The sequence below is a fragment of the Protopterus annectens genome, chromosome 5.part1 (genome assembly GCF_019279795.1).
Source record: "Protopterus annectens isolate FY-2018-M chromosome 5.part1, PAN1.0, whole genome shotgun sequence".
Lineage (NCBI taxonomy): Eukaryota > Metazoa > Chordata > Ceratodontiformes > Protopteridae > Protopterus > Protopterus annectens.
The window spans coordinates 98,889,080-98,961,168 of record NC_056736.1 but is presented as its reverse complement, the minus strand read 5'-3'; positions in this window follow the sequence as shown (position 1 = coordinate 98,961,168).

Sequence of the window (72,089 nt, the reverse complement as noted above, 5' to 3'; positions counted from 1 at the left end):
TACCCAGTACAGTGTTATTTCAGTTGCAGAACATTGCAATAGTCTGATTTTCATTTTTAGAAATGTATAGTCACAACAAAATGCTAACCATGTATAATAAAAGCTGCTATAATGAAAAGCCTTTAATCATTGTTTAAACTGTAGCCTGGAGTATGTAAACATAACACAAGTTGAATGATTAATGTAAACATTATGTAGCACACGATTTACAATAAAATGAAAACTAACTCAAAACAGATACTGTCAAGCAATTTTAATACCTACAATATGTCGTTAACTCTACTGCTATTAATAAAATAATACTTACTTATGTTTATTATCAGTACTTGAATTTAGCCATGCAACTGTGACATGAACCATGACTGAATAGGGTCCACATTACTTTCCTGCTAACAATAAATAAATACGTATGTAAATAAATATTGTTAATGTCACTAAGCAGATGTAACACCCATACTTCTATCAACAAACTAATAAACAATATTTTTGTTATGCAAAGGTTCTTATATGAGAACTTTATAAAAACAGCCTTGCTCTAGTGAAGCTCCTACAAATGAGCATCATAGCAATACAGTTTGACAGTGGTTGCATGCTAGAAGAAGGAATTGCAAAAATGGATATCAATAATTATTACATGTAGATAAATATAACACATATATGACATCTGTAGTTTTCTTTTTTTAACTACAATCCCTGATCATATGTCAGCAGCATCTTCAGTGCTACAAGTATTAGAACAATTTTACTAAGAACATCCAGCAATCCCATCTAACTTGGTTCTTTGAAGCACTGAAAATGAAGGTCAATGCCTTGTTCTTTACCATTCATGGCTATCATTCACAATTACACTGAAGTGTTGAAAATGAAGTTGAAAACAAATGTGCATTTATTTAAAACAAGTGAATGCAATGATAGCAGGAATAAATCAGTGTATATAATTGTCTTATAACAAGAAAGTCTCAGTTCTTACTTGAGATTAAATCTTACAAAATATATACAACAGTGCTATACAGCTTCAGATAACAGGACGTTATCTCGGGCACCAGATAAGACAAATACTTCTTCATGTGGATATAAGTATGCAGAAATGATTTCCTCATACATTATCTTGCCATTTATTTTATTTACTATTTAAATACATTTTAACTTTGTGTCTCATCCGTAAATAAGCAGCAGTTTTTTTTTTAAAGTGGAATGATATAATGAAAGTCCTTTCACTAGGGCACATTGCTTTGCAGCTGATATTTTAGCTTATAACTTCTGCACTTGGAAGCTTAGAGCAGCTTGTATGGCTTGATATTCGTGACTTTTTTATGAGTTCTCAAAATAGATTTGAAAAAATGTTCCTCTCCAATCTTGTTGTCGATGTAAGTTTCTGAAAATCCATTTATTAATCACATAATCTTAGTATGATCAGTGACCTGCAATATAATAATATACAGTCCTGTATATTATTATATCAACCAGCTCCAAGGTTAAATAAAAATCTGTACTAGCCAAATATTAGTTCATGGACATATTACTTTATGTCCATTGAAATTATTATACAGAGTTGTTGCTGTCCTCCTAACCAGAACTACTAGCATGGCTAAAGCAAGGTGCTGACTGTGTTAGGATAGCCTCACTAGTATTGATTTAAAAATTAAGAAAAAAATGAATATGTATAGGAGACATGCTTACTCTTCTCACTGATGTTTTCAAGAAAGAATATTTTTATTTATTTGTTTATTTATTTTACACAGGGGAAAGCATCAATAATCTATTAAGATATAAAATCGTATCAGGTGTTTTATTAAATCAGGTACATGGGCAAAGCCTTTCACAAAATAGAAACCACAATGCTGCAAGCTGACATTTTAACAATATTTGCCCACAAGGCAACTGATTTTTTTTTTCTTCACAGAATTCAGATATCTGCTGTTACCCATTCAAATGAAAAGTATTACTTGTATAACTTGATATAGTCATAATGTGACAGCCTTTAGATATGTTTCAGTGGAACTCAACGTTGTTCTGCAAATATCAATGTGATAACATTTTAACTATAATGACAGGGATTAAGACATTAATTTAGCAAAACCTTAGCATATTCTTGTGTTTTTCAGTTCACAGGATGCAATACTGTGAAACATATTTTTTACAAAGTATGAAAAACACACAATAATTATTTTCTCATACAGTATATTTTTATTTATTTGGAACATAGCAATCTATTTGGAAAAGCATAAGAAAAACAGACTCTGAAAACAGTTTCAGTTATACGAGATGAGCATATTGTTCATAAGACTAGTAAGGCTGTATTTTCTTCTTTTGATAATTAAAATTCAGTATCATCAGTTGTACCCTTATTTTGTCAAGCTGTTGCAGGCAGTCAAAAACCTGCAAAAAGTTCTTCCTTAGGGATTATTCTTCTGGTTTTCTTTAAAGTAAAACATACACATCCATACATGGGCCAATTTTTTTTTTTGATCAACTACTTATATACACACAAAGTAATGGCATTATCTCATGTGTGTGCAATGAATCATCAATGGATGAGGTCCATTAATAAATCACTTATATTTAAGCAATCTACCTGCAAAAATAATTAATTAAATAATAATGTAAATATTTTACAAGTGTAAATTATTCCAAGGAATCTAGAGAGATTTCTGATGTGCTGTAATATGTGTTGTCCACTCCAATGCAACACTGAACAATTATACAGCAGAAGAAATACTCTTTTGTGCAGTCCTTTCCTTGAAGCACTTGCTCCTGGGGATATTTTTGCATTCTTTTTTCTTTCCTGGATTGTATAAAGAACCAAGTGATGCATCCCTTGATTATGGTTGTATCATGAAATAGTGCTGATCTGAACAAAAGGTAAACAGAATACTGGTATCTGCTGACATGGCTTTTACTAATGTCCTTTACAGACTGGCAATATTCAGTTTTACTGCAAAATGGACTCCATTTGATATACAATACTTTTCATTATTGCGTGTGTGTAACTGTGCTGTATTATAACATACTGCTGTTAGGCTGATACCTTTGGGGTAATTTAGTCTTTAAAACATTTTTCTGGGATTTCATTGTCGTTATACAAAGAATGTCATTTCATTTTGATAAACATTACTTTTCATAGCATTTTCAAACAGATCATTACAAGATTCAGTACCTACTTATTATACAGTTGAAATAAATGTGTATGTTTTATATATTTTAATTTATACAAAATTGGGTTACACTTTTTGTGTAACATTTGAAAATATTATTTTTTTATTAGAAGCTATTGCTGTCTTCAAATTAATCCCAAACACTATATATGCAAATGTATGTAAAAAAATAATTCTTAGATATATTTTAATTTCTTGTACAATAAAAATGCAGCAAGTTAAACTATTCATCATCTTAAAATCAATGAACAATGAATATTTTTCAAGGTTCAGGCCAGACTAGAACAAAAAGTTTGATCTATATTGCAATGATACAGCAGGGGCACAGTTCCCAATGACAATCAAATGAATGTCATTCCAAGGAGAACTAGGGTTTGTCATGCAGAAGTACTTATCCATATATGCTTGCCTAGTTGTAGTGTAGTAAGAGGGATTTAACAGAACGGAGGTGAGTGAGTCAGTTAGTGAGCGTGGAATGGAAGAAATGTGAAGTGTAAGGTCAGAGGGTAGGTAGATAACCACCCTGCTCAACCATTTTATTTTGGTTATTTGATAATTGCTTTGTCAAAGGGACGATTTTTTGACAGTGTAAGAGGTATCCACTTCAATGAAGTGAGCCACCTCTTCACCACTTCCCTTCCTTTGAGTTGTTTGCTATGTGCTACCTTTGAAAAAATTGGCATGGATCTGCATTGGAATTGGTAAAGGTAGGCCCCTCAGCAGAGGGAGGCTCATTATTTGACTGTTTGGGTGAGTTGATAATTGTTTTGGTGAGTGGTTCTATAGTGCTCCAGGCTTGTTTTAGCTTTTATCACAATGAGTAGCATGTATAATGCATATTGCAGTAGTTCTGTTCTTTGCTAAACATTTACAATGTTACCAAAATAATGTGTTCATTATAACTGTTTGTGCTTTATGTTTTCCCACTATTATATTGTTACATGTGTTTATCTGAAACTTGTATTTATTAATAAAAATTGGTTAGATTATCTCCATTGGTGTTTTTATTGTGTTGTTGGTGGGGGTATATGAAAAATATTACACTTTTATATTCTTGACAAACTGAAAATACTTATTGTAGATGAGTCAGTTCATGAGAATTTATCAGTGTTTGTAAAGGAGTTGAGTGGATGAGCTGGACATAGTGTCCAGGGGTTGTTACGTGCAGTGGGGGTGCGGGACTAGGGGGTAAGTTCAGGAGTGAAGCAACCAGTCTGAGACAAACAGGGCTAGATGAGTGTCAGAGCATCCTGGACTTGTGCCATTGGTTGGGGGTCTGTTTAGTCCTAAAATGCCATCAGATACAAATTATGAGGGGTTGTCTGCAGATTGACAAGGATCACAAGCTTTTCCAATGAGAGGGATAGGTGTTTTTCTAACACCTCATATCCTCTTGTCTGTAAAAGAAAAGATATGGAAAGGGGAATTTGTGGATTTGTTCAATGCACACTGGGTGCAGAGGATTGCAGAAGCAGAAGCTCCAGGGTTGAAGGACTTGGCAGCAATGTTAGGATCCATGAGCAAGTGGAGGCCAGGCAGGTTCAGGGCCAGGATTTGACAAAATTGGGTGTTAGGTTTTGTGTATATGATGGTAGTTATCTTAGAAAAGGATACCATGCAAGGTTCACCTTTGATGTCATATTTTTTAACTATCAAGAAGGCACAGTGGTTACAGGGTGACAATACATGGTTGTGCTAAACCAACATTTCTATAAATTGAAAGCAGTGGATAGATCATTTGGATAGGAGGTTAGACATGCTGATACATGGCTTGGCTTCATGTTGGATAGCTTTGGGGGAAGCCAGAACCCCACTTGGTGCCAATGGGGAAAAGAGTAGAATGTGATGGCCTTTTAATGTGGAATGATGTGTTTTGCCTTCTTGTATATTTGCTCATGTTTTTCTCTCTATGTTGAGGCCAACATGAAGTGATGAATTGTTACTGGAAGGGAAAGGCAGGTGCTCAAACACCTTCTGTGCCTCAGGGCAATGATAGGCAGACTGCAATAGGAGATGGCAGTACTACAGTTAGAGGTAATTTTTAACAACAAAGCTTTCTTGCCCTTTCAGGGAATTATTGGGAAATCCACCATCCCATTCTTACATTTGAGTGAAGATCTTGCAAGTGTTACTGTGGGCCTACCTGGACAAGGATGTAACTTGGGAGTTAGTGCAATGATTTCCTTACGTTCTCCTTTAGATCAAAGGTGGGAAGTAGCAGATCAATAGCTCTGAAACTAAAATCTGTAAAGCATGGGAAGGAAGTAGCACATACTTTTCTTGACAAAGAGGTGAATATGGATAGGGTGTTAGGGCCATTTGAGCTTCCTCCTTTTCAGCTTTTTGAATCTTACCATTGGGTTTTGTACCTAACAAAAATCTTGGGAACATTTGCTTAATTTACTATATTTCCTTCTCAGAAGAGTGCTCAGTGAATGACCACACAGACAAAGAGGATACAACAGTGCAACGTGCATCAAAGGATGATGCTGTTAAGCTCATCAGAAGTCTAAAGACCCTTGGTTAGGTAAGTTGGGTATAGAAATCAAACTGGCCTTGGCTGGATGTCTGCCTGGGGAGTAAGTTTTATTTTAACAACAAAATGCTGATGGGTTATGCAATGGTGTGTACTACTTTTGGAAAGTTTAGCATATATCTACATTGCATTTGGTTAAGGTGGGACCCTGGCAGGTGGTCAATCAATATGTACAGGATTTCCTGCTGATCAGGAAAGGCCCAACAGTAGCAGCAGCAACAGGAGAAGGTATGCAGTGCTTTATTGAGTTATGTCATGAAGCTGGTATGCCATTCACTTATGAAAGGTTAGAGACCACAAATAAGGACTTAAGCTTAGAAGTGGATGCATAACATGATTTGTTACACCTGTTCATATAAGAACCTAATAAGCTGTGAGATTAAATTGGTTTTGTAAGAAGGAAATGGAGTGTTAGAGTTACAGAAATAATTGAATTGCTAGGTTTGTTAATGTCTGCATGCTGGGTGGTAGGACCAGGTTGAATGCTCATCAGATCTATGACTAATTTGCTGAGGGGGAAGAAGGCATAAGCACCACAGAGTAAGAGTAGCCAGTGGTGCCAAGCAGGATCTTTCTATTTTGGTCATCTTTCTGGATCACTTCAATGGAACTTCCATCTTGCAAAATTAATGGATATCATCTGATGATTTGCAGCATTAGACTGATGAAGCAGGGTGACTAGGCATGGCAGTAAACTTTAAGGGCAGATTATTTGTGGTGGAGTTGCCTGCTGAGTGGCCAGGTAAGTGGAAGAAGGATGTCATATTTTTAGGGTTGATGCCCATATAGATGGCATTGTAAGTGTGGGAGGAAGAATTAAAAAATGACAATGTGGTACAGGGTTTGATAAAGAAGTCTGGTAATTTGTACAGGTTATTTTGAGGCAGTTAGTGCTGCAGAGTTTGAGGGTAACTTTATCGTTTCTACCAGGTGTGCTCCAGGTAAGATGAACAAGAAAGCTAATAACTTGTTTCACATTCAGTTTTCCAGCTTAGGTTTATTGGCTCCAGAGACAGATAAGAAGCCAGTAGTAGGACCAGAGAAGGTATGGAACACTGGCAGGTTATTGGTTGTTGAAGCAGTCTTGGACTAGGGCAACAAGGAGAGCATATAGCTCGACATCTGCTTCTTATTACATCTTTTGATGTACATTTGACATGACATGATAGTATTCAGACATTTTGGCTGTTTGCTAGATATTTGGTTTAGAGATGGGAATTGGGTGACGCAGTGCAGGCAGCGAAAATCCACTTGGCTGTGCTCAGTGTTACAGCAAGGTTTGTCAGATTGAGGGATATTGCCAAGCATAGGGGGACTGGCAGAATGTTTAAGGTTAGTGAAAGAGTGAAATGAATGGGTCATCACAAGAGGCTTCCATTAAGAAAGCACTTGTTGTGGGCATTCTTTTGAGATTTACATGTGTTGTCCTTGAGTGTAAGTTTATATTTTGTGAATAGCATATTAGTGAATTGTTATGTATTTGTGATGGATATATTTCTGCATTTCAGATTTAGAATTTTACTGGGTTTCAAAGGTCTAAGTCTGATCAAAGGGGAGCAAGTTCTACAAGTAATTCTGAGGTGGAATTCTAAGGTCTTGTTTTGTCTACTTCATAGCTGTCAACTGTCAATTTTTGCAGAATATCCAGATTTTTGTCTCATAATTTTAGTCTGTTCCTCATAAAAGTTTGGTTTTCTGGCAAATTATTGGCAAATCATTGACAACTGAACTCATGAAATAATGACATACATTTGAATTTCAGATTTCATTCCCTTCAAAAAATCATGCTAATGTAAACCATGTTAATTCTATCAAAATTTTAAGCTTGTAAGAGCAATATTTAAAAATTCTCCCTATTTAGGGGTCTTTTCCCCCCATTATTTATGGCATTGTTCAGACTTCTTGCTCTAAGAGGTTAAGAGATATGGTCCAGTTTCATGGACAGTTTGATGGAAGTACATGCCTAAGCTAGAAGTGAGTAATTTAGATTTCCAAGATTTAGACGGCAAGCCAGATTCAGTGAGGCAGTTTGGTATGGTGGAGAGAAAGGCCTTGGAAAGTCAGGATATTTCAGCTGATAGGCTTTTGGTTCATACTTTTCACATAAATAGGGCTACAAACTTGGCTTCAGAAGGCATGTTTATTAAATTGACAAAGAAGTGGTCATGGATGAGTTCTTTGGATGTACACTCTGATGTTTGTTTTTCAGGGCACAACAGGATCTTTATTCTGAGCCATTTATTTGTATTTTGGGTGGCAAAATGAGCAGCTGTGAGGCCTGTTAAATTCTTTTCAGGATTTATTTAAAATGGGCTATGGTTAATTGTGGTTTTAGAGGAAAGGGCTGGAAGAAATTGTTACCACATTTATGCTATAAACTTTCTTTTACAATGAAGAACATACTCTTCCTATTCATCATAAGATCTCAATAAACCAGTTTAAGATGGAACACAAACAGCAAGTTCAATGAAGGCAGCAGCAGTGCTGTGCACTTGCAGAAATGCTAAGGCCAATGACTACTTAACAAGACCAGTAAAGTGTACATTAGTACCATACAATGGCCCAAACTCTGTCCTTCAACATGACACTACAACATTCAATGCCATCTGGAAGAAATAACCAGTCGTATCAGTACAGGTACTATACATTTACCAATGATACCAGCAAACCATCAGCTGCACTGACGTGTCTGCAATCTCCTCAGACATATTATTTGACACATGACCACAATCAAGCTATGAACATAGCAGAAGCAGGAGAACACACTACCTGAGAAGGATACTCCAACATCTGAATCCTTCAGGCTAATGTATCATCTACAACAATGTTCAAAATTCAGAAGTCAATTGTTAGTACCACATATGTATCATAACTACACATCCTGCTACAAATGCCCTTTGCCTAGATGAAGGGTCTCTTGTGGTAACCACCCACAGATTTTGCCACTTTGTTGATTTTGCATATTGTGTATTAAATTCTCATGATAGTGATTTACTTATGCATACTGACTGTCAATATTGCTTTGCTGACTGATAATGAAACTTCTCTGTGGCTGAAAACAAATCCCAGCAGCAATATATATTGCCGGACTGAGCTGCTATAATATGACATCTAAATATGACACTGCATTATTCACTTGTGCTCATATCTCTGAAACAACTAAGCCCCCTTCTTATCACATCCGTAACCCTTTAAATGAAGTAAAGTACTTCAGAACATGCTGATTGTCTAGCAATGTATGCCATCTTACATTTTACATGTCATGTCTGTGTATTACTTTAACTTTGTATCATAATGTATATTCCAGTTCTAACATATACGTCATACTTCTGACAATCAATGATTTGTTGACAATCTTTGGCACAATCAAATTATTGTTCACTGGAGTAGCATGACCTGCAACCAATGTTTCTGTGCTGATACATATATACAGAGAGAAAGAAAGAGAAGCACAGAGTGAGAGACACAGAGAGAGGTAGTGAATAAGACAGCTAGAGACAGATAGATAGACAGGTAGAGATAGGAATAGACTGATATATAGCTATAGGTAGAAATGTAGCTATAGTTACAGATGTAGATATAGCTAGTGTCTTTAACAAAGCATATTTGAGGATAAGACATTATATGTGAGCAAAAATAGTAATAAATGTTTGACATAAGCAGTGTGGTCTTAAACTTTATGTACTTACATTAATGGTATCAAGAACAGAATTTTGAGTGAGAAGTGCTAAAACCAGAGTCTGATTATCCCACTCCTACGGTGTAAGCAAGTCAAGGTAGTATATATAGAAGCTAGTGTGAAGGATAAAGTCTCTACATGGAAGTGGTAAAAGGTATTGTAAAATAACTTGTTTTCACAGTTTAGATCACTCGGATTTCTGATAAGCAGATTGTTTAATGAAATTTTGGAAAGTCAGAGGATGCCTGAGTAGTGGAGAAAATGTGTTTTGGTACCTATCTTTAAGAATAAGGGTGATGTGCAGAGCTGCAGTAACTACAGAGGGATAAAATTAATCAGTCACATCTTGAAGTTATGGGGGAGAGTAGTGGAAGATAGGTTAAGAAGGGAGGTGATGATTAGTGATCAGCAGAATGGTTTCATGCCAGGAAAGAGCACTACAGATACAATGTTTGCTCTGAGAGTGTTGTTGGAGAAATACAGAGAAGGTCAGAAGGAGTTGCATTGTGTCTTTGTGGACTAAGAGAAAGCATATGACAGGGTGCCTAGAGAGGAGTTGTGGTATTGCATGAGGAAGTCGGGAGTGGCAGAGAAGTATGTAAGAGTGGTACAGGATATATACGAGGGTAGTGTGAAATTGGTGAGGACTGCGGTGGGAGTAGCAGATACGTTTAAGGTGGAGGTGGGATTACATCAAGGATCAGTTCTGAGCCCTTTCTTATTTGCAGTGGTGATGGACAGGTTGACAGATAAGATCAGACAGGAGGTCCCATGGACTATGATGTTTGCAGATGACATTGTGATATGTAGTGAGAGTAAGGACCAGGTTGAGGAGACCCTGGAGAAGTGGAGATATGCTTTAGAGAGGAGAGGAATGAAGGTCAGCAGGGCTAAAACAGAATATATGTGTGTAAATGAGAGGGAGGGTATAGGAATGGTGAGAATGCAGGGAGTAGAGTTGGTAAAAGTGGATGAGTTTAAGTACTTGGGATCAACAGATCAGAGTAATGGCGAGTGTGGAAGAGAGGTGAAGAATAGAGTACAGGCAGGGTGGAGTGGGTGGAGAAGAGTGTCAGGAGTGATTTGTGACAGATGGGTACCAGTAAGAGTGAAAGTGAAGGTCTACAAGAGGGTAGTGAGACCAGCTATGTTATATGGGTTGGAGATGGTGGCATTAACAAAAAGGCAGGAGTCAGAGCTGGATGTGGCAGAGTTAAAGATGTTAAGATTTGCACTGGGTGTGACTAGGATGGACAGGATTAGGAATCAGTATATTAGAGGGTCAGCTCATGTTGGACAGTTTGGAGACAAAGCAAGAGAGACGAGATTGCGTTGGTTTGGACATGTGCTGAGGAGGGATGATGGGTATATTGGGAAAAAGGTGCTAAGGATGGAGCTGCCAGGTAAGAGGAAAAGAGGGAGGCCTAAGATAAGGTTTATGGATGTGGTGAGAGAGGACATGCAGGTGGTTGGTGTGACAGAGCAAGATGCAGAGGATAGGAAGAAATGGAAAGAGATGATCCACTGTGGCGACCCCTAACAGGAACAGCAGAAAGAATGTGATGATGATGATGATGATGATGATGATGATGAGATCACTCAGATTTCTCATTATATGTCATAGAATTCCACTTTGTCATCATTCCATCTAAAACACCAAATTCTAACGTTTAAGTAACTCATTTAAATTTTCAATTTATAACAGCAAAATTTTCCATATCCCACATCAAATAACTTAAAAATAAATTATTACATATGACTGCAAGTACAGTGTCATTAAGGATAATAAATAACTCCAAATCTGCTGCAGTGTAACTCAGATAAATCCTAATACAATTTGAGGTGCATTCAGTGCTTATAACATTTTTTTTTTCATTTTGTTAATGCAAGGAAAAAAATAATTACCCCTATTTCTTAACTAACAAATCTTTATAACTTAAGAATTGAACTTGACATTAAGGTAGTGTGAGCACAAAAATTGCTCATAGTACAGCTTTCTACAAGAGGATCATGTCTTATATGCATACATTGTAGATTACACTCTGCTTGACTGAACATTGCACTGGAATGTATATAGACAGGCTTTCTTATATGTAATTAGTCTGAACTATTCTGGTATTGCCTATATTTTTGTATTTTTTGTTTGTGTAATATTTTATATTTCACCCGGGCTGGGCCTGAAGTTGGTCAATATTGATATAAATAAAAAATAAATAAATAAATAAATAAATAAATAAGTACTGAAATCAAAAGAAATGCAGGAGTGCTGGTATAATTTGTCACTTGAATTTAAATACATGATTAACATTTTTGTTATTTTCTTTAATGTTTATCTGTTTACTTCTGGCTTGGGTGTGGTGTTGAGCATTATTTCAGAAGTGTCAGACTAATGTACAAACAGGTATTTGTTAACTTTGTATCTCATCAGTGTAAAGTGTTGTGGCTAAGACTAATTTGGCTAAGTTATTTATGATTCCAGAGTAAGAAAGAATTTCAAATGTCCTGGCTATGTCCATATAAGTACTGCAAAGAGGAAGTCATTCACCTTTGCTTTGGTGATTTTTTTAAGAAGCTAACAAGATTAAAAAGAAGTAGTCTGTCATAGACAAGGGTATAAGCCTTATATCACACTTCCCTGTCCCCCCATTATGTGAAGTGCAGGGTGACTGAGCCTAAATTAATTAACAATACAATAAAATATCAAAATATGTATGGAAAATGTGATTGGTCTCAAAAGTTTATAGCAAATGTGCACCACTGCCTTAGGTTATAACTAACACCTCTAATGTGCACATATCCATTTTGCATTTTTATCTGCAGAATGTAGTTTCAGTCACTGTCTCCCCAAGATTTTACCAACCTCAGTCTTAAATCTCTGTCTTCTTTAATTGTTCTAAATGTTTATGGTTTTTTGTACATTGAGAGGAATGGATACCAATCCTAAGTCAGACTACAGTTAACATTCTATATATTACTATTGCTTCATTCTTGATTTTGCTAAGAGTGATACCTTCAGCACTTACAATGTAAACCAAATTATCTTCTGCTGTAGTTTATATGAATTTGCCTGTATAGGCAATGCATTTAAGTATACTTGAAATGTATTTTTTTTAGCCTTGATGCTTCTAGATTTATTGTAACTAAGTGGACGTCTGTATTCCACAGTGTCATAGAGTCTGCTTGCACATCCTGGTACTTTGAATTAATATGTCTTAGTACATAAGACAATATAATTAAGTGCAGCTCATTCTCCAATTATTGCTACTTTTTTCCTTTGTTTCTTCTACTGTGGTATTTGATTTCTTGGCAATTACTAAAGGGGATCTCATCTGATCAGTACAGTTTCTTCTTCAGTAATGTGTTGAGGTTAATGTTTCAACAGTAAATGTGGCAAAAGAGACTTACCAAACTGCTTTTCATGCACCACATTTGCAATATCTCCCAGGATGGACAACTGATATCTTTGCTTGCTCTATTTTGAAACTCATCTCAGCCTTTCTGCTTATGTCGAATAATGAATAAGGTGACTTTGCCAAATTGCCATATTGTAGGTTATCCAGCTATTTCATAGAAGCAGGAATGCTATTCATATGCTGGCTGTTTATTTTATTAGATGGTATATGAAGCAGCCATTCTGATTGTCATAGGCTATGTCAGGTAGCTTGTGCAAAAATAAAATAATATGGCCTGACAAGTGGATGGAAATGGAAATGTGGGAGAATGGGTTTCACAGGAACTGACTAAAATGCACCACTTTTGCCATCATTTCTGCATTTATTAACAAATTTGATCAAAATTAGACATCTGACATGCACACAATCCTGTAAGTGGTTATAATCTATGGGTACATCTATAAGAGTGTGTGTGTGTGTGTGTGTGTGTGTGTGTGTGTGTGTGTGTGTGTGTGTGTGTGTGTGTGTGTGTGTGTATCTGTTGAGGATGCAATGGGTTAATCATATGCCTCTGACAGTATTGAAATAAAGTACATTACAATGGCTTTATTTATTTATATATTCATTGATTAATTTCATCTGAGTCAGCTAACAGAGGTGCGCACAGACATAAAAGTAGATATAAATGATTGGCACATCTGAAAATGTAAACTAAGAACAAAATTCAAACTTAGACCAAAAAATGATAAATTTAATTCACAAGTCATTTAGCACTTTCATCAAACTACATTGACTTCTTCAGAACTTGTTTTGAGAATGAACAACACATCTATATAAATATATCATATGGCAAACTTACACCAATCAGCAAATATGTTTGTGTGTGAATGTAGAGAGGGTTGCAATAGATTGTACTGCATGGGTCTGATAGCAGTGACTCAAAAAGTATTACTTTAGCGAATATTTACTTATTTATTATTTCCTTTGATCACAATTAGATATCTAAAATGTATATAATCATACTAATGCCTGTAATGGATGGGAACATCTGTGCATATTTGTGTGTTTATGTGTGTATGTATGAGTGCATGTACAGGAGTAACACTTGACTGATTGCTTCTGTTAGCACTGGGCTAACGTACATTTCTGTGACCATTAATTTGATCACAGTCAGACATCTGAGATATACACCAGCACACGAATAGCTATAACTGATTGTCACATCTACAAATGTGTGTGCATGTGTGTTGGTGCAGAGTTGTATATAGAGGGGATGCACTGGGTTGCACTGAATGAGCCTGATAATAAGAACCTGAAATATAGAACCGTGGCCATTTCTTTATGTATTTGCTCATTCATTTGCACAGTGCATTTGAGGTGTGCACAGCCATACAAGTGGCTGTAATTTATGAGGATATATTAGTGTATGTGTTGGAGGTGATATGTCTTTGTGCTATGGGAGATGCAGTGAGTTTCATTAGAAATGTCTATCAGCATCAAGATTAAATACATTACTAAATTAATTTGGTCAGAATCAGACAGCTGTTGTATACATCATACAAGTGATTGTAATTTATACTTGCATGTGTGTGTGTGTGTGTGTGTGTGTGTGTGTGTGTGTGTGTGTGTGTTTGTACAAGGGAGGTTTTAGTTTGTTATATTGTATGTTTTTTATATCAGCGAGCTGAAAGAAATTGGTGTGAACATTCTAATGTATTCATTAATTTGATCATAGACATTTGAAGAAACAATCAATAAAGTGGCTGTAACTAGTACACACATCTGTGATTGCAGGATTGAAATAAATTACTGTATCAAATTGTTACTGTTTTTATTTTATTACAATCCCATATCTGAGGCACACACAATCAATAAACTGGAAACATTTATTAGATTAGGGCTGTCCCTGGATGAAAATTAGTCTGATTGACCATGGTCTCATTTGATCAAGCTGATCTTTCATTTTCATGCTTCTCCAGATGTAGTAATAAGTATTTGTGTAATGCTTGTTGGAATATTTTACTACAGTTATTAAAGTGTGAGAAAGTTATTTTACAGTGGTAATTAGGTTTAGCACATTCAGATATCTGAGGTATGCACAGTCAATGAAGTGGCTATAATTGCTGTGTATAGTAGCTGTTTCTGGATGACAGTGACTTAGTTGTCATTTGCTTATGCAAAACAGTAATTATTCTGGCTTAACAGGTCTAAAGTGTATTTTTGCAAAACTAATTGGAATAATTTACTGTGGTTATTGCTTGTGTCAATCAAGGTTGAGCCACATTTCTGCAGTTAGTATTTATTTATTTATCTATCTTTTACATTCAGACATCACAGAGGAGCACTATTGAGAAGGTGCATACAATATAATTGCCAGATGTGAAGAGCTGCTGATGTTTGACTCTGACTGGTACTGCTATTATTTGTCCAGGGTATACAGTCATTAATCTGATGTGCAGGACTATTGTGGATTTGTGTGAAGTTGCAAGGAAACCTTTACTGTAGGTCCTGCTTATGTGAAACAGAGGTAAACTGTATAAGTGGTGGTTATTTCATTACAATTGAACATCTGAGGTGTTCAAAGTTTAAAAAGTGGTTATAACTGCTGGATGCAGAGGCTGTTTGTTTATGTAGTGGACTGATGCTGCTGTCATTTGCTCAAATAAACAATTATTATTCCAACTTTGCAGGACTAATGCATATTTGTGTGAAACTTGTCTGAATGCTCCACTATGGTTATTGTTTCTGTGATGCAAATCTGAGATACATTACTGTGGCAGTTATGTTTTAGCACAATCAGACATTTATGTTTATAGGCAACAAAGTGGTTTAAACTATTGGATACAGGTGGCTTTCTATAAAGGAAAGCAACCATCTTTCTATCATTTGTTCAGTTTAAACAATCAAATTGGATTTGCAGGACCAGTGAGGTCTTGTGTGAAATGCTTGACTGTGGCTACTGTGTGAAATAAAGTAGACATACATTGCTGTCAGCATTATTTCTATAACAACCATGTATTTGAGTGGTGCACAGTAAGCAAAGTGTCTATAATTGCTGGGTACCAGGGATATTCATTAACTTGGTACAGATGAGTGCACCTCAAGGCATTTCTGCAGTTAACTCGTAGTGACACTTCTAGGTGTCAAATATTACTTGTTCATATTTGCATTAATAATTCCAAAACTGTGTTGCATCGAAAAAACAAAACTGGAAACAGCGACAGTTGTTAATGTTCGAAAAGCAGCAAATCGAACAGCCGATTCGCTGAGTTTCGAACATAAATGTCGACAATAAAATTAGATAAAGTGTAATGCAGGGGGGCAAGCCCCCCTGCACCTCCCATGTGGGGGGCTGCACCCCCACACCCCCCTACTTTATTATTCCAACTCCGAGATCGCACTACAGCGGGGAAAGGAACCATTTCCAACTCCCAACTATAGTGCAATCTGCCCCAGAATGTTGAATGTGCAATGAACGAATCTCACTGTGCATTCACTCATTGCACATTCGAACCTTCTTCCGTTCGACGTTTGCAAACCTTGGAACAATTGTCGGTTGCCGGTGTATAATAAGCACATGTAAAGGCAAACCATAATTTATATATCCTCACAAGCATTTGGAACTACTAATTTGTCAATTTTTAACATTAAGCTTGGCATGTAACTTATTTCTTCCTTATTAGAAAAAATGTTAAGACTGAACTTCTCAATACAATCTTCATTTTTGTTCAGGCCATCATTGTGATAAATGGTTGGAGAAAATTGTAAAGTGTTCCTCAAGCCATCTCAGCCACCATCCCTCTGGGGATCGAGTAGCCCTCAGAAGTCTGGATTAATTCAGTTACTTCCTAAGCAGTTATGATAGGGCAATATTGGCTAGTAAGGGAGTGTTGCAGGGATGTAGAAAAAAAGGCCAAAATGTATGGCAATGTGTGAAAAATCAAAAAACAAGTAAACTGGATGGTGAGCGGAAGAGTGGATGGATAGCTACAAAGGGGCAGTTGGAATGTGGTGGGAAGCAATGTGTACCAGGGAGCTTAATGAGGTCCTTTGTTTAGGGCTCCATTTCTTCCATTCTGTTGATCAACATCAAACAGCTGAAGTCTATATAGTCAAAAACATTGCAAGAATGACTTGGTAGATTATAAGGTATTGCTGCTTGTCAAGAAACTGTGAGAATGGCAACCATAAACACCTCCATAGTACAATAAATAGCCCCATATGCTTAAAGAACACCCTTTACTAATTCTGCAATTCTAAGACAATGCATAGCTGATTCTTATTTAAATGCAGAAACACTCATATCATCTGACCTCCCCCACCCATTTTACTCCACAACTGAGTCTGCTTGGAAATAAAGTATAATCTGATAATTAAATCACACAGTTCCTTGTCTTGATAGTTCATCCACATTTGTACTGCTGACACTACATTCTAAGACTGTAACCACAAACTTAGTTTAAATAGCTTGTCAGTTTTACTACAAGTTCAGAGTAACAACTTTTATGGTTTAATGTATCTCTCAATACTGTTAAATGTTTACCGTATGGGGTGAATTGAAACTTTTGGAGGACCCACACCACTCCTAAGCATTCCTTATCCAGAACTGCATGTGATTCTTCATTTCAATGGATTCTCAGCTAAGATTTTATTACAGATGCTAATCTCTCCTTGAAGAAAACAATCTTTGCACAGCCTCAATCCACACATTGAAGGATCTATCTGAACAATACATTATTGGCTCCAGTAATGGCTAGTTATTACCAGATATGCCATCAAGGTTCCTTTGAGCTGTTGAAATGCCCGCTCACAATCAAGTGTCCCGATAACCTTATCTGGTCTATTCTTTTGAGTGAGGTGTGTAAGATGAGTGACTATGGAACTATGGTGAGGGGAAAGCATTTTGGAGTACCTAGTTATTCCCAGAAATGCCATTACTTGCTTTTCATGATAGAAGTAGGCCATGCCTTTATATCATTAACCTTGGCAGGATCCTGACAAATCTTGCCATTTCCTACATGATGACCATGGTAAGATATTTTTTCATTCCCACATAATACTTATTTTCCTTAAAAGTTAACCTGTCCCTTATTTGTTTGCTTATGACTTCTTTCACATGTTGAACATGTTTCTGATAAGACTAGATATATATATATATATATATATATATATATATATATATATATATATATATATATATATAAATATATTTTTTTTAAATAAACAAGAGCATAGTTTCCAACATTTCCTATAATTTGATTTATTATTGTCCTTAAGGTTACTGCCTGGGTATTTATTTATTTATTTATTTATTTATTTATTTATTTATTTATTATTCCAGAGGCTATTTTGGTGAATTTATGCAATCCTTTCAGGGTGACAAAAGCTGAGTTCTCCCTTGGTGAAGGTGTTAAGTATACCTGCCTTTAGTACATGAACAGTTCAATGGTACATACAGTGGATATAAAAACTTTACACACCACTTTTAAAATGCCAGGTTTTTGTGATATAAAAAAATGAAACCATAATAAATCATTTCAAAACATTTCCCACCTTTAACATGGCCTATAACCTCTACAAGTCAATTGAAAAACAAACAAACATGTTAGGGGAAAATATAAAAAATAAAAAATGTGCAATAAACTGGTTGCATAAGTGTGCACACCCTTAAACTAATACTTTGTTGAAGAATATTTTGATTTAATTACATCCTTCAGTCTTCTTGGGTACACACCTGCCATCAATTAAAGAGACCCTGATTAACCCCAAATAAAGTTCAGCTGTCCTAGTAAGATTTTCTTGACATTTACTCAGTGCCTGCTACAGCAAAAGCCTTGGCTCACAGAGAGCTTACAAAGCATCAAAGGGATTTCATTGTTGAAAGGTATGTCATGAGAAGGGTACAAAAAATTTCCACAGCATTGAATATACCATGGAACACAGTAAAGACAGTCATCAAAAAGTGGAGAAAATATGGGACAACAGTGATGTTGCAAAGAACTGGACATCCCTCCAAAATTGATGAAAAGACAAGAAGAAAACTGGTTAGGGAGGCTGGCAAGAGACCTACAGCAACACTGAAAGAGCTGCAGGAATTTCTGGCAAATACTGGTTGTGTACTGCATGTGAAAACAATATCCTATATTCTCCATATGTCTGGGCTATGGGGTAGGGTTGCAAGATGGAAGCTTTTTCTTACACAGAAAAACATCCAGGCCTGGCTAAAATTTGCAAAACAGTACATCAAGTCTCCCAAAAGCATGTGGGAAAATGTGTTATGGTCTTATGAGATCAAGGTTGAACTTTTTGGCCACAATTCCAAAAGGTATGTTTGGTGCAAAAAAACACTTCACATCACCAAAAGAACACCATCCCCACAGTGAAGCCTGGTGGTGACAGTATCACGTTTTGGGATTGCTTTTCTTCAGCTCAAACTGGGGCTTTAGTCAAGGTGGAGGGAATTATGAACAGTTCCAAATACCAGTCACTTTTGGCCCAAAACCTTCAGGCAACTGCTTGAAAGCTGAAGATGAAGAGTAATTTCACCTTTCAGCAAGACAATGACCCCAAACATACATTCAAATCAACAAAAGAATGGCTTCACCAGAAAAAAAATTTAAGTTTTTAAATGGTCCAGTCAGGGCACAGACCTAAATCCAGTAGAATATCTGTGGGGTGACCTGAAGAGGGCTGTGCACAAGAGATGCCATCAGAATCTGACAGATTTGGAGCACTTTTGCAAGGAAGAGTGGGCATATATTGCCAAGTCAAGATGTGCCATGCTGATAGACTCCTACCCAAGAAGACTGAATGTTGTAATTAAATCAAAAGGTACTTCAACAACATATTAGTTAAAGGGTATGTGTACTTATGCAGATAGCTTAGTGTAAGTTTTTTTTGTATATATTTTTCCCCTAACGAATTTATTTGTTTTTCAATTGAATTGTACAGGTTATAGGTCACATTAAAGGTGGGAAAAGTTTTGAAATTATTTATTGTGGTCTTACAGTTTTATATAACAAAAACCTGGCATTTTAATAGGGGTATGTAAACATTTTATATCCACTGTAGATAACAAAATCCAGCTGCTCCAAATCTTCATTTATTTGGTCATAGCTTAAGCATTTGATTTTGTTTGACTGAATAAGTTGCTATACTGTACACAGAACCAGGTACTGCTATCTATATTCTATACCAACAGTAAAAGGGAGACAAAGGAACTACTGAATTTCTGGAGTACTATAGCCTTAACACCTGCATTCCCTACCGATATTTTACATGGAGGTTTCTTGCATCCTGTAATCTGCATAGTTACCCGATAAAAAGTTATTCAAAAACCAGAAAGTGCACTAAACAACCTCAGCTTTTTCTCCTGCCTTTCTACCTTTTTGGCACAGATTACACATTTCACAGTACTCTGTCACGTTTTTTGTAATACCAGGTAAAAAAAAAAAATACATAGTCTTCCTCTTTGTATACCTTATGCCTAGAAGGCCAATAAGAGGACTATCATGTAATATGGCCATAAGTGCCTGATGGAACACAATAGAGAGTATTCACTCCAGTATCATTTTCATCCTCTAATCCTCAACCAGAAATCCATGCCCTGTATAGTATCCCATTGTTCCAACCGTCCTCTATTGTTGAATGCCCAAAGGTTCCTTGGCTACCTCTCTCAAGTTTTATAAGGTAAGTCATGAGAGCTGTGCCTGTCACAAGTTCCTCTCCCTGATCTTCTCAAGCTCCCCTTTCATAAAAAGCCTAGTATTTTTTGACAGCTGTGGCTCAGACTTAGACTTATTGCTATTAACTAGCTGTTCATTTAAAATAAGCACATCACCAGCCTTTATTGCAGATGACAGTAATGGCTGGATTTCCCTCCTTATGTCTTAATCATTTGTTTCTCTCCATGCCTGGCTGTCTATAACTGCATGCACACAAGATGCTGTTATCAACAAGTAGTTTCCTTTCAAAGCATTTGCTGTAATATCAAAAATTGCCCGATGCCAATTTCCATTCTTCCTCCTGCCAGGTTAAATGAACCCAAGAAAATAGCACATGAAAAGGTGTCCATCCCATGGCTTTAACTGGAGTGGTCTCTCAAGGCAAGTAATGCTCCATTCTAAAAAATACAGGTTTAAAAATATTTATGTCTGATGAGTTACCCCTCTTCATGATGATTTCTTTACCTTCCACCAAAATGGGGTACAGGTCTTTTCAATAATTTGGGGCAACTGCAGTTCTAAAATAACACAAAACTGTTAGCTTTCGTATGTGTTTTTTTCTTTCTCTACCTCTTTGGACATTGAGGCCACTTCAAAGAACTGTTAGTGTCTTGAGCACATTTCATAATTCCTTTGTGTCCTTTTAAAGCCTTAGACAGCAATTTGTGTGTTTGAATGTTTGTGTGTGTATGAGTGTGTGTGCGTATGAGTGTATGTGCGTGTATGTGTGTGTGTGTGTGTGTGTGTGTGTGTGTGTGTGTGTGTGTGTGTGTGTGTGTGTGTGTGTGTGTGTGTGTACGTGTGCATGCGTGTGTGTGTGTGTGTGTGTGTGTGTGTGTGTGTGTGTGTGTGTGTGTGTGTGTGTGTGTGTGTGTGTTATTTATTTTTGTTTTCAATGCAAAAACTGCACTTGAAGTACAACGAGCACAGCGTGGGGGGGGCAGTTTTCTACTACACTTAACTTGACATTCACACCATCACACCATGTCAAGTTTAAAGTTGCAAGATCACAGGAGTAGAGACCTCACAATGCTCAGATCTAGGTAGATTTTTTTTTAATTAAGATGGGATTCAGGAAAACATGACAAAATCAGGGAATCTACAGTGCTTGAAGAATGACGAAGTGAGTGTTTTCACTGAGAGATGAGACTGGCAATGATTACCTTTTTACAATATTTTCTTGTTTTGTAGTTTATGTAGATAGCTGATGAGAGGAATGACACTATGAGATGAGCATTATTACTGTGTTTCTTTTATGCTGGCAGTGATTAACCAGATATATTTTGAGAGTTTCTATCTGGCTTTGTGATTTGAATGAGGCAACTTGATTGGAATACTTTAACCTGTGTGTAATGTGGATGCATGCTATTACTATTTTTTTATAATAAAGTTGGCAGAGATCATCCAAGTATTTTGACAATATTTATCTTGATTTGTGATATTTGTGAGGACCTGATTTTCCCTATACACAGGATGCCCTATTTTTGGAGGTAGACTACATGACCAGCATAGTAGTGGCAACAATAAAGAAAGAAGGCACACATCTTGCATCTCTTTTTTCTGAAGAAAAAACTAAATGATTTTTGTGAATGAATTTATCAATACAGTTGACTAAAGTCAATAGATTTTACACTGACTCTTTGATAATGTGCTTATCTTTTTCCATTACTTTTGTTACTCATTTTGTACATGTGATTATGAGTCGTTTCCTACATTCCTAATGGAAGCATGAACAGTTAACCTGCTATTTGGTATTCAAATTTAATTTAAAATTTAAGGATAAATAGAGGTCCATATTTTTTGCTGGCTGTATCTATTTTCCAGGTGCCTTTGTTCCTATTGTCAATGTCTGTAAATAGAGAGGTATGCTGGGGATGTGAAATAACATTATGTAGCCATCAGACATCGTAGCTATAACTGCTTGGCTGGGTTGAGGCTAGCTGGATGAAAGAAACCAGCAATGTTGTCATTTGTTCATTTTTAATAGTTTTATGTGGCTTTGAAGGACTAGTATGCATTTGTGAGACGTAAGATGGGCTCCCAAACTGGATACCTAATATGTAAAAACAGATTAGGCATAACTGCTGTGACTATCTTCTGTGAAGGAAAACGACCAGTTAAATGCTGCTGTTTGCATTTAGGTTTTGCTCTGCAGGACTAATGTGATTATATGAAGCAACATACAATATATTAATGTGTGGAAAGTGTTTGTTTGGAGCAAAGGTGAAATACATTAGATGGTCATTCTGTTTTGCCGTTTCATAGGTTCATAGGTAAGTACTAGACTAACTGCCCTTGCAGGCCTAGCCAGTATGCCTTTTTGTGTTAAATAATTTTCTCTATAGATTGGCCTTTCCCATCCTGTGGCTGATAATTAAATATTGTCCTAATGAGAATAATTGAGATCATAGCATAGATAACTTGAGGGGACCCATGCATAGGCATGGGATAAAGCATTTAGGAGCTGCCTCTGCCCATTTGTAGTAAAGGGGACAGTTCTGGGGTAAATGTTCTGTTTCCCATCCATATATTTAAGTTCCACTTGAATATGGACATGGATGAACTTTTTTTTTTTTTTTTTTGTGGATATGAAGTCTGTTTCCAGAGCAGTACTATTCTCTGTGAGATATACCTGCCCCTCAAAACCATTCTGATATTGTAGAAGAGGTTTAGATCCCAAAACTGGATATTTCTGATGCCATTTGACTTAATGATGTGTGGTAAATCTGTGAGTAATGGATCAGGAGATGCACTGTATGTCAGACAATGGTCACCTCTTAGCAGTCTGTAGGATACTGAGTATAGAGGCAGGGATTTAAGTTGGTCCAAGTAGGACATGTTGTTTAGGCCTTGCATCTTAAATAGGTATATCTGCTGGTATTCCAGTTGTTACACAAGTCTGGACAGATATATGTCAAAGCAGGCATTATATTTAATGATTTTCCTAATGACGGTTGAGTAAAGGGGGACAATGACATCTCTAGATCTAGACACAATCCCTTTGTTTATAAGCTGTGCAATATAGGAGGACTTTCTTACAACAATGGACACAAGTTAGTCAAAATTTTGATCACTGTCTACATAAGCTTCCAAATCCTGAACAGCTAGGTCAGTTTTTAGGTGTGTATTACAGATGTGGTAGTTCCCTGTGTTAGATGACTTCCCAAAGCATATAATAATGCATGTTTTAGCATTTAGTTTCAGTACATGAGTTTGGAAATAGTTGTTTCTTTGGAACAAACCTTCTTGTAGGATGGCTAAGTAATTTGGGGATTCAATGACTGCTCCTAGCTTGTAGTCATCTGCAAACGTATTCAGCCAGAGCTCTTTGGTAATAGCTTTTACTTCAGAAAAGTAGATGACAAAAAGTAAAGGTTCCAGCACAGAACCATAGGGGACTTCTCACTGGTCTCTTTCTGAAGGTACCTTCCATTATTTTGATTGTATGTGTCCTATCTGTGAGCTAGTTGGCAATCCAGTGGTGACATAGAGTTTTTTTTCCCAGTTTATTCAGCTTTTCAACTATGCTTGAATGGCAAATATTGTCAAAAGTTTTGGCTTGGCCAAGGTATACTGAGTGTACCATTTTGTCTTCATCCACTGCTTTCGTGACCTTTTCAGAAAAATCCACCAGGTTGAGTTAGCATTATCTGCCCTTTAAGAATCCAAACTGAGACAGGTCTAGTGTTTGAAGATTTCCTATGTCCTGATTGATTAGTTCCATGATAAGTCTTTTTATGGCTTTGCATATTAGGCTGGTCAGACTTATGGGTCTGTAGTTGCCTGGGTCTGTGGAAGGTCCTCCCTTATGCAAGGTAATGAGTGTAGCTGTTCTGCATCCACTTGGTACAAAACCTGTATGAAGGCTGAGACTGAACAGTGTTGTTAGGGGTGTGCCTAGATTGTACTGCATGCTATTTAAGATGCATCCAGAGATAGTCTCAGGAGCCATCTATGCAGTATTTTTAGCTTTTGATACAACTTTTAAGACTTGGTCTTTTGTGTTAGCTGGAGGTGAACCAGTTCCAGGTGTTTCTTGATGGACAGATAAAGACGAGATAATGGGTAAAGTTAGAACTAAATTTATTGACCAGTAGGTTTGCTACATCTTTAGCCTCAGAGTTGCTCACGATCAGTTCAACACATTTCTGCAGTGTGCTTTTGAGATTATGGACATAACTAAAATAAAAATGCCTTGTGATTGTCTTTGGATCATGCTTGGCTATGGTGGATTTTATTTAGCTCCTGAGTTGTTTGTTTCAGTGACATGGACTCTAAAATTCTGGGAATTACTCTTTTTACTTTTGGTCAGATACGTTTCCTTTTATTATAAAGTTCGTTGATATTATGCTTTCATCGTGTGAGTTTGTTTCTGACAAACAAATACCCAAATTGTGCATAGAAGTGGCTGTTACCTCTTAGGTAGGTTTGCTGGATGATAGTAACTACTCATTTTCTCATTTGCTCAGTTTAACAGCTGTGTCTCAAAAAAGAAGGAATAAATCCATCACAGAATGCCCATACATTCAGAACTTCTGGGGGCTGGTAGCTTCCACACACCAAGGCTATATAAGTGGAGTTTCACAAAGGCTTGGTAATCACATCTGCCCTAAGCCCAACCTAATCTACAACTAGCCCTGCTCATATGCCTTTCCAGAAAGTTCGCTTTACTTGTGTGTGGGACTGGGGACAATGTCATTATTTCTTTAACATTCCTCTCAAACAACAGAAATTGTATCTTGTGTTGGGCTGCAGACAGTGTGGTCATTATTTCTTTAACTTTCCTCACAAATTTGAGAGGGTACATATACAATCAGCATAACTTGTACAGGAGCACTGTACTGTCTCTAGAAGATGGAAACATTATTGAAATATTTTTTTCCATTTTCTTCACAAATAAGCATCTGATGCATGTACAAGTGGCTATCTTTTGGGGGAGCATAGGTAAATAAGTAAATATATATCTCTGAGAGAGTTCTATTTGATTTTTCAGTTTTGTCTCAGTCTGACGTCAGAAGGGTATACAGAAAGTGGCTGAATTTGGGGGGTAGAGGATAAAGATACATGCTTTATATAAATATGAAAGTAGCAGCTTGAAATATGACTGTAGACATTTGTACCTTAATTTTAATCAAAAATCAGAGGGGGATGCAGGAAGTGACTACTTATTTTGAGCTGTGGGGTTAGGTTAACAGGTCAGATATGATGTATGTATCATTGCAAGCATTTATCTTTTTCAGTTTATTGTGAACTGGCGTTTCATTAGCTTTGCACATTAAAAGTTGGAAACAAACTATTTCTTCTTCAAAATAATTAAGTGGGATTGAATTTCTTTTTTGCAAGCATGAATTTTGTTCAGGCTATCATTGTGTCAAAAGGTTGCAAAAAAATTCTAAAATGCACCTCAGAAAATCAAAAAATCTCATAGCTTCTGGATGCCTAGCAGTCCCCTACACCCCCAGCTTAGGGGACTGCAGTGTAGTCTTGGTCAGTTAAGATGTACTGAAATGAGCAGGTTAAAACAAAGTGGAAGAATGAGACATTTCCTTCCTTTGAGCATAGTTTTTCTTCAGGCAATCATCAGATGACAAAGGTTGTTCAAAAATGCTAGAATACACCTTAGAACATTTAGATCACTTTTGGCTTCTGAAGAATTTGTGGCCTCCAGACCCCTGGCTCAGATCAGTTGTTTCCTCCACAGTTATCAAAGTGCAGTCTTCCTTAGATAGAACATGTTGGATTAATGAATAATTGCAGGAAAAAAACTGAAGAGTAAGGCACACTGAGAAAAGGCGAATGAGAAAAGTAATATGAATTGTACGTAGGCCTAGAGGGGCTTAGGCAAAGTGTGTGTGTCTGTGGGGAGTCTTTCCGCCTAGGGGACCAGATTATCTAAGATCAGCCCTGAGTGGATGCATCTCACATCAAAGATGGGAGAAAGAGCAGTAACCAGAGAATTCACTGTTACTTAAAAATGTATATCTTTTATTTGCACAAGTTAATGGCTGTTTTAACAAACCGTTAATAAACAAGCAAATTTGTTTTATACTTTTGTGTAAAGTTCATTATTTTTCCACTTACACTTAAAGAATAATTAGTTGTTTTCTCTATGTATTATTGCTTCTATAACTAGTTGAGATAACTAAAACTCTAGATTTGAACTATTTCAGTGTGCAGATTACAGTGATTCTATTTTTTCTGTGCCATTTTGGATTCTAACTTTTTCTTTGCTTTGGTATTTATTTACCTAGAAATACTGTGGTCCTCTGGGAAGCACTAGGCTTTATAAGTTATAGAGTGAGATGTTTTATGTAGTAAAAATTCAAGTGATTTGTTTTTTGTACATAACCCTGATTTTTTTGTCTTATTGTTTTTTGCTGCTAAAACTTCATTTTTACTTTTGATTACCTTGCTTTCTGCTTCAAGTCTGACGTGAACTCAAGTTACACCTCAATCCAGCTTGGCACATTTAATCTCCAGGTCTACAGCATATCAAAATTCAGTCAATGTATGACAAATCATTTTATCACTCTCCTGCAACTTATGCATGTTTGTAAGGCTCCCTGCACATCACCGAGCACTGCCTTTGCTATCACGCTTTTTGTTCATTCCTGGCTCTGCTTAATTGTTCTTTCCTCCCCTAATACCTTTCCTTTTTATCCACTTTCCTTGCCTTTGCCAGCTATGTACTTACTAGAAGACCCTATTCTGTATTAGACCTCAGCACCTTGCTTTCCCTTCCTTTTACTTATCCCCTTTGTACATTATGTTACTATATATTTATAAATGTAAAATGCCTGCTTCACAGACTTTACTTACATTTCTAGTGATAGGTGTTTGCAGTTAGCTACAATCTGGTTCTGCCTGCTCTGTTTGCCCTCACTCTGCTCGGTCTCACTCTGCTCCCCTACTCTACCCCTAATTCCCACCTAACCCACTACACCTACATTTATTTTAACCAGATCACACCTACAACACCTAATTATCCAATCACAAACTCCACTGCATAGCCACACCCAACTGACTCACTAAATACCTACCCTCCTATTACACTGCTATATCACTCCACCCCCTTCCACTCCCAACAGATCACCTCTGGTTAAAATATCTCTAATCATACACCATCATGCTCATCCCAGTTTAAGATCCTTAACTGATATACTGCTATCATCACATTAGGTCCTGCAATGTTACTCTTGCACACCTCTCTCCTAATTTTCCTAATTCCATTCCTCCTTCTAACATCCTATTACAATCAATCACAAAATGTTCCTCTCTCACCTGTGCTTTTCCCTCTCCACCCCACACTACATACATAAACGTTACCATAGCACTTTACCTATTTAATACCACCAGGACAACATTTTATGCATAGAGATATGCATGTCAGCCAACTACTCCATATCTAGTTCGTAAATATTTCTTTTCCAAAACAAACAAACTGGTAAAGCAATAAAAGCGAAAAGCCACCAACCGGAATCAAGTGGAAAATTTATTACAACGAAATGTACTTTGAACACACAAACTTTAAAAACAAAAATAACCAAATGTATATGTAAGCGCTTTCATTTAAATAATTTTAAACTTCATCAGACAATCCGTTAAAATACATCACTTCCTTTTATAACTTTTCTTCACTTCAAAAAAACTCCACATGACTTATAAAACACACGCATGCCTAATCTTACTATTTTGACTGTTTGAAAAAATCTAACTTTCCCACATGATAATGTTACTACAAAATGGAGTTTTATGTGAATATCTAAATTTATATTAGTTAGAAAATATATGTATAGAGTGAAAAAATATGTATATTATGTTCATATTGGTAATCTAAATTGATTATTTTTATAATTGCAGAAAGGCTGATACCATTCTAAATAAATAATTTCTGTATATTAATTTTTATGTTATTTAAATAATTCATTAGATAATTAATATTATAAAATATGTGTTGTTTTTTGGATGATAATAAATATAAATTGAATAAATATTGATACTATATAAATATTTAAAAATAAAAGTTATAATTTTTAAGAATAATATTACTGATGTATTTATTTATTATAATCATTTCTATTTAATATTTTACAATTGAACATAATATACATATTGTTTTGCTCTATACATATATTTTCTAACTAATATAAATTTAGATATTCACATAAAATTCCATTTTGTAGTAACATTATCATGGGGGAAAGTTAGATTTTTTCAAACAGTCAAAATAGTAAGATTAGGCATGCGTGTGTTTTATGAGTCATGTGCAGTTTTTTTGAAGTGAAGAAAAGTTATAAAAGGAAGTGATTTATTTTAACGGATTGTCTGATGAAGTTTAAAATTATTTAAACGAAAGTGCTTACATATACATTTGGTTATTTTTGTTTTTAAAGTTTGTGTGTTCGAAGTACGTTTCGTTGTAATAAATTTTCCACTTGATTCCGGTTGGTGGCTTTTCGCTTTTATTGCTTTACTAGTTCGTAAATATACTAGACTAACACTGAAGCACTCACACCCATTCCTGCATATAATATCTCACCTCAAACTGAGTAGTGACATCCACCCTAACTCAGGCCCTAACCCCTCTCAGTACACCACGCACCACCCAATACACACTCCCATATCACTACTAACCTACCCCACAATGAGTCTGACCTTTTACATATCAACATAAATCTTAGCAACCTAACAGATTTCATGAATTTCATGCTTCCTTCTCCCTCTACTCCCCTGGCATGATAGTTATAACTGAAACCTGGCTAAAACCTCACATAACTGACAATGAAATTTTAACACCAGTCTATAACACCCATAGACTGGACAGAATGCGCAAGCATGGTGGAGGTATGGCTGTACTTTACAAAAATACACTCAAACTTGAATGCTTAGAACCAACCCCCCCTGTACTTAATAATGCTGAAATATTATTTACCCATCTCAAAGTTAATCCCAAAAAGTATATAACCTTTATAGCAATTTACATCCCTCCTGGCAACAACCTCTCCATAACTGAGAACTTTCTTCACTAAACATCCTCACCATTTAATCAGGAAACTTTAATAATGGGAGATTCCAATATCGAGTTGCTCACTTGTACCTCAGAAAACCCCTCAAACTTCATCATACTGTATGGATTCTCCCAAACAATGCAATCCCCAACTAGAATATACAAATACAGTAATAGACAGTCAATTCTAGACTGGACTCTAACCAATACACCCTTGTTGACCTATCAATCAGGCTGCCTCTCTGACAGCCTCAGCAATCATCTACCTACTTATTAGATAATGTTTACACACCAGAAAAAATTCCATATACAAACAAGCTCACAACAAAAAAAAAAAAAACCCATGCTTTTATATCCATCCTCCAGTAATGTGCCTGATCCCCACTAAAAGTTCTCCATCTGGATTCTGCTGTACAATTCTTTAACAACAAATTCCTAGATATTCTAAACAGCCTAGCACCTTTTAGAAGTGTCAGGGTAAAATCAAACTATGCAGCATGGCTAACTAAAGACACCAAGCAGCTACTCAATCTTACAGACAAAGTTTGGATACAATATCAGCCCAACAAAAAACAAGCCACCATAGATTACTACTGGCAGCTAAGGAATAAAGCCAAAAAACAGATCAAGATTCATAAAAAAACATATTATACTGGCCTCCAACAAAAACACTGAAATAATCCTCAGAAATTCTGGGCTGCTATAAAACACCTATCACAACCTGGACAATCATCAACTCCAACTCATACCACCATAAGTACTACAGACAGCATAGCTACCCAGTTCAATACATAGTTCATCAATTCCATGTTATCAATAACCAAAAATAACAGCAATGCTCCCCTATCCATACATATAGAAACTGAAGAAATTACCAATCACCTTCTTTCTCAAGCCTGTCCAAACAGCACCATAAAATTGCTCAATAAACTAAAACCCACATCTCTAGCTGCTGATAAATTACCTACCAGATATCTGAAACTAGCAGCCAACGCTATCTCTTACCCTGTCTCTATTTTGATCAACTGATCCATCACAGAACAATACAAGCTAAAGATCTGGAAAATATCCTACATCATTCCACTACATAAAGATGAAACCTCAAAAAAACTCTGTAACTACAGACCAATAGCAATATTATCACCACTATCTAAAATTCTAGAAACATGTATACAGTTACAACTTATGAATTACCTATTATACAATAACCTACTACCAATTTCCAGCATGGCTTATGGCCCAGTCATAGTATGACAACTGTCCTTAGAAGTTTCATCAGCACAATCAACCGATTCAAAAGTAATGAGCAACTAGTATCCTGCATCTTTCTAGATATGTCCAAGGCATTTGACACAGTTTCCCACCAAAAGCTCCTCAATTAGCTCTCATCCCTAAACCTAAGCCAAAAGGCCCTCTCATGGTTTCACAGCTACCTAGCTAACCAACAGCAAGCTGTCAAATGGCAATGTAATCTCTCCTCCATGTTACCTGTCACGGTAGGCATTCCACAGGATTCAATCCTAGGTCCACTTCTCTTCACTATCGTCACCAACAAACTCTACACTGCTATCCCTCACCACTATCATCCAATACGCAGATGACTCCACTGTCATCTGTGCTGCACCTTCCCTCCCAGAACTCCAAGAAATAACCCAACAATCTTTCTCAGCCATAGAATCGTGGCTTTCTGAGTATCAACTAATGCTCAGTCCCAATAAAACTAAACTAATGTTTTTTTCCCAGTAACAAATCTCTTGACTATCTGTCCTCCTTTCTCATCTATTCATCAAACAATACAAAAATTGATCCTGTATCTCACACAAAACTGCTTGGAGTTACTATTGATAATAGCCTGAAATTTGATAAGCACTTAGGACTAGTCATTAAAAAGGCACACATAAAACTAGGCTCCCTATACAGAGTCAATCCATACCTCACTATTTCCACCAGACAATCTATTGCCAGGATCCACCTACTATCTACCCTACTATATGCTTCTTCTATCTTCACCAGTCTTAAGAAAACAGACCTAACTAAGCTTGAAGCCTGCTACAACAAGATTGTCATATTCGTCTCTACCTCACAATATAGATCCCAGCGCTGCATTGCTCTTCACCAATTGAACTGGTTAGAACTACCCAATCTTTTTCGTTCACCCAACTCATGACTGCCCATGGCATGATATACTAACCTGATATTTGCCCAGCACTTCAATATGTTATACAAGCCTTCTACAATAATAGAATCCTGAGACTTTCTGGCAAATTCCTATTGAAAGTCACAAAATCAAATAACACTTTTGGAGATTCACTCTATTCTAATCGTATCTCCAGGGCTTGGAACACCATCCCTCACACATCCTAACTGCTACAAACCCCTCCAAATTCAAACAACTTCTCAAGACTCACTAGCTCAAACCTGGTGCTGCAAATGTACATGCTGTGGCTGATTTTGGCATCATGCCTACATTCTGATAATCACATCTATACCTCTCCACCTTCCTTAGTAAACCTAACCAATTACTTTGTCACATTCTCAGAGTCCCACTCTAATCTAATTCACCTGTCTAACCTCTTCTTTCCCCCTCTCCCCCTAACTTAATTCTCCCCTAATTTTCTCATAATCTTTCTCTTATGACCTCACTAATCCCTCCTAAATTCCTCCCTTTCCCCCTCTAACTTTTCCTTGCATCAGTTATCCATTGTATCAATTGTATAGTTGCCTATACACCAATATGCATATAAGCTATTCCCTGTATATTCTATAATGTGGGAATGTATATGTTAACATGTTCTTGGAGATTTTCCTCATGGGCATCCACTGAAAATGGTCTACTTGTCCAGTTGGACTTCCCCGGTAAACAAATGTGAAATAAAAATGAATAAATAATGGGCAGGATTCACGAAGGCTTGCACGGAGTGTAAGAGACGTGCAACACTCCATGCAAGCCTCGCGATCCAGGAACAGCCCTAAACTCCGTGTAAGAGACCAGCTAAAACGTCTCTTACACGGACTGGGCGTGGGCAAGCTAAATAAATCACTTGCATCAGAAAGGTATGCAAATGAGGTATATTAGCGATCCACGAAGCAGAAACCAGTCCGTGTAGGAGACGTTTCAGCTGCAGAAATGTACTCAGTTGACAACTGAGTACATTTCTGCAAAATCCACAACGGAGCGATATCAGCTCCCAAAAAAGGTTGCATATGAATCAGGCAGCATGCCAATGGCCAAATATGTGGCCATTGGCATGATAACCCGATGCAAAAATATTAAAAATATAAACCCAGCGCAGCCCCGCGCAAACGGGCTGCGCTGTATAAAAGCATAAAAAAGAAGGGTATAAACCCACAGATGTGGGATTCATGTAATACATGGAATGACAATGCAGGGACCAGCAGACCAAAACCAACATGGCCACTGTGTAGTGGTTGCTAAGGGGGGAAGCTGAGTCTAAGACTTGTAACTAAGCATTAGTAGGTAATCTTATGTAAATGAGGGTTAGGATACTGAATACCACAGTCACATAGCAAATGAGCACGGCCTGAGTAGTGTAAGAGATACAAAAGGGGGAGGAATAGAGTAGGAGATAGGTGACATCACTGGTGGGAATGGTAGAAAGAAACGCAGTTCATTGGAGGCCAGTGTAACATGACAGATGACAGGCACAGATCATGGAAAGAGGTGTGCCACTAGATAAGTCAAGGAAAGACAAGAAATGGAAGGTGTACACTGTTACCTACACTAAAGTTTCTTGCTGGCTGTGCATGCGCACGTGTGCGCGCAATAAAGCGCGAGCAAGGCAGTGTGAGTATGTTGGAGGCTGTTGGCAGACGTGTAACAGTGTTTGCGCAGGTGTACGCGTGTGTAAGACAGTCTAAGTATGTTGGAGGCTGTTGGCAGACGTGTAACAGTGTTTGCGCGGGTGTACGCGCGTTTAAACCTGAATAAATAGATCCTTAACCGTGTAAGCACATGTGTGTGCGTTTAAGCCACTGTGAGTGTGTTTCAGGTAGTATGCAAGTTGCTCCCCCCTGAGGAAACAGAAAGAAAAAAGGAAGCAACAGAATTAATAGGAAGCTAGCAGGGATAACTGCTGAAGCTAGCAGGTGAAAATAATTAGAAGCAGGCAATTACACAGGCAAATTAGTAGGCCAGCCCAGCACTTAAAACACTGCAAACAGTACTGCAGGATGTTGTCATTAAGAGACACTGCAAAACAGGAGTAAGCTAATAGAAGTGAAAACTGAAAAAGCTGAACTCAGAGCAGAAATGCTAGGGGCGGCCATAGCTGTCTTAATGAGACATAGGCGACTTGCTGAGGGTGGTGACAATGCAGATGGTGCCAGACAACCCACAGTGAGGAGACGGAGAAGAGTGTACAGGCCCAGGGTCACCTACCACGGGTTACATGAGCTGGAGATAGTAGAGCGCTATAGAGTGGACAGAGAGCTCCTGCAGCAGATTGTTGAGCTGGGCAGGCCACGCCTCACACACAGAACCAACAGAGGGGAACCCATCCCAGTGGAAACCAAGGTATGTGTTGGCCTAAGAATACTAGCAACAGGTACCTTCCAGAGACCAACTGGCGATATGATGGGGATATCACAGGCATCAGCCTCCAGGGTACTACACCAGTTCCTGGATGCCATGTCAGCACATGTCGGTGAGCATGTATATTTCCCCAATGCCCGTGAGGTATTGGCCAGCAATATGCGTCTCTTCCAGCAAATAGCGGAATACCCTGAGGTACTGGGTGCTATAGACTGCATGCACATATGCATCAAAGCACCAGCAGGAGAGCGGGGTAGGGCCTACATAAACCGCAAGGGCTTCCCCTCCATCAACTGCCAGGTCATGCGTGACGCCCAGGGCATAATAATGAATGTGTGTGCTGGCTGCCCTGGGAGTTATCACGATTCCCACATCTGGCATTTTACGCAGCTGTACCAGACATTTGCCAATGGGGACATCCCACACGGACACCTAGTGGGGGATGCAGGTTATGCACTGGAGCCGTGGCTGATGACACCCATCAGAAACGCACACACACCTGAACAGGAACGCCATAATGAGGCACACGCACAAACACGTAATGTGATAGAGCGTGTGTTTGGGCTGCTCAAGTCACGGTTCCAGTGTCTGGACACATCTGGTGGAGCCTTGCAGTACACACCAACTACATGTACCCAAATTGTCATGGTATGTGCTATGCTACATAATATGATCTTGCGAAAACAGCTGCAGAAGGACCAGCATAGGGCTGGGCCAAACAGCCCCCCACCATTGCCAAGGCCAGCACAGGCAAAGCGTGACTCGGAGGAGGAACAACCTGAGCCTGCCCCAGTAGGCAGAAGGAGGCGTGCCCAGTATGCCCTGGCCTTGGCAAAGAGGCAACGCATAGCACATACATTGGCACAGTAGGAACCTTGGGAATGATACCCCTCTCTGACTCACTCATATAGTAACAGGGATGCCTAACATGACACAACCTGCTCTCAAACATGTACAGGGAAGTGTAATATGCGCATCTGACAGAGGCAGCCCTGCTGCACCACCTGAGGCATGAATGCTATGTGTCAAGTAATGTAACACCAAGTACTATATGCACACCTGTGGACCCCGACTAACATCCTATCCTCACCAAGCATCATGCCACAACATGACAACGAGATGATCAAGTGCAACAATTGACTGAAGTATCACAGTTAGTCAAAGGGGACCCAATGTGTGCCAATCTGGGATGACATGCTGAGCATGACATGATGCACCACCCGCTAGGACTGGCGTGCACCTATCAGTGCAGGCCGTATGGATACTGGCAAAGGCTGTCGTCACCCACAGTGTGCCCTGGGTAAGGCTCAAAAGACAAACTTATCTCCATAGGTACCAGAAGGGATAAGAATAAGATAATGGATAAGTTGAAACAGCAAGATGCATGCAGTCTGGACTCACCCAGTATGGAGAATGTTGATAACTGTGCTGTAACAGAAAACTGAGGCAAGGCCAACAACAGCACCCTAACACTACCAGGTTACACCCCATACTGTGCTGTACAGCCGCAAAACTTGGAACAAGCTACAAAAGGAGGGTGACTAGCAAGAATTGGCAAGGATAACCACACCCCCATGTCGGTACCACAACAAAAAGCAGCATGGACTACCATGCTCAAGTAACAGTGGCTAAAACTGCCCCCCAGTTTATAGCCTGCTACAGACTACTGTCCCAACACCAGGAACTGCATCTGGCCTATGCTGGAATACATGAATATATCAAGTCCTCCAACCCACATTATATTGGGTGACTGCAAATACCGAGACATATAGACTTGGAACATTATACTAGCTCCAACAGTGTCGGACAAAGGTTCATAGAATCCACAAACCAAAAGGCCCAGGAACAACGTACCACTCCCACAAGAGGGGTAAGCATACCGGATGTGATAATCAGCAACATGGGTACTGGATGTCAAGATGAGAAGTGTATTGCTCACTGGTAAAACCAGACCATAGAGTAATCACACTGGATATCCAAAACCTGACCACAGTCCCTGGCTGGGAAACCACAGTGGAAAACATGTGTTAAGCAATATCTGCACCCCTCCAAACTGATGTGGAATCCATTAAAGGTCCCGTGCAGGTGCAAAATATGGGCCACACCACAGAACCTGTAATACAGCCATTCCATGAACACTGCCAGGAATGCTTGGATTATGCAGTCCTAAATTAAAACAAGACACAGTGCCTATATCTGGCATGGTGGACACCACCCATAACCAAAACATGCAAGAGAACGAGGAAGCTACTACATGATAGAGCAAACATAAACAATGAAGTAAGCACAGATCAGTAGTATGGCAATAACATCTGTCCACACATGCAATCCACTAAGGCCAGCCACAACAAGTGGAATCTGTGAATCGAGGCAATGTCACACCTGGCCCAAGTACACAGACAACCCCCAACTCCACCCAAGAAATACAAAATATGTGAGAGATGCAACCATCCATCCAAACAGGAGGCTGAGCTCCCTCAACCCAGTACTCCCAAAACCAGTCAGTAGGAGAAGGTAACCACACACACCACAAACACAGTCCCACATAGACCTATCACAACTGCAAACCAAACACATAAACACAGACAAACATTCCCAGAGGCACAAATTAGAAACACAGCACACCAACAGAGGCCTCTAAAGCAGACACCCAATCAAACAGCCAAACATAGCACATGCAACACATAGCACACAAAGCTGGTGTGCCAAACAGTCACAGGCCAGAAGGAGAAACAACATGCCTGATACAGTTGTAATAGGTGACTCCATAGTCAGACACACCACTGTCCTGCACACCAGACTGAACAAGGGAAAGGGTACAGTAAGCTGCCTGTAGGCTGCCACAATATGCCACATAACAGAAGTATGTAGGTCACTCCAAAGCAAGTAGAAATATGATGCAGTCATAGTCCATGCTGGTGTGAATGACCTGAGATGTACCACCCTAGACTACAGGAAAAGAGACATAGATGAGCTATCTGATTATGTAGTCCAGGCCGGTATGACACTCACCGTTCACAGCATCCTACCCTTACAAGAGTAATGCCACAGTACAAACACGGAATGATCAGTCATAGCAAGTGGCACACTTACTGGTGTTAGTCCAAGGGGATGCAGTGTCTGTCTGCCTGGGATGTCATGCTTGACAAGCCATGCAGCTGTCCTTGGGATGGCCTGCACCTGTTACCCCTGGGCGTCTGAATATTGGATAAGGCCTTTGCCACCTCCATAGAGCCTTTTGTAGGCAAGGCTGAAAAGACTGACCCACCACCCTACAAAACATAAGTGGGAAGAAACATAAGGGAAATGCTGACCAATGCCAGATGTGTACACCCCAATATGCATGCTCCCGAGGCCATCCCCAGAATGGAGAACATCGATGTCTGTGCAGTGACAGAATCCTGCAGCAAGCCTCCTGACAGCACACCAGCACTACCAGGTTATACCACGTATCATGTGTCATGGCCCCAAACCCTGGAATGAAACATAAAAGGAGGGTGAGTATCCTAGTCAGCACAGACACCCATACGTCCAGGTAACTGACAATGCACAAGGCATTGGAGTACACACATGTGCAACTAACTGTAGGCAAGACTGCTGTGCAGTCTGTAGTATGCTACAGACCGCACCCTCACACACAATAACCCCACCCAGCCGTCCTGAAGACAATGGACAGTATGAATGTCCCACCAAATAACAAACAAGGTACCACAAATTACCACATAGGTGGTAAACCAGTATGTATAGAAAGAGGAACCAGGGACCTAGGGACACACGTGGACAGTAACCTGTTATGTGACACCCACATTGCCAATGTGGCTAGGAAGACTGTCTACATGTGACACTGTAGCAGGAAAGGAGTCACATCTACGGCAACAGAGGTCATTGTGCCCCTATACCTTTCACCAATCACACCCATAATCCAGTACAATGCCTCATATGGAATGTATCTTACCTGACACCTGCAGCAGTTAGAAAGACCTCAAAGGTACCTCACCAATAGGATAAAGGGTCACAAATACATGTCATATGCTGCCTGGCTGTAGACACCCCAGCTGAATCCAGTCACATACAGCCTACACAGAGGCATTGCATGCCTGTTGTAGGAGACCATGCCCAACACAGGAGTAATGGACATGCCCCACCCTAGAAAACACAAAGCCATTGGAGCTGTGAGAGGGAGAGATATCAACCTCAACTAATAATGAAATAGGATGTGCTGGTGGGACAGATACATATTCCAGAGGCTCCCCACACCCTGGACCAGAATCCCATTCCATGTTAGGCAGAGCCCCTCACTGACACTCTTCAACAGGAATCTTGCCAAGTGGATGGATGATTGTAGAGTTACACTGGGGGTCTTCACTGTGTCATGTCCAGACAGAGGCACAGCCAAGCAAAACATCAATGGCCATAATATGCACATAGCAAGGGGTGTCAAAAGCCACACACACTCTGGCTAGGCTAACAAATGCCCAGGGTGGATAGCCTAGTATGACCCTATGAACCTATGAAGATACAAATTGTACAGGACACTAAGGATAATCCCAAGGCCTTCACAACTGATGGTAGGAACCATGTTGGGAATTCACAGATATGCCCTGAATCACACAAATATCACAAACACACACACATACTGCCAACATACATCCTGACAGGTGCAGTGCAACCCCCGAATGCAGAATATCTATCCCAGCAGACTGCTGGCCCCCTGACATTGCAGATGCTGAGGTAACAGCCAATATCTACAAAGCAAAACACACAGCAGCAATGGTATGAGATGTTGTCCTGGGCTTAGTGCAACATGGACTCCAGGATGAATGGAATGCAAAACCACACTACTGTTCAATGTCAGCCTTACCACAGAATATGTACCCAAAGAGCAGTGTACAACAACAGTGGTCCTTCTCAACAAAGGTGTTGCCTGAATGGATACTGAACAGTACCACCCCAGAATCCTGAGAAGCTCGGTTTGCACAGCTATGGAAAGGATCAGCATGTACCACAGACATAAAGATATTGGGGACCTACTGACACTGAACCCAACCCAGTGTGGCCCACCCAAGTGTAGATCCTGCCCCTAACCATGTTTGACTCAATTGAAACAGCCAGTAAGGTCATTGATGAGGGCAATGTGCTCCACACAGTGTATCTGGACCTTGCAAAGGCATCTATACAATACCCTACGTGTTCATCATAGATAGGCTCACCAGCTTAAATATAAACCCACATGTCAGTAGAGGGGTTGCAAACCAGACCAAGGACAGAACAGACATGGTCAGACATGCTGCAGCCATGTCAGACTACAAACCAGATATAACTGGCATCCCACAAGGCTTCGTCCTGGGATCTCCCCCGTCTGGTATATATGTCCCATAGGTACAGGCAAACATGGAAGGACTGTGTCCAAACATGGTTGCAGAGGACTACAAATTGCTCACCACATATGATCCACCAGCTGACACAAGCATCCCACAAAAGGGCCATATAGAAACAGACAACTGGTGCCATAGCCATGTCAGCAAGCTAAGTGCAGAAATGTGCATAGTCAACCCCCGTGGATATACAGTAAGTGCCCACCAATTACCACATATGTGTTAACCCATTATGTAGTCAACATGTAATGAGAGACCTGGGGACACAAGGTGATAGATATCCTGCATTGGACAAACATGTGCTGTAGTGTTTACAGGAACATACCATATACCCACCTAATCACGAAGGCTGTCAGATCTAGATAAGGGGAGGTCATTGTGGCTCTGCAGTCATCCATCATCAGCGGTACAATTGACTACAATCGCCCCTGTGGGATGTACCTCAGCAGACACCTCCAGCAACTGTAAAGTCCCCAACAGTACCTCATCAGGAGTATCAAAGAGCTTGCCCAGATGCCATGTGTTGCCTGTGTTGCTGGCATCAATAAACATGCTGCATTTTGCACAATCTGAATGGCAGTGAGCTATGCACATGAGAGACCTGAACCCCAGCACTGACTTACATAGGACAAGCTGTACTGCGTGCTCCATAACACAGAAGCCACCCCCAGCACAGGCTACCCATAGAGTCACATATCAATCTACCTCAATAGGAATCCAGATAAGTGGATGGGAGATGGTAGATTTAACCTGGGTACCACTGTCATGTCACAGGTAGACAGAGACACAGTATACTAACCATGACATATGTCATGGCAAACTCCACTTACAATGTGTGTTGAAGGACAAACATACTCCCCAACTAGCATTACACATGGACTAGGGCACATCACTAGTGTTTGCAAATGTACACCTATGTTGTGGAATACACTACCAATGTCGGACAAGCCTGGTTTAAGTAGTTCATATCTGAACAGAATGCAACATGGTCAGATGTACACAACTGGCCCGTAACCAGGCTGTTGTGCCCACTATCGAAATGTAAAGCAGTGATAGCAGTAAAGCCTGGGATACTGCCCACCACAGTCAAAGTACTGCCAGTACACTATACAGTACTACAGTGTTAGGTCAATGTGAAAGGATGTTGACAACTGTATGCAAAGTATCCCATGCAAACACTGCAGGCACAGTATAACCCTGTTGTGTTCACACACAAAGCAGTTGTACCGTAACTACACAACATGACACACAACACACAACCATAAACGGGTGATAGTTGTTGAAGTTCACACCCATCCACAAATGTGGTGGGCTGCAGAGTCCAACATATGGAATGCTCACACTGGGCATGCTCACACACATTGACAACATGCCATGGGAAGGCTGAACTGGGCATGCTCACACACTTAGGCCAAATCTCGGTGTAGCAGTTGGACACACATAGCTGGTATTGTTATGTTGTAATCCAGGAACCAACCACATTATAGCAGTCTGCCCAGTGCACACAGCTAGATGACTACAGAGACATACATGATATAGTGGATCCCTCCCATATGCAAACATCTTCCACAGATGCACAAGTTGTTCATACAAACAGGGAATGTTATGGCAATAAAGATGTGCAAACAGTCTATCAGCAACAAATAATGTGCATTTGACAATTAAACATATGGGTGTAGAGGTCAACAGTAGGCCGTTTGCCCTAGGGAATGACAGCTTAGCCAGAGTGTGCTTGGTGTCTGCCTCCCCACAGGATGCACATTCCCCTTTCTAAACACAGATGATGTCTGCACCCTATAAGTACAGCAGGAGGAAAGTAACTTCCCAGTAATCTGAATAGCGTGCTCTGCTACTGCGTCCATCTCAAGTGTCATAACATAGTTAGGTAGGGGTTTCAAATCCTGCAAATGCTCAGTGTGTATGTGTGTGAGTGTGGTTGGTGTGTGTGTAAGTCTGCGAGAGAGAAATGTCCCTTTTGGCAAATAGGACAACACACTACAGGATGCACATTCCCTTTCCAAACACCGATGACATCAGCACCCAATAAGTACAGCAGGAGAAAAGAAACCTCCCAGTAATGCGAATAGCACGCTCTGCTAATGCGTCTGTCTCAAGTGTCATAACATAGTTAGATAGGGGTTTGAATCCTGTAAATGGCAAGTGTGTGTGCCTGTCTGAGGGGGGTAGTGTGTGTGAGGGAAATGTCCCTTTTGGCAAATAGGACAACACACTAGATGCACATTCCCTTTCTAAACACCGATGACATCAGCACCCAATAAGTAAAGCAGGAGAAAAGAAACCTCCCAGTAATGTGAATAGCATGCTCCGCTAATGCATCGCCCTCAAGTGTCATAATATAGTTAGGTAGGGGTTCGAATCTTGCAAATGCTTAGTGTGTGTGTATGTGAGTGGGGTTTGTGTGTGTGAAAGGCTGTGAGAGGGAAATGTTCCTTTAGCCAACTGGGAGAACACACTCCAGGATGCACACACCCCTTTCTTAACACAGATGATGTCAGCATCCTATAAGTAAAGCAGGAGAAGAGAAGCCTCCCGGTAATGCGAATAGCGCGCTCTGCTAATGCATCCGTCACATGTGTCAGAACATAGTTAGGTAGTGGTTTGAATCCTGCAGATGCCACGTGTGTGTGTTTGGAGTTGGGGGGGGTGAATGTGTGCATGCAGGTATGTATGAGGGGAATGTTCCTTTCGCCAGATGGGAGAACACACTACAGGATGCACACACCCGTTTCTTAACACAGATGATGTCAGCACTGTATAGGTACAGCAGGAGAAGGGAAGGCTCCCAGTAATGCGAATAGCGTGCTCTGCTAATGTGTTTCCCCTGTGTATCGTAATGTCATTACGTAGGGATTTGAAACCTGTACATACATGTGTGTGTGTGCATGTCCATATGAAAGACTGTGCGTGCAGGTATGTATGAGGGGAATGTTCCTTTTGCCAGATGGGAGAACACACTACAGGATGCACACACCCGTTTCTTAACACAGATGATGTCAGCACTGTATAGGTACAGCAGGAGAAGGGAAGGCTCCCAGTAATGCGAATAGCGCGCTCTGCTAATGTGTTTCCCCTGTGTATCGTAATGTCATTACGTAGGGATTTGAAACCTGTACATACATGTGTGTGTGTGCATGTCCATATGAAAGACATGTTAGTTTTGGCAACCAGGTGATCACACCACCTGATGCACATTACCCTTTCAAAGTACTGATGTTGTCAGCACCCTCTAAGTATATCCGGAGACGAGGAACTATGTAGTAAACCGAACAGTGCGCTTTGCTAATGCGTCCCTCCCACGTGTCATGACATAGGTAGGTAGGGGAATGAATCCTGCATATGGCACATTTGCATGTGTGTGGGGGTAGTAGGGTGTGTGTAAATGCAAGTGTGAGGGTACAGATCCTTTTGGCAAATAATACTGTACACCAGATGCTGCATACCCCACCAGTAAACACAGGGGATGTCACCACACTATCAGCACAGCCAGACAGGGCTAGTTGGCTAGTAATGCCAATAGTGTGCTCTGCTACTGTGTCTATTACCATCGTCAGAGTACAGATAGGTATGTTTGGGTAACCCACAACTATCGCGTGTGGTTGTGTCACACAGTATGACCTTGTGCAGGTGTGTGTACATTCCAATGCATGCCATTGCCTAACTCAGCAATGGCATTGCACATGATGTATGTGTGTGACACATACACAGAAATACCTGTGAGCCACAGTAGTTACCATGTCTGACACATGCTTTGTGTGGATAAATGGTATTAGCAATGTATACCAATATGACTGTGTGTCCTGCTGTGCAGGGTCCGCACGTGGTATGTCCCTAGACAGTGTGGGTGTCTATGGTGAAAGACCTACAGCAGGGGATACACATCTGGTCTGGCCCATATAGTGTACATGTAGTCAATGTACAGGTGCTATATGTTCCCACCTGTTGTGGTAGTGGTAACATGTCATTCCACTGCATTTCGGTGACCACATGCTGTGAACCTGTCAACTAGAGTGTTGTAGCTACAGCAATGCTCACACACAATGTTCGGCTGGATGCAGTATGGCCTTATAAACACAGTTCATGGGACTGTCATATTGCCGCTGTTGTTATGGAGGATAGTTGGTCTTCCTGTGTATGTGAGGGTTGTGTGTGCCATGCTATGGACCAGATGGCATTCCGACACACTGTCAGCTGCACCTGAGTAGGCCCTGATGGTTTGTGCTGTGCCAACAACCTGGAGGTGTGTGTATCTGTGTTGACCCGGGATACCACACCCCTATCCATGTGTGGTACATGTGTAGGGGACGACAGGCATGGTAAGGGGCATAGCCTGTCAGTGATGGGTAACACCTGTGAGCCATGACTCATGCATCTGGTACTGCACAGACACTGCAGTTCACCGTGCTGAGGGCAGTGTCCAGTGCATGCATCCTCTGGTGTACACTGCTGTAGTTGTGTAGCAGCACTGTCAGTGTCCTAACCTGTGTGATACCCACGGAGGTCACTATGTAAACCATGTCCTGCAGCATAAGGCAGTATGTGTGTACCAAGGAGCCTTGCCAATATACATCGGGCCATGTGTGTCACGTGCATGATGACCCAAGAACAGCAATGTGGCTTCCCTAGCATGTAAGCACACATTGGCAGCCAGTGGATACCCTATGAATGACAGTGGAGACTGAGCATAATGTAGACATACAACAGCTTTCCCACATATAGTGGTAGAATACCTGGGGAGAGTATGTTGGCAACTAATATCAGGCTCATACTGGCCTGTGCCAAATGCTGAGAGATCCATTCTATGTTCCCTATCACGTAGTCCAGGGAGGTATGTCCCAGGCAGCCACACTGGCATGGTCAATGAGTGAGTCATATCTGTCCATGCCTCTGTCTGACCTGTATGCATGTGTGCTGTGGTGGACCATAGTGCCCCTGAGTCATATCACTGTGCCCTTCACCAGATACAGCCTGTTGAGCGGGACCCCAGTGCAGCACACATGACAGGTACCTGACACGTCTGTAGCAGGTGTGTTGTGTAGCCCTACAGGCTGTGGGTGTGCGGTACAGGGGATGTGCGTGCCATGTGTGGCATGTGCTGTGTTCCGACGAAACATATGCCTGTGTGCCAGCTGCGGAGGTGTGTGATGCACAGGCAGGCTGCTAGTCTGAGTCCCTATGTATGCCCCAGTGTGTTCAGCATGCTGTCAGTGTGTGGCAATGTCTGCCTGGTATTGTTGTCACTGTAATATCATGTATTGATATATTTATTGGTCCTACATATGTTGACTGGGATAGCCCAACTGGATGCATGTCCATTCCCAGGGTAGGCCCGTGGAGACAAGCTACGAGGGTAGCAGATACAGCATTAGAAAATACTAGCATGACATAGTACAAACAGATTATGAACAGAGATTACATAAGTAAGCAGGTCCAACATGTTCCACAGGTTAATGTCAGACCTGAGCACAAGCCAGGATTACATTGTATTTACACAGTACAGTGGTTCACACAGGTTACACATCCGAGTTAGCCAGGCCTGATACACTGACATAGCCAGTTACATGACAAATGTTGTTTGGGTCTACTGTTGAATTAACTAAGGTGGACATTAGGGTAATATCAGCTGGAAGTGAGTTCCAGGATCTACGTACAGGGTTTGCAAAGACAGAATCACCAGCTGTGTTAATAGACTCGCTAGTCCGAAGCAGTACAATGTTAGAGGCTCGAAGCGGTCTAGGATTGTTATAGGGGGTGAGTGTAATTTAAGTGCAGGAGTATTGTCCGGATTATACAGGATGTTATAGGCCATAATCATTTGGTTATACTGTATTAGGCTGGGTATTGCAAGCCAAACAAGCTGATTTAGATTGATGCAATGATGTGTCCTACCAGGCAGGCCAGTGGCAAGCCTGGCAATGTGGTTGTAGCAAATCCAGTGCTTGTTAAGGACAGTCTTGTTCATATGTGAGAGTAGAGGGGATGCATACAGAAGGGCTGCAACACGGTGTGAGTGAGCTATGGCACCTCTAGCTGGAGGGGCTAGGAAGGCTTTAATTCTGTAAAGTGACCCTAGCTTTCTATTGATGGCTTGGCTAATCTGGTTAACATGTATGTCACATGTGAGGTTATTGTCTATGATGACACCTAATAGTTGTTGAGATGGGTCAGGGTAGAGTATTGTGCCATCGGTTGTTGTTATGGTAACGGTGAACATGGTAGACATACGTGTTTGTGGAATAACAGCAGTCCAGTGTGACTGGGATGTAGGATCAGACGACGTTCAGAAAGCCAGTTTGCTATTGTATTACAGGTGGTCTGGGTAGCTGAACATAACTGTACTGGAGATGTGGCTGAGCAGATCAGAGTAGGGTATACAGCGTATTGGATACAGCTGGCATTTGGGATGACAGTATAATGGTCGTTAATGACAATGGAGGACAGCAAGGGCCTTAGGATAGAGTCTTGTGGTACTCTGAGGGTGTCTGGTAGACGGTTAGAGGGTTTGGTCTGCCAGAGGCTGGCCTGCTGTTGACCATGCAGGTAGGATTGACACCATTGGAAGGCTCCAGTATCTAGACAGTCTGTGCAGGGTGCAGAGTCCAAGTTGGTGATCAACCATATCGTATGCCTTTGAGTTATCCAAACAGAGGGCTGTGGATATATCATTGTTGTTGCAGGTATGGCTTATGGTGTTAGTAAAGGCTAGGAGGCCTGACGGAGTGCTGTGATGAGAACGTAAGCCATGCTGAGTGCCTGCCATACTGCAGTGTTGGACTAGGCGGTGCATGACTTGTCTATGTCGAAAGTCACCATAACCTCTGCAAGTGGAGAGTGTATAGCTATTGGCCTATCAGTGGAGACTTCAGTAGGGCTGCCTCCTGTGTGAAATGGGATTACATATGACATTTTACAGATGGTGGGAATGTTAGATTCTGACATAGTACCTTTGATTACCTTTGAGACGGGGTAAGCAATAGCATCATCTGGTGTTGATAGGTACTCGGCAGGGTGTTGATCGGCACACAGTGTATTGGGTTTCACTGTTACAACTGAGGTACGGAGATGTGAAGTGGCGACCGGTTGGCAGCTGGACGCACGTAGTTTTCTAGGGGTGCTGCTTTCGGGACCAGGGGAGCTAGGAGGTAGTCGGCAAGCTAGGGCCTGCACTGTCTCAGTAAAGGACTGGTCAAAGCTATCAGGAACGTCTTCAGGGGTATTATCATTAGTAGCAGCAGGGATTGGGTCTGACGTTTGTCCTGTACGTAGTATATATGACATGCCACCTGACAGGGTATGGCATCACTGGGTGCAGAGAGACCGGTCCCCAGACTGGCTGTGTGGTGGCATCCCACACATGTGTTGTATATACCTGGCCAAGGGTGATGGCTGACTGCATACATGTGGCAGCTGTGACGATGACACATGACCCACATAAACCATGACTGGACCATAGAGGCGATTCACAGGTTACCTTTAGACATGCCACCCTAGTAGTGTGATTGCCATGGTGAGTACCAACACATAGGGCCAATGGGGAACAACATACTGAAGGTGTGTATGTGTGGGTGGACTGCCTCTGTCTCATAGCACTGACATATATGACTGCACACGTGGGTATATGCCGGGTAAGACGTGTGCAATGTGTCACAGGCTACTTACATGTGCACAGGACAGACAGTGCCGTTCTGTCATGTGTAAGGTTGACATACATATGGTACGCTATACAGATGTCAGTAGCAGTCTACAGAAGCACTGTAACCCTGCATTGCAGGTGTAAGCAGTGTTCCAGGTGACCCCAGGTGAACAAGCATGCATACAAGGCTACAGTACACAGGGCTACAAGTACTGCATCATACAACGAAGAAGGGGTAACAATAACAGTAATTCACAATGCATATATGTAGGCACTGTCAACATGTACCCATGAATACGCAGCACAGATGGCCATGGTGGAACCGATATTATGTCATACTTATTTGTGGTCTGGACAACATTGGTACTGCACACATATCTAGATGCGTGAACATACACATGGCATAGTTGTTGTGGGCATCTTGACACCATTACTGTACATGTCCACCATTGCATATCACTACTTGCGTTAGCATTCCCCCTGTGCTACCCATGTATGCGGCTATCTGTTGACAACCTTACCACCGGCATGCAATTATGTGCAGCTGTTATGCTTTGGTATGTACTATGGGTGCAGATAACAATTCATGACATTCATACAGTTACTACAGCAGGCATGCTGGGGTACACACACAGTCATAGCAGCACACTGTACTGTTACCAACATGATACTAATAATACACGTCTATGTAGTCACCCTGTGCATCAGCAACATGTTTACCTGTTCCCGCAATGATGTTGGAGATTGCAGGAGGTGGCACAGTGTCATCATATGCACAGGGTGTGGATTAGGTATGCCTGAGTCAGCCACTGATACCACCAATTGACATGTGTGTGTATGTGTGTTGGTGAGGGGCAGCAGTACAGGGTGGGCCAGTGTTGCTGCAGTGTGTGCGTGTATGTGGTTGCCCTAAGTTTTGACATTCCGCATGTGTGTATGCACTCACACAGTTCCACCTCATGGCTGCCATATACAGGGGTTTGTGGACAGCCACAGACTGCACCTGGCAGGCCATACAGATCAGTGTCTGTGTGCACGGACATGGTACCTGTGCCTGGCAGGGGTGCTACGGACCGTATCCAGTACAACGCCTGACTGGGTACTGTCATCAGAAGCGGGAGTGTGTTGACTGGACACATGTCCCTGTTGGGACTGTCCAGAGCCATGCGCACGTGGTCTCCTGGGGCGTTCCGATGACAGCACAGACCCAGCATTGCTGGGGCTGCTGCTGGCACTATGGGGGCGTGCACAAGCCTGTTGCCGTCCGCGCCGACTGCCAGCTGCTGCCGCTGCCGGCATACGGCCACGTCGATGCCGCAGACGCCCACCACTGCCCTGGCTCATGGACATCTGGTTGTGGAACTGCTGTAAGATGTCCCCACAACGTCTGTCTATGACATCGGTGAAGTTACGGATAGCATCCGCAATGTCACGCATACTGTCTGTCATGGCTGTGCGGCATGCTCTGAGCTCCCTCAGACCCTGTCTGGTGTACCTTTCCATACATGACTGAGCCTGCATGACAGTCCGAAACATCGCTGAGGTTGACAGACCTCGTTGGGCGCATCGGCCATAGGGAGTACGCCCATGGATGCTCCCACGAGAACCCATGGGCAACTGTCTGTGTGGTACCATCGGAGGACCCTGCCCATGGCTGCTGTGTGGGGACGCATGTGCCACAGGTACCACATTACCCTGGTCTATGCCCGCTGTATCCTGCCCATCACCTAGGGACAATGGTGACATAGGATGTATAGGCAGGATGACTGTGCGCAATGATGGGGTTGACAGCTGTGTACTGTCAATTGGCTGACCAATGGCAGACCCTGACACACCTTCCTGTACCATTACACATATATCATCATTACCAGTAGCCATGGCACAGGATTCAGGTTCCCTGCTGCAGGTCACCAGAGCAGCCCCAGAACCTGTGGGATGGAGACAGGAAACACAGTTTACATTCTCCAGACATTGTTACCAGTGATGCACTTGTACACACATGCACACATGGACACATGCACACGGGCACACATGCACACATGCACACGTGGACACATGCACACGTGGACACATGCACACGGGCACACATGCACACATGCACATGTGGACACATGCACACGTGGACACATGCACACATGGACACATGCACACATGCACACATGGACACATGCACACAGGTGCACATGCACACATGCACACATGCACAAATGGACACATGGACACGGGCACACATGCACACATGCTCACGTGGACACAGGCACACATGCACACATGCACACGTGGACACAGGCACACATGCACACATGCACACATGGACACAGGCACACATGCACACTTGGACACAGGCACACCTGCACATGTGCACACATGGGTACTGACACACCTGCACACATGCACACATGCACACCCTGCAGTATACACACAGAGCACTACTGAGTTACACTACTGTTACTAGCGTTATCAGGACTATTATAGGTTATGTTAAACACACTCACCAGCATGGATGGCCTGTCTCTCTGTAACCCTGGAGGGATCTGCAGAAAGGATGAGATTAACTTTAGTGGGCACATCAGTCCCATTGATATTGCATATGATACAGTGTACAGAACAGTCGGGTGTACATATGGCATATTACCTGCACGCTCCATGTCGTGCTGCTGTGTGGAACCAGCCTCCATCATAATGCAGGTGTACTGCTGTTGGTGTTCCGGGGCTGGAGCCACAACACTTAGGAGTAGCCCCTCCAGTCTGGTGAGGGGGGGATGTGTGGCCACCCCACCTCCTGTGGCGACCTGTTGCCTGTGGATATCTGCTGCACGCTGCCAGACACTTCAGATTCAATCACTGCAGTGATGTCGTACCTGCTCATATGTCCTGTTATGCGTGCCAGTTTCATTTACCCTACGGACCAGGTCTTGCCACAGTGCGGCCCTCTCCTGCTGGTTCTGACTGGTGCGGGAAAACAGGATGTCATACTCCTGCACCAGGCTCTGGTGGATCTCCTCATCCTCTGCAACGGAGTAGGCAGGGTTACGCTGTCGCGCCATCTCCCTGGAAGAGAACACAGACAGGATAACAGCAGACCATGTCAGCAATGTATGGCACACATACTATACATGTTATGCATGTGTAGTGATATACTACTACTCCCATATGTTGCATGTGTGTGTGTCGTGGTGGATACACAGGTACATGGCCAGATATCAGTGCTCAGCCAATACCTGTGCAACAATACCTGCCACATTCCACACTACGTAGTAGCATGCCCCATCGGTCAGCACACACTGACCGGTGCTATGCACAACCTCACTCTGGGGGTCCATCCCAAGGTACTGTATGTGGGACACCATCCACTACTCTGCTGTGGACAGACATTACATGGCCTGGATATACATATCCAACTACCACCACCAGTGCAGTAGACTACATTGATATGTATGTGGTTAGACAGTTATTCACTTGCTGGGACTGGGATGGTATCCATGCAGCACACTGGGCCAGTGGAAGCCACAAGCCACACTGCTGACCCCTTTGCAAATGCTTACCACAGACATGCTGTGGATTGCATGTCACTTGCACACACATGTCTAACCCGGACCCTATGCACAACGGTTAGGCATCCTGTCCAGTGGACCCCAGACAGAGGCAGATTGCATAACAATAGCAGGGGGCTACTGCAGGACAGAGCACATTCACATTAAGGGTAGGCATCTGTGGTCAGCTCTGGTACTACGCTACAGTCCGTCATAACAACAGCCACAGCCTACTCTGGGAGGGTAATAGACACAAACACTGTGGATGACCACAAGGCCTTCTTCAGTTATCTTACACATACCGACCACATGCCTCGGATATGCTCTGTGTTAGTCCACACCTACTTAACATTCACCAAACACACGCATATTGGCAACATTCCTGCAGACATGTTCGGTGCACATATCCCCCCTCCCTCTCCCTCACCTTTCGGATATTTATCACAGCTGGGTGTAACCTCCCTATCATCGCACATGTCCAGGTGAGGGCTGCCCTCAGCGGAGGAGAACACACAGCATCACTGTGACCTCGTGGTCCCCCTGGATGTGTGCTACCAGCACTCTGGGGGACATACCACCGCATGTAACAGTGATAGTTTATCTTGGCCGTGCTACAGGATATGTACCTGGACAGTGGCATACAGCAGTAGTGGTCCCACAACACTAAGGGGACACCTCGACTGACCCTGGGAATTACCACATCATATGCATAATGGGCCTGGTCTGCTACGCTATGGGGTACTGCAGTATGGGATGCATGTGCAGTGACATCAGGTACCTGCAGACACTTGTTCCCAGCCAGTGTGCCTTTGGGATGGGCTGATCCTGGCTTGGGGCCTGGCTGACATTTCAAAACAGTCACTATAGCCATTGCTAGGCCAACGCACAGACACATGCTACCAGGGTCCTGGCCTATGCCTGCTTGACATGTGATGTGTGGTCATCCCCTTTTGTTGGAACTACGTACACACAAATTATCACATGGACATACCTATGGATACAGACCTATGACACATTTGGAGGGTTCACAGTATGCACACTGTTAACCTGCTTCTTTGCATTACCTCTGTATGTCGCAGCTGGTTGCATTCCACAGCTTCTGCTTGCCGCTGCTATCCCTGTCAGTGCTGACAGCTTCAGGGTAGGGAGAGTCACAGTGTTTTTTTTTTTATTTTGGTGCTCTCTCTCTCTCTCTCTCTCTCTCTCTCTTCCACTTCTCGGCCTCTCTCTGTCTGCTTCCAGACAATGCAATTAATTTATTGCATGTGGGGAGTGTTAGCACTGGATGCTTTGTAGGTATTTGCATAGGTCCATGTGATGGCCTCTGCACCAATTGAGGGCCAGCATTTGCTAATTGCATACAGCTGGTTGTGTACTGATTGCAGTTCTCACTGTGATTTCAGGTCAGTGCTATAAAACGGTATGCGTGCTAGGCGTTGCCCTTTCCGATTGTGTGGGCGGGGACCATGCTGGTATGCTGTGGACAGTGTTCTGTGATTGTAAAGGTTAGTATCTCTCTCATGCTTCAGGCTGTGCTGTATATTCACAGTTCTCCATTCCTCTTTCATGTTCCCTGTAGCAAGTGTGTATGCACTTTCTCTCCTACAAGTATATCTAGATATATTTATATATATACATATATATATATATATATATATATATATATATATATATATATATATATATATATATGTACATATGCATACATATACCTATGTACTTTAACTGACCTTATTATCTACAGGCTGCCAACTAGCATGGCTGTTTCTTTTCACACACTACTATTATGGATATCCATTGTTTGTGACATTTATTTTAAATGGCATGCTTTGTGTACTACACATCCTATATTCCCTTTACATTCATCCCTACTTTTACATGTTATATTTATTTTAGCACAATGTGTTTGTATAAGAGTCATGGCTTAGTGGTAGGGTGTACAGACTAGTGTTTCCAAGGTCCTGGGTTCGGGACTGACAGTGGGAGTTTATTTTTCTTTTGAACTGAGTACAGGACCTGTCAATCACAGTGACTAAGGCACTTTTAAGCAGTTGTAACCGGGCTAGCACTGGTTTGCGCGGAGCTCATGCATGCGCACTGGCAGTTAGCTACGCGCACACCCGCTTACAACTGCTTAACGGTGCTTACTCTGGCGCACACCCACGCTATTTTCTTTGAAAGAAAAGAAAATGGGGAGACAGGAAAGTGGTGAAAAAGGGGTCACAAAGAGGGTAAGACAGTAGGGAACAAGCTTGGGATGTGCAGGAGGGATGTAGGTAAGGCCCATAGCTGCCCATTTCTTCATCAGCAACAGCTGTGCATATGTATGTAATTTGATGTGACATTTGAAACCTTCCACCCCTGGGAGAGGTGTCAGGACAACAACAATACTTGTTGTACAGGCAATTGTAATTGATAGGGTCCATGTCCAGTGGACATGTGTGCGGAATGGGCAGCTATGTATGGGGCGTAAATTTTTTGTGGGTACAGAGTGCCCTTTTTTTTTTTTTCAGGTAAGAGTGGTATGTCAGGTGAAGGAAGTTGGTTCAGATGGGGAGGTAGGCTGGGTAGGTAAACAGACAAGACAAACAAGACGCATACAGGGGCGCTGTATGACATGTGTGGGGGGGTTACACAAATGACGGGGACGGAGGTTTGGATATCCAGAGCCCATGAGCCCACAGATGGCAACAGTGGAACTGATATCCCCACCCATAGGCAGTTGCCACTGTCCCTTCACTGCCCAGGACGGGGCTGTGCTGGGGGCTGTGTAGGCGGGGCATGCCCGTTAGTTGCGCCACCCATGCCTCGAGCTGGCGTAGGGGCTCAAGGACAGAGTCCCGAATCTCCCTACGCACCACAGTCCGGACACTACGGAGGGTGAGTGGTGGATCTCCTCCGGCCACACTTGCAGAGGGGGGGCGAGCCCCATCCCCTGCAGCGCTTCCACCCACAGGTGGCACAGGGCCACCGGAGGAGGGTCCGGACTCGGCACTAGTGCCAGGTGCACTCACCAGCTGAGGTGGGAGAGGTGGGTCCGCTGGAACCCGCCTTCCCTGTCGTTCTATGTTTTGCATTATGTCATGACAGTTTGGGTTAGTGACATATAATACCATTCACAGTTAGTTGTAACAGCATGCATTAGTATTCCCATTAACCAAACACCCAGATATTCACACCATTGAACAGCGTGCAAAACACATGCATAATTTGAACAGTAATACACAGTCCAACAACATGCAGGGTTGATTGATGGCAACAGGCCATCAGATGTGGATGTATGAACAGGGCGGATGCATCAACAGACATGCAAATATATATGACCCAACAGGACAAACGTCCAGGGGTGTTAATTGTGATTGCACATACCATTTTCACGTGGAATGGGTTATAGGTGGTTAGAGGGTGGGGTAAATAAAGTAATATTAACACCTTCGAATACAAATACATATGCTGTACATTTCTAATAGCTACAGTTATATACACACTACTGTTCTAACTACAGTGTCCTATATGTTAACTACTTCACCTTGCAGATGGGACTGTTACTGCAACATCAATCTACATTTTATTGCTGTTCATACACATTCATATCAAGCTTTGTTCAGATACATCATCCTGTTACTTTTGCTTTATATACTTGTAGACAAGTGTGGATGTTTGGTATATCAGACAATCATCCTATCTGCGTATTTCAGACTGGGAGCAACATATCCAGATTTTGGGGTACACATTCCACATGCAGCAACACTTTGAACAGATTTTGCTGTTTGGTTCTGAGTCTCACATGCATTTAATAATGTCCTGACTGCAGTATAGTTTATTCAGGGGTTATTACTACTGTATTGCTGTATTCCTGACACTTTCTCACACTCTCTCATTTGCTTTCATGTTACTATTCAGACTGGTACGTCTAGGCTTTATTGACATGTTTTAACAGTGGTTATTGCAGTTCTTTCCAGCAGTCTCACTTCTGTCATGTTTCAGTATTTCCACAGGGATATATTTCACACATGTGATTTCATCCTCTTCTGCAGCTATACTTTACATGCTGCTGCAGGTTGTGTACTATTTTCTTACAGGCAGGGCATTTTTATTTCAAAATATATGTTGGACAGTTTCATGTTTAGTTTACACTTTCAGGCTGGGAACTGTTGTAATCAAGCAATACTTGCATACACTTTCACACTGTTACTTGCAGATTTAATTCCTTCCTGGCTACACTGCACTCTTTTGCTGACTGTCATACATTTATATATCTTTACAGTTACTGGTAGTGGATTACTGACCTGCCTGGTGGCAACCGCACCAGCCTATCGGCATAGGCTCTGCGGTTCGCAGAACGGACACCTGCAGCTGTAATATAAATGAAGTAATATTGGAATACACATCTCCATAATTTCAGGTAGTTTAACTTTCTACATACATAATTAATTGTTACTTACTCAGTGGTGGGGCGTTGGGTGATTGCCGGGCCTCCTGGATCCAAAGGTTCAGTTGGTCCTGCTTGCGTCTCTTCAGGTCCGCATAGTGGTGACGGACCTGCTCACCTGTCCTTGGAATTCCTGTGGCACTGGTGAGTTCATGAGCCAACTGGTCCCACGCCTCAGCCATGTACGCTCCCCAGAGGACCTGGCCCTGCATGAGTTGGGCCTCATGGTTGTGGACTAGGAGCCAGGCCATGTACCTGGACTCCTCAACACCCCACCTCTGCACTCGAAAGCGACTACCCTCTCCTACACCTGACATGCTGCCTGCAGGTCTGTTCTACAATCGTTTATGCTGTGTATTCCCGTCTATGGGGCTTATATAGTCCGTTTTTCCCGCACATATCTGTGATTGGCCATTTTGGAATTGTATCAACTTCAGTAAACCTGCATTGTCATGCTGTAGTTTGTATTCATGCCTATATATGAGCTATTATTGCATTTCTAGGTACTGCTGTCATGGCTTAGTGGTTCTGTACCTTGACTATGGTGTATAGTATCCTGGGTTCGAACCTGGCCACTGCTTTTTATTTTTCATGACTGTCTAGACATGTTGAGGGGTGTGTCTGTGTAAAGGCAGTTTTGATACGGCTTGCTCAACGTTGCCCGTCGGTTAGCTTGTTTGCGCGGTGCGCAGCTCCGCGCAAACGGGGTACACTGCTTTAAGCCTCATTTGGCTATCGGCACACATATTCCGCTCAGCTCAGTTAGGGGCACATATATTTAGCATGGTAAACCACTGCTCAGCTACGGGCACTCAGTTTGCACCAGTTGGACCAATGCTTATCTACGGGCACATACACTCACTCTGTTGAACTGTAGCTCAGCTATAGGCACATCTGGCAGTTTCTATTCATTTCTTAGCTCACATTTATTCAATATAAATGGGCTATTTCATTGCATTTTACATATATTCTGGTTTTATGTGTACATATGTGTCAGGGACTTTTTTCCTGCTTATTTTGCAAAAAAAAAAAAATGGTGTTGTGGGGGCTTGAACCATGAATGCCTGCTCTGCAGCCGGCATCTCTACCGCTACGCTATTGCTTCCTGGCTTATTTTGCATATTTAGTTCTTATATGCTTTCCCATTGACTGCTAACTGTAGCTGCTTACGGCACGCTCGCGCAAACGAGCGCACTCACGGTTAAACATTTTTACTATTTAAGAAAAATATGACATGTTCATTTAGATTTCTTTTATGTTTAATAGTCTGTAGGGGCATGTGTTGTGTTGTGTTTATTCACATTTCCGTGGACTCTGTTGTGGGTGTCTACTTTGGACACCTTTACACTTATGGGGGCGTGTCCGCTTGCAGTTCTCAGCCTACGGACACGCCCCCAAATGTCTTACACGGACCGTGTTAGACTTAGGTGTGATTCAGCATGCTCTCATGAATATGCAGAGCATGCTGACATCACTCCGTTTAACTGCAGCCTCCGTGTATGAGTTATAACTCTTACACGGAGGCTTTGTGAATCCTGCCCAATATGTTCTGATTGAGTTTAACACTATTGAGCACATTTTGAAATCAATTGGAATCATATTTTTTGTTTTCCTGGATGTGGATGGTCTCATATGTTACGTGGGCACTTAATATGCAGTGTTTGTGTTCAGTCAGTACTGATACTTGAGGCAGCTTTGTTGTTGAGAATATTGAATAACTGATATATCTCTAGCATTTGTGTGCAATTGTAAAAGGCCACAGTGATTCTTATTCTGTTTTTCTAAAAATGCTAATGCTACTTACTTTAGAGTTAGCATCATTACTTAACTAAAATTTATGTTTTATTACTATACTAGATATTGATGATCTATATTCATATATATTTGATGACGTATTGAAGAATAATTATTTGGTAAAATAATTCTTATGCCATGTTTTTGTAGTGATTACTTATCAGTCTTTTGATAGGATCTGTACTAACTGCACAAAATACAGAAATTTCATTTATTTTAGACATAAAACAACTATGTAGCAAATTTAATTGTCTAAGTACCAATGGAATAGCACTCAGGACTGTAATAAAATTAGTATCTAACTGGCTTGAAAATAACAAGCTGGTTATTATAAATGAAGCCTGTAATGCTAACATTTTCATTGACCCCAAATGCATAAGTGTCAGCAAAAACAGGGATACTACCATTCATATGATGGAAGGAAATCACTTATTAAAGAAGTTCCACTTTTACTTCTCAGGATAAGTTAGCTAAAGTTAGACACAGGAAAAACAAAATTAATTCAATAATTATTATTAGTATTAACCCTAGTTCTTCTAAAAAGAAGAAAATGGAAAGGAAGTTACATAACAACAAAATAAAAAAAATCTAAACATAAGTATAAAAACAGTAGTGAAGAACTGACTCAAGTGAATTTAAGAGACCTATATGACTCTGACAGTGGTAATGATGACAAAGGGAAACTTCAGTCTGTTGTTTTGAATCAGATAAGTGAGAGATCAATAATATGGCTATTCATAGGTTCATAGGTTCATAAGTAATTACTAAGCTATCTGCCCAAGGGCATTTATAAGCCTAGCCAGAATGTGTTGGCTTTCACCATCCCCTTAGATTAGTTCCCAGTGCCTCTGTCCAGCAGAGCCATTAGTTCCCTGCACCACTGTCCATCAGAGCCAGTACAGTGATCCTGGGGTAAATTTTCTGTTTTCCATCCACCCGTCAAGGTTTCTCTTGAAGAGTGTTAGTGAGGGGCTCTGCCTGATGTATATTGGAATCCTGTTCCAAAGCATGGGGAGTCTCTGGGATAGGAATCTATCCCTCCAGCATGTCCTATTTATCATTGTGGTGAGGTTTATATCTCTAGAGCATGTGGCTCTCTGGGATTTGTTTTTTATTTTTAGGTAGAGCATGTCCATCAATTCTGGGTTGGACATGGCCTTGTATGTCAGGCAGAGATCACCTCTGAGTAAGCGGTATGCAACTGAGTACAGCTGGAGTTTATTGAGTTGGGCTGCATAGGGCATCTATTTGAGGCCAGTAATCCTCTTGGTGAGGTACTTTTGTGGCCTTTCCAGCTGTTGCAGGTGTCTTGTAAGGTACATCCCAAATGGGGCGTTGTATTCTATGGTGGGTCTAATGAGTGATGAGTAGAGAGGCACAATAACCTCTTTTGTTCTAGATGCGAACCCTTTTGTGATTAGGTGGGCCACATAGAAGGATTTTCTAACCACCTTGGCAATATGATTATCAAAGGGGAGATTGCTATCTACTTGGGTCCCCAGATCCCTTATTACATTTTCTGTATTTAGGGGACTACCACCTATGTGGTAGTTCACGGGTATTTTGGTTTTTCCAAAGGGGATGACTATGCACTTTTTGGCATTTAGCTTGAGGCCATGATTTTGACACCAGGTATCTGTCTCAATGAGACCCATCTGAAGGGTGTCTGTATCAGCCGGAGAATCAATTATGGCCCCTAGTTTGCAGTCGACTGTGAACTTGGTCAGCCATAGTCCTCCTATGCTTGCCTGTACCTCTGAGAAGTATATACCAAACAGGAGGGGTCCTTGGACTGAGCCCTGGGAGATGCCACTTGTAAACAGTTTAGAGTCGGACATAGAGCCTGCAATGCTCACCATGTGGGTTCTATCCATGAGCCAGTTGGCAACCCATCTCATGACGTAGGGGTTTATGTTCAAGCTGGTGAGCTTGTCTATAATACTCGAATAGGGAATGGTGTTGAAAGCCTTTGTGAGGTCTAGGTAGGCTGTGTGGACCTCCTTTCCCTTGTCTAATGCCTTGGTATCCATCTCAAAGAAGTCCACCAAGTTTAGGAGGCATGATCTGCCCTTAACAAAACCAAACTGGGTAGGGTCCAAGGTTTGGAGGTTCTTAATGTCTCTGTTAATGAGTTCCATGATGATGCATTCCATAGCCTTGCAGACCAGGCTAGTCAGGCTTATAGGGAGATAGTTCTCGGGGTCCGTTGTGACTCCACCTTTGTGGAGTGGGATAACTGTTGCTGTGCGCCACTGTCTGGGTATGTAGCCTGTAGAGAGGCTGAGTTTGAACAGTGTGTTTAGGTGAGGGGTTAGTTCATTTTGGAGCTCTTGTAAGACACAGCCTGGGACCCCGTCCATTCCCATTGAAGCTGTGTTTTTGGCTTTGGATAGGGCTGTTTTAACCTGTGCATCAATGATTGACAGGGCCATACATTCTTCTGGTATGCTTATGGGCCCTTTAGGGAGTGAGAGGGGGGTGAAGTTTGCACTAAACCTGTCTGCCAGAATGTTTGCAATATCAGTCGGTTCAGTGTATTTTGTGCCATTCTGCACTAACTCAGAGCAGATCTGAGAGTTTCCACTTAGGTTCTTGACATAGCTAAAGAACACTTTGTGGTTATCTTTGGAGTCATTGGCAATTTTTCTTTCAAAACTAGCCTTGGATGATTTAATGAGGGATCATAGTTTCTTGCTGATACTGATCAGGGATGTCTTTCCTTCTTGGGAATTTACTCTTTTCTGTACTAGTTTCCTCCTTCTGTTGTATAGCTTGTTTATGGCAGGGGTCCATCAGACTGGTTTCCTTTTCTTGGAGGAGTGAGTCTTGGTTTTACTTGGGATAGCACGATCCATGCATTCCTGGAGATGCTCATAGAGTGCCTTTGTAAAGGTTTCAGCAGCTTGGACAGCATTGTCCTTTAGCATGGGGGCTGTGAACCTTTCCACCTTGGCCTTAAGTAACGTGAAGTTTGCTTTTGAAAATTTTTCATGGTGGTTTCCTTGATTGGGGGTGGGGGTGAAATGTGGATATCCAGAGCGATTAGTCTATGGTCTGATCTAACCAGCGAGGGGTTGACCTCCGGTGTGGAACACCGGTTGCCCATGTTGGTGATGACCAGGTCCAATATGTTGTTCCCTCTGGTGGGGGTGTTGACCAGTTGATCCAGGGCGTTTGAGTTTATAAATTCTAGGAAGAGTTGGGCAAGGGAGTTAGTACTTGAGTAGTTCTCCCAGTTTATGTTTGGGTAATTGAAATCACCCAGTATTAAGGTGTTTGGTAGGACCTTCATATTTCCCAGTGTCTCCAGAAATGCGGAATGGGGGTCCAGGGCCATGGTGGGTGATCTGTAGCAAGCTGCAATTTGGATTGCAGTTTTGCCCATTGTTAGTTGCACATGGATGATCTCTGATGCATTGTGCTGCACCACTAACCTGGAGGTGTGGGTATCCTTGATGAATATGGATACACCCCCACCTTTTGTGTTTCGGTCCTGGCTCTGTGGCCAAAAGGCATGGTATGAGTTATAGCCTAGTAGTGCTGGGGTGCTCTCAGGAGCCTTAAACCAGGTTTCTGTTACTGCACAGATGTTGATGTTCTCCATACTGAGGAGTGCCTTGAGTGCGTGCAATTTGATGTTTAGGCTTCTGGCGTTGAGTAGCATTACCCTCAGTTTTTGGTTACTTGTGCTATTTATGGTGGTGGGTTTGTCTTTTGAGCCTTACCTAAAAAAGGCACTATGGGGGCGGCAAGAGCCTTGGCCAGTATTCACAAGCCTAAGGGTGACAGGTGCAAGCCATCTCTTGCAAAGCAACGTGGCTTGTCGAGTATGTCATCCCAGGTGGACAGATACTGGATCCCCTTTGAGTGACACCAGAAACTTAGCCAATTGTTGAAACTGATCATTTTTTCTTTATACTGTGGTATCATTCTTGGTGAGGGCAGGATGCTACTCAGGGTCAGGGTCATACCGCCTGGACTACATGATCAGAGAGCTCTTCCATGTCACTTTTCATGTAGTTCAGGGAGGTACATCTCAGGTCATTTACACCAACATGGACAATGACAGAGTTGTATTTGTACTTGTTCTGGAGTGACCTGAGTGCTTGTGTTATGTGGCGGATCCTGGCACCTGACAGGCAGTTAACTGTAACCTTCTCCTTGTCCAGCCTAGTTAGTGGGACATCAGTATGCCTGACTATAGAGTTGCCTATTACTAGTGTGTTGGGTATGTTATTTTGCGTTAAGGACTGTGAGTGTGTGGCACACTGATTATGTGAAGTATGTGTTTCATGGTTGGTGATGGGGTGTGGAGATTGCTTGGATGTCTGCTTTGGAGGTCTCTGTTGCTTTTGCAGATTTTTATTTAGAACCTCAGAGTATGTTTTCATGTATTCATGTGTGTTATTTGCCGGTGTTGGTTTATTAGGTCTATGTGAGACTGGTGGTGTGTTGCAAGTATTACAGTTCTCCTCTTGACTGTCAATTCCAGTTTTGGGTTGAGACAGCTTTGCCTCCAGTTTAGCTGTATAATTGCATCTCTTGCATATATTAGTGTTTGGTGGTAGAAGGAGAGGATTGTCTGTGTACATGAGGCAGTTGTAACATTGCCTCAAAATGCCCAGATTCACCAGATGGACTGGAGAGTACACCGGAAACTGCCATTTGGACATGCCTGAATAGGTAGAGTAAGCTGTTTTTCTGATTGGCTGGTGGGGACGAATAGAGAGCCTTATCCTTCTGGACAGTATAGGGGGGTCTAGTGCTAGGGTTAATTAGTGCTTGCTATGAGTTTTAAGCAAGTGCTTGACTGCGAAATTAATGGTTTGAGTGCTAAAGTTTAAGGTTTGTCTAGTTCCAAGGGAAAAATTGAAGAGTAGACTTTGTGGAGCCGAGAATATTTTAACTTTAGCTAAATGGTGCTGCCCGATGCACAAAACAGCACAAATGCGTTTTTTATAGCAGGGAAGTGAAAGACATAGAAAATGGCTGATAAACTACTAAATTCTGGGCTGAAACCACTCCTCCAGGGACAGATAGGCTGTTCAAAGCTCCCCTCTCTCACAGGTGAACAAAGAAACTTCCTTCTATCCAAGTAAGATATGGGCAACACAGAAACTTGTAACTCAGCCCTGGATTCAGCAATAACCTGAAAACTCAACTATACTAGTTCAGAAAGGTGGGTAACAAGTTCATAGGTTCATAGGTAGGTACTAAGCTATCGGCCCTAGGGGCCATACAAGCCTAGCCAATAAATGTACCCTGTCTTTCGCCACCCAAGAAAATTATTTTCCTGTGCCACTGTCGAGCAGAGCCACAGAAGTGATCCCTGGGGTGAATTTCCCATTTCCCACCCAATCATCAAGATTTTTCTTGAAGAGTGCTAATGAGGAGCTCTGTTTGACATAGATAGGTAGTCTGTTCCAGAGTATGGGAAGTCTCTGGGACAAGAATCTATCCCTCCAGCATGTTCTGTTTATGGTGGTGACAAGGTTAAGGTCCCTAGAGCGTGTAGCTCGGAGGGATTGGGATTTCTTTAAGTGGAGCATGTCCAGCAGCTCTGGGTTTGACATAGCTTTGTATGTTAGGCAGAGATCGCCCCTGAGTAGGCGATATGCGATGGAGTAAAGCTGTAGCTTTTTGAGACGGTCTGCATAGGGCATCTGTTTGATGCCAGTAATCCTCTTTGTGAGGTATTTCTGTGGTCTTTCCAGTTGTTGTAGATGTCTTGTGAGGTACATAACAAAAGGGGTGTTGTACTCTATAATGGGTCTAATGAGTGATGAGTAGAGGGGAACAATGACCTCTTTTTCTGGATGAGAATCCTTTTGTGATGAGATGAGCCACGTAGAAGGATTTCCTGACCACTGTGGCGATGTGATTATCAAAGGAGAGACTACTGTCCACCTGTGTCCCAAGGTCTCTTATCACATTTTTGGCATTAAGTAGACTACCAGCTATGTGGTAGTTCATGGGTACAGAGTTTTTACCAAAGGGGATGACAATACACTTTTTGGCATTGAGCTTCAGGCCATGACTTTGACACCAGGTATCTGTCTCAGTGAGGCCCTTTTGTAGTTTGTCCACATCGTTAGGAGTTTTGATTATGGCTCCTAGTTTGCAGTCATCTGTGAACTTTGTTAGCCAAATACCTTCTGTGTTGGCCTGCACTTCAGACAAGTAGATACCAAACAGGAGAGGACCCAGGACTGAACCCTGTGGTACTCCACTTGTCACTGGTCTGATGTCGGATTTTCAATCCGCTACTTTCACAGTGCGGGTTCTGTCCGTGAGGCAGTTGGCAACCCATCTTGTGACATAGGGATTTATACCTAGTTTAGTGAGCTTATCTATAATTCCAGAGTGGGGGATGGTGTCGAAAGCCTTGGCGAGATCTAGATAAGCTGTGTGAACCATTTTACCCTCATCTATGGCTTTGGTGACTGCTTCAAAGAAGTCAATCAGGTTTAGGAGACATGATCTGCCTTTTACAAATCCAAACTGAGTAGGGTCCAGAATTTGGAGATTACCAATGTCTTTGTTTATGAGTTCCATGATGATATGTTCCATGGCCTTGCAGACCAGGCTCGTCAGGCTAATGGGGCGGTAGTTCCCGGGGTCTGTCGTGGCTCCCCCTTTGTGGAGTGGGATAACTGTCATGGTGCGCCATTCAGTGGGTACAAAGCCTGAGGTGAGGCTATGATTGAACATGGTGCTTAGGTAGGGTGCCAGTTCATTCTGTAGTTCATGTAGAACGCAGCCTGGGATATTGTCAGGTCCTATGGATGCTGTGTTCTTGGCTTTGGAGAGTGTGTTTTTTACCTGTGCAGCCGTGATTATAGGAACTTTGCATTCTTCCGTTATAGAGATGGGCCCTCTAGGGGGTGAGAGAGGGGTAAAGTTAGCACTGAACCTATCTGCTAGGATGCTGGCAATATCAGTTGGTTCTGTATATTTAGTGCCATTATGCTGTAACTCCGAGCAGATCTGAGTGTTCCCATTTAGATTCTTGACATAGCTATAGAATGCTTTGTGGTTGTCTTTAGAGTCAGTGGCAATTTTGTTTTCGTAACTAGCTTTGGAGGATTTTATGAGGGATCTCAGCTTCTTACTGAGGTTGACCAGGGAGTGCCTCCAGTCATGGGATTTTACTCTTTTTTGCAACAGTTTCTTTCTTCTGTTGTAGAGTTTGTTTATGGCAGAAAGTGGAAGTATATGGAAGTATATATTTTGTTTTCAGAAAATAGAGTAGATACAATCAAAGCAACACTTTAAATGCACAGAAAAGGCTATCATACTTTAGTGTGTAGCCTACAACAGTTAAACAGATTATTTAAACACAAAAATTACTTAATTCAAGTGCAGGCAGCAAATAAGTACAATATGTAGCAATAACAAACCTTTTAAATCACAGATTTGCTAAAAAAAAACTGGTGTTTTAGGCGGAATTAGTTAAGACAGCAAGAAAAGCAGAAAAGTGATAATCACTCCAAAGTCACTCTTTTGTCTCTCTGCTGCTGTAGACTCTGCAGAACAGCTGGAAGGCACTTGCTGAGTGGAATACAAGCATAAAACTGTGTGTGCAAATGAGGTTTTTATAGCAGGGAAGTGAAAGAGATAGAAATTAGCCCAAAATGGCCAATAAACTACTATCTTCTGGGATGAAACCACTCCTCCAGGGACAGATAGGCTGCTCAAAGCTCCCCTCTCTCACAGGTGAACAGAGAAACTTCCTTCTATCCAAGTAAGATATGGGCAACACAGAAACTTGTAACACAGCCCTGGATTCAGCAATAACCTGAAAACTGGACTATACTAGTTCAGAAAGGTGGGAAACAAGTATTTTTTTTCAGACAATAGAGCAGATACAATCAAAATTAGCCCAAAATGGCCAATAAGCTACAAACTTCTGGGCTGAAACCACTCCTCCAGGGACAGATAGCCTGCTCAAAGCTCCCCTCTTTCACAGGTGAACAGAGAAACTTCCTTCTATCCAAGTAAGGTATGGCAACACAGAAACTTGTAGCACAGCCCTGGATTCAGCAATAACCTGAAAACTGGACTATACTAGTTCAGAAAGGTGAGAAACAAGTATATATATATATATATATATGTATATATATATATATATATACATATATATATATATAAATATATATATATATATATATATATATATATATATATATATATATATATATATATATATATATATATATATTCCAGAAAATAGAGCAGATACAATCAAAACAACACGTTACCCAATTAACCAGTTAAAAAGCTTAAAACTGAGCCCTGTTCCAGCAGTCTTCAATCAGACAAGTTCTAACTGCACAGTCCTGCCACTAGGGTACAAAGAAACCTTCTCCAAAAAAGATGGCCTGGATCAGTGCACAAGTTATACAAACAAAGCTAGATCCAGCCGGCCTGAATCTAGTCTATGCTACAGCAAACAAGGCGTACTAATTTCAGAAAGAAACAGTTCAAGTAAGCATGCGCAATAAGCCTTTAACCAGAAATTCTCAGCTCAGAAGGGCAGAATCTAGCCTCTCCTCCCACAAGATTGCAGTTATTATAGAGCCCAGTGGAGGAGTAATCGATACATTATGGATTATGCTTGTGATATTTGTAGCAACAATACCCAATATATTATTCCCTTGATTATTACTATGTATTATAAATACTTAGTGCAGTTGTTGAAATAAAGTGTTTAATGTTGAAGAGTTTGTTAAATGTAAGACTATCACACATCATTTTAAAGCAAATGGTGATTTCAGTCATATTGCTTTATAACAGGGTGTCCCTATTCAACATAGTATTCCTTCATCTGTACCACAGTCAACTAAACCAGGGTTATTTCTTAATTCTAAAAGTAAAAAAGGGACAGAATTCATAATGTGGAGTACTACTTGGACACACATTACATATTATAAATAAAAAAGTAAACCCCCTGGATTTACTAATCTTCCATGCAGGACTAGCTTAGTCCTGCATGGAAGCGGCCATTTAGGAGCAGAATGGCAGCGCGTCATGCATATTAATGAGATGAGCTGCCTGAGTTCCTAATCTTACATGAAGCATGTAAGAGTGCAGGGGGCATGTCTGAGAGCAGAGCTCTCAGAATATACAAGTACCCGCAATGAAGAACAGCAGAGAGGCCTAAGAAATAAGTGAGACCGCTCATAGGTGTCTGCATATCCGCACCAACATTCCCCCTCATGTACAATAGAAAGTAAATACAAATAAAATGAACAAACCTTTTTTGTTTATTTTTTTTTTATTAAAACTCTGATTAAAGCTAACCATAGGTGTGCGGGTGTGTCCATCCCTTAGCTATGGTTAATGTAGCTTAAATGGCTGAAGAGGATAACAAGGACGATATATGCAAATGAAGCAGCATAGCAATAGTGTAGTAGGCAGAGTAGTTGCCTTATGAGCAGGCATTCTCAGTTCTAGTCCCACTGCAGCACATTCCATTTTCCATGGCAAAGCACGTTATGACCAATATTTTTGTTGCATAACCCGCTAAATAACATATATTTGTAAACTGGAGTACTGCATTGAATGCACATGTGAGGTGTCAGTGTCATAATGAATAAAGCACTAGTAAGCAAGTTTAAGCACCAGTAAGCAGTAGTAAGCATACGTAAGCACTACTAAGCGGGTTTCCCCCATTTGCGTGGGGGTACGCAATGCGCACACGGGTTAAGCAATATAGAAGCTAACTCTCTGTAAGCATCATTAATCGGAGGTTAGCAGAGCTTACCCTTGCGCAAACCCGCTTACAACTGCTCAAAAGTGCCTTAATCACTCTGTATCCAATCGCCCTTGTTCTGCCCAACAACAAAATAAACAACCTTGCAGGTCTTAAACCCAAGACCCTATACAATATAGTCACAGTAGTTAACCACCAAGCCATCAGAGCAGTACAGAAGAATGAGGTATTAGCAATCAAGTCTTCACTATAGTAAAATCAAACTGAACCTGTGAAAGGAATCAGTATACAGTCATATGTTCCATAACCCACTACATAACATAAATATGTGAACTGGGAGTACAGCAGTAAGCCCAAAAGTCAGGTGTAATTATAATAGAGTGTTGAAGTCCCCAGTAAAACACAAGGACCCCATACAATGTACGTACACATGAATCATGAATACCAGGCATACATATAAGATGTAATGAATAATAAATCAATGCCAAACAGAAAATATAATGCAAAGTCTAATGTAAGCAACACTAAGCATTGCACAGGCCAGCTTAGGAGGTGTAAGCAATGTGTAGGCCAGCTAACTCAATGTGCCCAGTGTTATATCCCTTTAAACAATGCCAACCTTAGGTAAGCAGGTTTACCCATAGCTTAGCCTTTTCAAAACTGGCCAATCGCAAAAAATGTGGGAAATCGGCCCTACTTAAACTCAACAGGCGGGAATACATCTCATATGTGGTTGTAGCTTCCCTTGCAGGCACCATGTCAGGAAGAGGTGAAGGTGTGCGCTTTTGGGCCCAGTGCTGGTGCATCCAGGAGTCCAGAGTCATGTCCGGACTCTTTGTCAAAGACCATTAGCAGAGACTGTTGCAGGGCCAGTACCATGGTTCCCAATATAAGTCAGAAGCCTGTGACTGTCTCACCCGTGACCTCACCAGTGCCACTGGCATACCCCGAACTGGTGAGCAGATCAGGCATCACTATGCCAGCCTGAAGCAGCATAAGGGGGACCTCTTGGAGCAGTGGATCCAAGAGGCTAGAACGGCAAGGGATGTCTCAGCTGAGTGTAAGTATCACCCACTATGTGTGTAATAATTGCCAGCTCATGAATATCATGGATAGGTATGGCTAAATATTCCTCATATGTCCTCCACAGCTGCAATTGAGTGGGCAGTGAACTAGGAGGCCCATGGAAGTCACCTAGAGAGGTTGTGATGCGAGGCAGGTCAGTAATACTCTTGCATGTACTGTCATAGGAAATAAATCTAAAAGTATTAGTAAATTTATTGCCTATATAAAACCTGTATTGTTTAAGGCAAGTACTGCATACACCGGATAATATGGAAGGAAGAGACTCATATAGTATGTATGTAACAAACTAAAAAGCATTGCTTCCACAGGTACGTCAAATATGAACACTGTGCTGAGAAATAAAACTCATTATACCCTGTACTGGTACTGTTTACCCTGGTAATGTAGGGAATTGTGTGTGTATCACTGATCACTGTCACCCGCACTGTGATATATAATATAACTATATAGGAAAGCATGTATATGTGTGTGTCAAGTCACTAAAGGTTGAAGAGGGCAATAGTCTAGATATGTCCTAGCACACCTGCATGTGGTCAAGACATGGTCAGAGTCTGTGCAGAAAGAGTTGGATAGCTATGTGAGCAACATCAACCTGCAATCTGGGAGTATATGTAGAAACAGTTAGTGTTAACAAACATTTCCTCCACAGGTATACCAGGTAAGAGGTGTGTACTGCAGGTAAAACCAGTTCATGTATAATGATGATGACAGCCATATCACTGTCCAAACTAAGGCTATAGGGTAGTGTAGAAAGACTTGTAAGGTACAGATAACAGCGCTGACTAAGAAAGTAATGTGGAGTGGACTACAGGAATATACTAGTTGTAAATTGACATCTCCCCACCCCACCATATCTCCAACATTAAACAACATACCCACCCCAACCAGTATGTTATGACTCCAATGTTCTGATAATGTCCTATTGTTTAATAAATATTTTAATTGTTCCCATGCATGTGCTATATTGAATTATTCCAACATCGGTGGCATGGTGCCATCAATGTACCTGCATGCTGTTCTTATTACCACTGTAGTCCCATATATGCATGTGTTCTGTTTGCTATGCAACTGTTCTGTATCTGGTGTCTGGGTTAATGGGAATATCTATGCATGCTGTTATACCTAACCCTGGAATGTGTTGACTATTACTAACCCACATATGATGATAAAATCTAAACACTATAGCACTCTTGTGAAGGCCAGTCCCAGCGGACCCACCTGTCCCACCTCAGCTGGCCATTGCACCAGGCACCAGCATGTCTGGCACCCAACCTGGGACCTCCCTGTCTGTTGGTCCTACACCACCTTCAGGTGGAACCACCACAAGGGATGGGGAACACCAACCCCCCAAAGCAGGCACGGACAGGAATCTGTCACCCGTTGCCAGGTCTGGGTCGTGGTGCATAGTGAGCTCAACCAGCAGTTTGGTGATCTGCTACGCCAGCTCAAGGGCCATGTGTTGCAACTAGAGGGTCAGCCTGGCTCTGCAACTCAGCTCCTAGCACAGCCACCTTCGGGGCTGTGAAGGTGCAGTGGTGACTGCCCATGGGTGGGGACCTCAGTCCCACTGTTTCCACTAGGGGGCTCATGAGCTTCTGATTTCCCAACACCCATCCCTATCAAGGTGTTTACCACCAACATGTGTCACATACCACCCCTGTTAGTGTCTTGTTTGTCTTGTCTGTTAACCTACCCAACCTATCTCCCCAAATATACCTAATATCCATCCCTAAAATCCCACTCTCACCTGAAAAACAAAATAAAAAAGGGCAATCTGTTCCCAAAGAAAATATCCCACCACATACATAGCTGTCCATGTCACACACATGTCCACTGGACACATGTAATCTGGTCTAATTGGCATCACAACATATTATTGTTGTCCTCACCCCTCTCCCATGGGTTTGAGTGTCCAAACCTACCTCCAAATTCAGTGTATATGCACAGCTGTTGCTGTAGAAGAAATGGACAGCTATGCACCTTCGCCACACCCTTCCTGCACATCCCTAGCTATTTTCATACTGTCTTTCCCCCTTTGAGCCCCATTTTCACCACTTTCCTATCAACCCTTCTTTCTATTCTTTTAAAGAAATTAGCACTGGGGTAAGCAGGAGTAAGCACTTTTAAGGAGCAGTAAGCAGGTTTAAGCCTGTTTGCATGGGGGTAAGCAATACCTCAAGATGCATGCACTCGAAGCTCTCCTCAGTATGGAGAACATCGATATCTGTGCAGTGACAGAAACCTGGTTCTAGGCTCCAGAGAGCACCCCAGCACTACCAGGTTATACCTCATATCATGCTTTTCGGACCCAAAACCCAGACCGAACCACAAAAGAAGGGGGAGTCTCCATATTTATCAAGGATATCCACACCTCCAGGTTAGTGGCATTGCACGAAGTATTGGAGACCATCCATGTGCAACTGACAGTGGGCAAGACTGCTTTTCAGTTTATAGCATCCTACAGACCACCCTCTCAAAGTCAGGAATCCCACTTGGCTTTCCTGAAAACATTGGAGAACATGAAGATCTCTCCGAACACCATTATATTGGGCGACTTCAACTACCCAAACATAGACTGGGAGCATTACTCAAGCCCCAGCACCTTAGCCCAAAGGTTCCTGGAATTTGTAAACTCAAATGCTATGGAACAACTAGTCACCACTCCCACAAGAGGGGAAAACATACTAGACCTGATCATTACCAACATGGGGACTCTATGCTCCATACCAGAAGTATATCCCTCATTGGTAAGATCAGACCATAAATTAATTTCACTGGATATCCACATCCCGACCCCACCCCCAGCCCAGAAAACCACAGTGAAGAACTTCTCAAAAGCGAACTTCACACTTCTCAAAACTGAAGTGGAATCCTTCCAAGCCCCAGGGCCAGTGGAAACTATGGCCCAAACTGCAGAATCCTATATAAACGCATTCTACAGACATCTCCAGGAATGCATGGATCATGCTATCCCAAACAAAATCAAGACCCAATCATCCAAAGGCAGGCGTCCAATCTGGTGGACCCCATCCATAAATAAACTGTACAACAGAAGGAGGAAGCTACTACATGATAGAGCAAAATCCCTAAAAGGGAAGGCATCTCTGATCAGTACTAGCAAAAAATTACGATCCCTCATAAAATCCTCCAAGGTCAGCTTCGAGAGAAAAATTGCACAGGACACTAAAGACAATCATAAGGCTTTTTTCAGTTATGTTAGGAACCTGTGATGCAACTCCCAGACTTGTTCTGAGTTGATTCTAAGCGACATAAAATACACTGAACCCACAGACATCTCCAATATCCTGGCAGACAGGTTCAGTGCAAACTCCCCCCCCCCCCAAAAAGAGCAAGTATCTATCCCGGCAGAGTGCAGCCTCCCAAACATTTCTGATGCTCAGGTGAAGGCCACCCACTCCAAAGCAAAAAACACTGCTTCCATGGGACCAGATGGCGTCCCAGGTTGCATCCTACATGAACTCCAAGAAGAACTAATCCCTAAAGTAAAACTGCTGTACAATCTCAGCCTCACTACAGGATATGTGCCCAAAGAATGGCGTACATCAAAAGTGGCCCCACTCCACAAAGGTGGTGCTTCTGCGGACCCTGGAAACTATCGCCCCATAAGCCTGACTAGCCTAGTCTGCAAGGCTATGGAGAGGATCATCATGGAACTCATAAACAAAGAGATTGGGGACCTACAGACACTAGATCCTACCCAATTTGGCTTCATCAAGGGCAGATCCTGCCTTTTGAACCTGGTCGACTTCTTCGAAACAGTCACCAAGGCCATAGATGAAGGGAAGGTAGTCCACACAGCCTATCTGGACCTTGCAAAGGCATTTGACACAATACCCCACTCGGGCATCATAGATAAGCTATCCAGCCTAAATATAAACCCCTATGTCACAAGATGGGTCACAAACTGGCTCAAAGACAGAACCCACAGAGTCAGAGTTGCTTGAACCATGTCAGACTCGAAACCGGTCACAAGTGGCGTCCCACAAGGTTCTGTCCTGGGACCTCTTTTGTTCAGTATTTACTTTTCTGAGGTACAGGCCAATGTGGGAGGACTATGGTTCACCAAGTTCGCAGATGACTGCAAACTGGGCGCCATAATCAACTCTCCAGCTGACACAAACATCCTTCAAAAAGGTCTCGCAGAGACGGATAACTGGTGCCAGAGCCATGGTCTAAAGCTAAATGCCAAAAAGTGTATAGTCATACCCTTTGGTAAAAACAATGTGCCCACAAATTACCACATAGGTGGTATCCCATTAAGTACAGAGAAAGTAATTAGGGATCTGGGGACCCAAGTTGATAGCAATCTCTCCTTTGACAACCACATTGCCAAAGTGGTTAGAAAGACCTTCTACACAGCCCACCTCATCATGAAAGGATTCACATCTAGATCAAGAGAGGTAATCGTGCCCCTTTATTCATCCCTCATCAGACCCA